General features: G+C 56.3%; 1 protein-coding gene across 1 annotated transcript; it reads left to right on the forward strand.

The window, feature by feature from the left end:
• Positions 1-4,223: 4,223 nt before the first annotated feature.
• Positions 4,224-28,037, forward strand: LOC133345450 (neuronal vesicle trafficking-associated protein 1-like). The gene is made up of 4 exons (XM_061556187.1): positions 4,224-5,106; positions 5,256-5,363; positions 6,152-6,262; positions 27,465-28,037. The coding sequence occupies exons 1-4, from the start codon at positions 4,957-4,959 to the stop codon at positions 27,642-27,644; spliced, it is 549 nt and encodes a 182-aa protein (XP_061412171.1). The 5' UTR covers positions 4,224-4,956; the 3' UTR covers positions 27,645-28,037.
• The last annotated feature ends 36,963 nt before the right edge of the window (positions 28,038-65,000 follow it).

Here is a 65,000-nt window from a genome sequence, read left to right on the forward strand (position 1 = left end):
CCCATCTTCTCCCACCCATCTCCCCAACATCTCTCTCCCACCCATCTCCCCAACAGATCTCTCTCCCACCATCTCTCCCCCCATCTCCCCAACAGATCTCTCCCACCCATCTCCCCAACAGATCTCTCTCCCACCCATCTCCCCAACAGATCTCTCTCCCACCCATCTCTCTCCCACCCATCTCTCTCCCACCATCTCCCCAACAGATCTCTCCCACCCATCTCTCCACCCATCTCTCTCCCACCCATCTCCCCAACAGATCTCTCTAACACCCATCTCTCTCCCACCCAATCTCTCCCACCCATCTCCCCAACAGATCTCTCCCACCATCTCTCTCCCCCCATCTCTCTCCCACCCATCTCCCAACAGATCTCTCTAACACCATCTCCCCAACATCTCTCTAACACCCATCTCCCCAACATCTCTCTAAACACCCATCTCCCCAACAGATCTCTCTAACACCCATCCCCAACAGATCTCTCTAACACCCATCTCCCCAACAGATCGCTCTCCCACCCATCTCCCCAACAGATCTCTCTAACCACCCATCTCATCCCACACATCTCTCTCTAACACCCATCTCCCCAACAGATCTCTCTAACACCCATCTCCCCAACAGATCTCTCTCCCACCCATCTCTCTCCACCCATCTCCCCAACAGATCTCTCTCCCACCCATCTCCCCAACAGATCTCTCTAACACCCATCTCTCCCACACATCTCTCTCTAACACCCATCTCCCCAACAGATCTCTCTAACACCATCTCTCTAACACCCATCTCCCCAACAGATCCTCTAACACCATCTCCCCAACAGATCTCTCTAACACCCATCTCCCCAACAGATCTCTCTCCCACCCCATCTCCCCAACAGATCTCTCTAACACCCATCTCTCCCACACATCTCTCTCTAACACCCATCTCCCCAACAGATCTCTCTAACACCCATCTCCCCAACAGATCTCTCCTCCCACCCATCTCTCTCCCACCCATCTCCCCAACAGATCTCTCTCCCACCCCAACAGATCTCTCTAACACCCATCTCTCCCACACATCTCTCTCTAAACACCCATCTCCCCAGCAGATCTCTCTAACACCCATCTCTCTAACACCCATCTCCCCAACAGATCTCTCTAACACCCATCTCCCCCAACAGATCTCTCTCCACCCATCTCCCCAACAGATCTCTCTAACACCCTCGCTCCCACACATCTCTCTCTAACACCCATCTCCCCAACAGATCTCTCTACACCCATCTCCCCAACAGATCCTCTCTCCCACCCATCTCTCTCCCACCCATCTCCCCACAGATCTCTCTCCCCCCTCTCCCCAACAGATCTCTCTAACACCCATCTCTCCCACACATCTCTCTCTAACACCCATCTCCCCAACAGATCTCTCTAACACCCATCTCCCAACAGATCTCTCTAACAACCCATCTCCCCAACATCTCTCTAACACCTATCTCCCAACAGATCTCTCTAACACCCATCTCCCCAACAGATCTCTCTAACACCCATCTCTCCCACACATCTCTCTCTAACACCCATCTCCCCAACAGATCTCTCTAACACCCATCTCTCCCCACACATCTCTCTCTAACACCCAGTCTCCCCAACATATCTCTCTAACACCCATCTCTCCCACACATCTCTCTCTAACACCCATCTCCCCAACAGATCTCTCTAACACTCATCTCTCCCACACATCTCTCTCTAACACCCATCTCCCCACAGATCTCTCTAACACCCATCTCCCCAACAGATCTCTCTAACACCCATCTCTCCAACAGATCTCTCTAACACCCATCTCTCCCACACATCTCTCTCTAACACCCATCTCCCACACATCTCTCTAACACCCATCTCCCCAACAGATCTCTCTAACACCCATCTCTCCCACACATCTCTCTCTAACACCCATCTCCCCAACAGATCTCTCTAACACCCATCTCCCCAACAGTCTCTCTCCCACCCATCTCTCTCCCAGCCCATCTCCCCAACAGATCTCTCTAACACCCATCTCCCCAACAGATCTCTCTAACACCCATCTCTCTCCCACCCATCTCTCCCCAACAGATCTCTTTCGAACACACATCTCTCTCCCGCCCATCTCTCTAACACCCATCTCTCTCCCACACATCTCTCTCCCACCCATCTCTCTCCCACCCATCTCTCCAACACATCTCTCTCCCACCCATCTCTCCAACACATCTCTCTCCCACCCATCTCCCCAATACATCTCTCTCCCACCCATCTCTCTCCTACCCATCTCTCTCCCACCCATCTCTCTAACACCGATCTCCCCAACACATCTCTCCCACCCATCTCTCTAACACCCATCTCTCAAACACATCTCTCTCCCACCCATCTCTCTCCCACCCATCTCTCTCCCACCCATCTCCCCAACAGATCTCTCTCCCACCCATCTCTCTCTCCCACCCATCTCTCCCACCTATCTCCCCAACACATCTCTCTCCCACCCATCTCTCCCACACATCTCTCTCTAACACCTATCTCCCCAACAGATCTCTCTAACACCCATCTCCCCAACAGATCTCTCTAACACCCATCTCTCCCACACATCTCTCTCTAACACCCATCTCCCCAACAGATCTCTCTAACACCCATCTCCCCAACAGTTCTCTCTAACACCCATCTCCCCAACAGATCTCTCTAACACCCATCTCCCCAACAGATCTCTCTAACACCCATCTCCCCAACACATCTCTCTCTAACACCCCATCTCCCCAACAGATCTCTCTAACACCCATCTCCCCAACATCTCTCTAACACCCATCTCCCCAACATCTCTCTCTAACACCCATCTCCCCAACAGATCTCTCTAACACCCATCTCCCCAACACATCTCTCTCTCTAACACCCATCTCCCCAACAGATCTCTCTAACACCCATCTCTCTCCCACCCATCTCTCCCCAACAGATCTCTCTCCCACCCATCTCCCCACAGATCTCTCTAACACCCATCTCTCTCCCACCCATCTCTCCCCAACAGATCTCTCTCGAACACACATCTCTCTCCCGCCCATCTCTCTACACCCATCTCTCTAACACCCATCTCTCTCCCACACCCATCTCTCCACCCATCTCTCCCACCCATCTCTCCAACACATCTCTCTCCCACCCATCTCTCCAACACATCTCTCTCCCACCCATCTCCCCAATACATCTCTCTCCCACCCATCTCTCTCCTACCCATCTCTCTCCCACCCATCTCTCTAACACCGATCTCCCCAACACATCTCTCTCCCACCCATCTCTCTAACACCCATCTCTCAAACACATCTCTCTCCCACCCATCTCTCTCCCACCCATCTCTCTCCCACCCATCTCCCCAACAGATCTCTCTCCCACCCATCTCTCTCCCACCCATCTCTCCCACCTATCTCCCCAACACATCTCTCTCCCACCCATCTCTCCCACCCATCTCTCACACCCATCTCCCCAACACATCTCTCTCCCACCCATCTCTCTCCCACCCATCTCCCCAACACATCTCTCTCCCACACATCTCTCTCCCACCAATCTCTCTCCCACCCATCTCTCTAACACCCATCTCCCCAACAGATCTCTCTCCCACCCATCTTCCCCAACACATCTCTCTCCCACCCATCTCTCTCCCACCCATCTCTCTAACACCCATCTCTCTATCCCACCCATCTCTCTCCCACACATCTCTCCCACGCATCTCTCCCCAACACATCTCTCTCCCATCCATCTCTCTCCCACCCATCTCTCCCACCCATCTCTCCCACCCATCTCTCCCCAACACATCTCTCTCCCACCCATCTCTCTCCCACCCATCTCTCCCACCCATCTCTCTAACACCCATCTCCCCAACACATCTCTCTCCCACCCATCTCCCCAACACCCATCTCTCTCCCACCCATCTCTCTCCCACCCATCTCTCTCGCACACATCTCTCGAACACATCTCCCCAACACATCTCTCATACATCTCCCTACATACATCCCTACACATCTTCCATTCCACGCGTCTACCTCTGCATACATCTCTAATTTCCCTCCATACAGTGCACTCTATCCCGCATCTTGAATCGCCACACCTCCCTCAACACACCTTGCTGCCACATCTCCCTCCCTGTAATATTTCTCCCCCTCAAATATTTTCTACATTCATCTTTTGTTCTCAGTGTGGATTTGGCCTCCGCCGCGCGTCGCATACAGATCAGCTGGGGTGTAGAAATCCGCGGAAGCACAGATCATATGGGATTTAGAAATCCGAGGGAATGCATACAGATCGGCTGGGATTTAGAAATCTGCAGGAGCGTATACAGAGCAGCTAGGATTTAGAAATCCGCGGAAGCGCATAAATATCAGCTGGGATTTAGAAATCTGAAGAAGCGTTTACAAATCATCTGGGATTTAAAAATCCGCGGAAGCACATACAGACCAGCTGGGATTTAGAAATCTGAAGGAGCGTATACAGGAGCAGCTGGAATTTAGAAATCCGCGGAAGCGCATACAGATAATCTGGGATTTAGAAATCCGCGGAAACGCGTACAGATCTGCTGGAATTTAGACATCTCCGGAACGTTAAAACTCCACCAAGATTGCGAAATGGACAATGGAGGAGCGGAGGGATACGCATTTGTAGACAGGAGCTGACTGTTCAATCACCTCGAACCCCCTTATCCAACAATGAGACACATCATGAGTAGCTGCTACTGCATTAGCAAATGTGCACAAATAACTAAACACACTCCTTGTCAATAACATCGCCCCGTGTGTGCGCGTGGCCTTACAAGGACATTAATAGTCGAGCATCGGCCCTTCTCCATGGCACACTGTCCAGCCCTGTGTGACCGCTGTTGTATAACGACGACCCCGCTGATGTGCATGATGACGATGTGGACAGGATTCACTGCTCCTCCTCCTCCTCCTCGTCGCCACCAGCACCAGCAGCACCAGCAGCACCATGGTGCAGCTCGGGAAACCGCGAGTCAAAGAGCCCAAGGAGCCCAAGGGGAGCCAGGAGGGGGGAGGGCCCCCTCCCCAGGGTGGGGGCCCCCCGCCGGGCCTCACCGTCCTCGACGTGGAGCAGCTCGAGCACTCCGTGTGCGAGGAGGTAACGAGGTGGGGGTGTTGATGGGGGTGGTGGAGAAGGAGGTGGGGGAGGGAGACGAAGTAGGGTAGGTGGAGCACGTGGGAGTGGACGTGAAGTAATCGACCATGAGAGCAGGGAGTGACTTTGACCCCCCCCCCCCCCATCTGCAGAGCCCCGTGAAGACGCGCACGGCGTTCGACCCGGCGCGCGATGGCCGCCTGCACCGCGTCACGGAGCTCACCATCGACATCGGAGAGGCGGCCTCCGACAGATTCAAGGTGTCGCCCTTTAAACTCCCAGTGGGGGGCAAAGTGGGGGGGGGGGACGAGGAGATGATGAGTACAAATAAAGCGGAGCCAACGCTGAGGAGCTGCAGCTGAGAGGGCAGCAGCTGTAACCGAGGGGGGGGGGCAGGGGGTTGTCCTCTGGCCCCCGCCTCGTATGAGGAGGCTGGCGACAGAAGGTGGCAGGAGAGATGTACCCACGTGGTCAGGAGGAGATCGTGGTAGGCGGGACACGTGGGCAGGGGACGAGACGAGCGTTGGAGTGGCACCTCGAGATCAGCGACCAAGGGTGCCCAGGAGACCCCAGGAGACCCCAGGAGACATCAGGCCGCCAGGCGGTGGCGAGGGGGGCTCTCACGGGGACTGGCAGCAGCAGCAGCAGGAGGAGGCGATGGCGACTCGTGCGTGGACCCGCAGGATGCGGTTTTGCGCGGAGAGCAGTCGTGCACTGAGCTACCAACCTGGCGAGCCGATGTCGCGTCCCACTTATAAACAATATCATTTGCGAATGTTTGAGCTGGTTGTATGTATGATGAATTTCTTTCGCACCGTACGTAGCCAACCGTGGTAATCGGAGGTGCGGGGGGTTCTGGATCTCCCTTAGGTAGACTCTGCCCCAAATGATTACTGCACCTAGTGCCCTGTGTAAACATCAGCACCGGGCAGACAAAGGCGACCGGGCGTGTTGGCCACCCACTCCCTCGTGTGCCGTGCTCGCGAACAGCCCTTGCCCCATAGTCTGTATGGCCAAGCGGGGAACCTTTGTCTCTGTGCGTGCGCAGGCCACGGTGCTGATCTTCTTCGCGCTCGCGTTTCTCTCCTGCGTCGTGTTCCTCGTCGTCTACAAGGTCTACCGCTACGACCAGGCCTGCCCCGGGGGCTTCATCGTCAAGGTATGAAACCCAGGTGGACGAGGAAGAAGAGGAGGTTCGTAACGGCCGGGTCTCTAGAGTGGCAGGGTGATGGTCTCTAGAGTGGCAGGGTGATGGTCTCTAGAGTGGCAGGGTGATGGTCTCTAGAGTGGCAGGGTGATGGTCTCTAGAGTGGCAGGGTGATGGTCTCTAGAGTGGCAGGGTGATGGTCTCTAGAGTGGCAGGGTGATGGTCTCTAGAGTGGCAGGGTGATGGTCCTCTAGAGTGGCAGGGTGATGGTCTCTAGAGTGGCAGGGTGATGATCTCTAGAGTGGCAGGGTGATGATCTCTAGAGTGGTAGGGTGATGGTCTCTAGAGCGGCAGGGTGATGGTCTCTAGAGTGGCAGGGTGATGGTCTCTAGAGTGGCAGGGTGATGGTCTCTAGAGTGGCAGGGTGATGGTCTCTAGAGCGGCAGGGTGATGGTCTCTAGAGTGGCAGGGTGATGGTCTCTAGAGTGGCAGGGTGATGGTCTCTAGAGCGGCAGGGTGATGATCTCTAGAGCGGCAGGGTGATGGTCTCCAGGAGCGGCAGGGTGATGGTCTCTAGAATGGCAGGGTGATGGTCTCTAGAGTGGCAGGGTGATGGTCTCTAGAGCGGCAGGGTGATGGTCTCTAGAGCGGCAGGGTGATGGTCTCTAGAGTGGCAGGGTGATGATCTCTAGAGCGGCAGGGTGATGGTCTCTAGAGTGGCAGGGTGATGATCTCTAGAGCGGCAGGGTGATGGTCTCCAGGAGCGGCAGGGTGATGGTCTCTAGAGTGGCAGGGTGATGGTCTCTAGAGTGGCAGGGTGATGGTCTCTAGAGTGGCAGGGTGATGGTCTCTAGAGTGGCAGGGTGATGGTCTCTAGAGTGGCAGGGTGATGATCTCTAGAGTGGCAGGGTGATGATCTCTAGAGTGGCAGGGTGATGGTCTCTAGAGCGGCAGGGTGATGGTCTCTAGAGTGGCAGGGTGATGGTCTCTAGAGTGGCAGGGTGATGATCTCTAGAGCGGCAGGGTGATGGTCTCTAGAGTGGCAGGGTGATGGTCTCTAGAGTGGCAGGGTGATGGTCTCTAGAGCGGCAGGGTGATGGTCTCTAGAGTGGCAGGGTGATGGTCTCTAGAGTGGCAGGGTGATGGTCTCTAGAGTGGCAGGGTGATGGTCTCTAGAGTGGCAGGGTGATGGTCTCTAGAGTGGCAGGGTGATGGTCTCTAGAGTGGCAGGGTGATGATCTCTAGAGTGGCAGGGTGATGATCTCTAGAGTGGCAGGGTGATGGTCTCTAGAGCGGCAGGGTGATGGTCTCTAGAGTGGCAGGGTGATGGTCTCTAGAGTGGCAGGGTGATGGTCTCTAGAGTGGCAGGGTGATGGTCTCTAGAGCGGCAGGGTGATGGTCTCTAGAGTGGCAGGGTGATGGTCTCTAGAGTGGCAGGGTGATGGTCTCTAGAGCGGCAGGGTGATGATCTCTAGAGCGGCAGGGTGATGGTCTCCAGGAGCGGCAGGGTGATGGTCTCTAGAGTGGCAGGGTGATGGTCTCTAGAGTGGCAGGGTGATGGTCTCTAGAGTGGCAGGGTGATGGTCTCTAGAGCGGCAGGGTGATGGTCTCTAGAGCGGCAGGGTGATGGTCTCTAGAGTGGCAGGGTGATGATCTCTAGAGCGGCAGGGTGATGGTCTCCAGGAGCGGCAGGGTGATGGTCTCTAGAGTGGCAGGGTGATGATCTCTAGAGCGGCAGGGTGATGGTCTCTAGAGTGGCAGGGTGATGGTCTCTAGAGTGGCAGGGTGATGGTCTCTAGAGTGGCAGGGTGATAATCTCTAGAGTGGCAGGGTGATGCTCTCTAGAGTGGCAGGGTGATGGTCTCTAGAGCGGCAGGGTGATGATCTCTAGAGCGGCAGGGTGATGGTCTCTAGAGTGGCAGGGTGATGGTCTCTAGAGTGGCAGGGTGATGGTCTCTAGAGTGGCAGGGTGATGGTCTCTAGAGCGACAGGGTGATGATCTCTAGAGCGGCAGGGTGATGGTCTCTAGAGTGGCAGGGTGATGGTCTCTAGAGTGGCAGGGTGATGGTCTCTAGAGCGGCAGGGTGATGGTCTCTAGAGCGGCAGGGTGATGATCTCTAGAGCGGCAGGGTGATGGTCTCTAGAGCGGCAGGGTGATGATCTCTAGAGCGGCAGGGTGATGGTCTCTAGAGTGGCAGGGTGATGGTCTCTAGAGTGGCAGGGTGATGGTCTCTAGAGCGGCAGGGTGATGGTCTCTAGAGTGGCAGGGTGATGGTCTCTAGAGTGGCAGGGTGATGGTCTCTAGAGCAGCAGGGTGATGGTCTCTAGAGTGGCAGGGGGATGATCTCTAGAGAGGCAGGGTGATGGTCTCTAGAGCGGCAGGGTGATGGTCTCTAGAGTGGCAGGGTGATGGTCTCTAGAGTGGCAGGGTGATGGTCTCTAGAGTGGCAGGGTGATGATCTCTACAGTGGCAGGGTGATGGTCTCTAGAGCGGCAGGGTGATGATCTCTAGAGCGGCAGGGTGATGGTCTCTAGAGCGGCAGGGTGATGGTCTCTAGAGTGGCAGGGTGATGGTCTCTAGAGCGGCAGGGTGATGATCTCTAGAGTGGCAGGGTGATGATCTCTAGAGTGGCAGGGTGATGGTCTCTAGAGTGGCAGGGTGATGATCTCTAGAGCGGCAGGGTGATGGGCTCTAGAGCGGCAGGGTGATGGTCTCTAGAGTGGCAGGGTGATGGTCTCTAGAGTGGCAGGGTGATGGTCTCTAGAGCGGCAGGGTGATGGTCTCTAGAGTGGCAGGGTGATGGTCTCTAGAGTGGCAGGGTGATGGTCTCTAGAGCGGCAGGGTGATGGTCTCTAGAGCGGCAGGGTGATGATCTCTAGAGTGGCAGGGTGATGGTCTCTAGAGCGGCAGGGTGATGATCTCTAGAGTGGCAGGGTGATGGTCTCTAGAGCGGCAGGGTGATGATCTCTAGAGTGGCAGGGTGATGGTCTCTAGAGTGGCAGGGTGATGGTCTCTAGAGTGGCAGGGTGATGGTCTCTAGAGCGGCAGGGTGATGATCTCTAGAGTGGCAGGGTGATGATCTCTAGAGCGGCAGGGTGATGATCTCTAGAGTGGCAGGGTGATGATCTCTAGAGTGGCAGGGTGATGGTCTCTAGAGCGGCAGGGTGATGGTCTCTAGAGTGGCAGGGTGATGGTCTCTAGAGTGGCAGGCTGATGATCTCTAGAGTGGCAGGGTGATGGTCTCTAGAGTGGCAGGGTGATGATCTCCAGGAGCGGCAGGGTGATGATCTCTAGAGTGGCAGGGTGATGATCTCTAGAGTGGCAGGGTGATGGTCTCTAGAGTGGCAGGGTGATGATCTCTAGAGTGGCAGGGTGATGGTCTCTAGAGTGGCAGGGTGATGATCTCTAGAGTGGCAGGGTGATGGTCTCTAGAGCGGCAGGGTGATGATCTAATTGCAGGGTGATGGTCTCTAGAGCGGCAGGGTGATGATCTCTAGAGTGGCAGGGTGATGGTCTCTAGAGTGGCAGGGTGATGGTCTCTAGAGTGGCAGGGTGATGATCTCTAGAGTGGCAGGGTGATGGTCTCTAGAGTGGCAGGGTGATGGTCTCTAGAGCGGCAGGGTGATGATCTCTAGAGTGGCAGGGTGATGGTCTCTAGAGCGGCAGGGTGATGATCTCTAGAGTGGCAGGGTGATGGTCTCTAGAGCGGCAGGGTGATGGTCTCTAGAGTGGCAGGGTGATGGTCTCTAGAGTGGCAGGGTGATGGTCTCTAGAGCGGCAGGGTGATGATCTCTAGAGTGGCAGGGTGATGATCTCTAGAGCGGCAGGGTGATGATCTCTAGAGAGGCAGGGTGATGATCTCTAGAGTGGCAGGGTGATGGTCTCTAGAGCGGCAGGGTGATGGTCTCTAGAGCGGCAGGGTGATGATCTCTAGAGTGGCAGGGTGATGATCTCTAGAGTGGCAGGGTAATGGTCTCTAGTGTGGCAGGGTGATGGTCTCTAGAGCGGCAGGGTGATGGTCTCTAGAGCGGCAGGGTGATGATCTCTAGAGTGGCAGGGTGATGATCTCTAGAGTGGCAGGGTAATGGTCTCTAGTGTGGCAGGGTGATGATCTCTAGAGCGGCAGGGTGATGGTCTCTAGAGTTGCAGGGTGATGGTCTCTAGAGTGGCAGGGTGATGGTCTCTAGAGTGGCAGGGTGATGGTCTCTAGAGCGGCAGGGTGATGGTCTCTAGAGTGGCAGGGTGATGATCTCTAGAGCGGCAGGGTGATGATCTCTAGAGTGGCAGGGTGATGGTCTCTAGAGTGGCAGGGTGATGATCTCTAGAGCGGCAGGGTGATGGTCTCTAGAGTGGCAGGGTGATGGTCTCTAGAGTGGCAGGGTGATGATCTCTAGAGCGGCAGGGTGATGGTCTCTAGAGTGGCAGGGTGATGGTCTCTAGAGTGGCAGGGTGATCATCTCTAGAGTGGCAGGGTGATGGTCTCTAGAGTGGCAGGGTGATGGTCTCTAGAGCGGCAGGGTGATGGTCTCTAGAGTGGCAGGGTGATGGTCTCTAGAGTGGCAGGGTGATGATCTCTAGAGTGGCAGGGTGATGGTCTCTAGAGTGGCAGGGTGATGATCTCTAGAGCGGCAGGGTGATGGTCTCTAGAGTGGCAGGGTGATGGTCTCTAGAGTGGCAGGGTGATGGTCTCTAGAGTGGCAGGGTGATGGGCTCTAGAGCGGCAGGGTGATGATCTCTAGAGTGGCAGGGTGATGGTCTCTAGAGCGGCAGGGTGATGATCTCTAGAGTGGCAGGGTGATGGTCTCTAGAGCGGCAGGGTGATGATCTCTAGAGCGGCAGGGTGATGGTCTCTAGAGCGGCAGGGTGATGGTCTCTAGAGTGGCAGGGTGATGATCTCTAGAGCGGCAGGGTGATGGTCTCTAGAGCGGCAGGGTGATGGTCTCTAGAGTGGCAGGGTGATGGTCTCTAGAGAGGCAGGGTGATGATCTCTAGAGTGGCAGGGTGATGGTCTCTAGAGCGGCAGGGTGATGATCTCTAGAGTGGCAGGGTGATGGTCTCTAGAGCGGCAGGGTGATGATCTCTAGAGTGGCAGGGTGATGGTCTCTAGAGCGGCAGGGTGATGGTCTCTAGAGCGGCAGGGTGATGGTCTCTAGAGCGGCAGGGTGATGGTCTCTAGAGCGGCAGGGTGATGGTCTCTAGAGTGGCAGGGTGATGGTCTCTAGAGCGGCAGGGTGATGGTCTCTAGAGTGGCAGGGTGATGGTCTCTAGAGCGGCAGGGTGATGATCTCTAGAGTGGCAGGGTGATGGTCTCTAGAGTGGCAGGGTGATGGTCTCTAGAGCGGCAGGGTGATGGTCTCTAGAGCGGCAGGGTGATGGTCTCTAGAGTGGCAGGGTGATGATCTCTAAAGCGGCAGGGTGATGGTCTCCAGGAGCGGCAGGGTGATGATCTCTAGAGCGGCAGGGTGATGATCTCTAGAGTGGCAGGGTGATGGTCTCCAGGAGCGGCAGGGTGATGATCTCTAGAGTGGCAGGGTGATGATCTCTAGAGTGGCAGGGTGATGATCGTTAGAGTGGCAGGGTGATGGTCTCCAGGAGCGGCAGGGTGATGATCTCTAGAGTGGCAGGGTGATGATCTCTAGAGTGGCAGGGTGATGGTCTCCAGGAGCGGCAGGGTGATGATCTCTAGAGTGGCAGGGTGATGATCTCTAGAGTGGCAGGGTGATGGTCTCCAGGAGCGGCAGGGTGATGGTCTCTAGAGCGGCAGGGTGATGATCTCTAGAGTGGCAGGGTGATGGTCTCCAGGAGCGGCAGGGTGATGATCTCTAGAGTGGCAGGGTGATGATCGTTAGAGTGGCAGGGTGATGGTCTCTAGAGTGGCAGGGTGATGGTCTCTAGAGCGGCAGGGTGATGGTCTCTAGAGCGGCAGGGTGATGGTCTCTAGAGTGGCAGGGTGATGATCTCTAGAGCGGCAGGGTGATGGTCTCTAGAGCGGCAGGGTGATGGTCTCTAGAGTAGCAGGGTGATGGTCTCTAGAGCGGCAGGGTGATGGTCTCTAGAGCGGCAGGGTGATGGTCTCTAGAGCGGCAGGGTGATGGTCTCTAGAGTGGCAGGGTGATGGTCTCTAGAGCGGCAGGGTGATGGTCTCTAGAGTGGCAGGGTGATGGTCTCTAGAGTGGCAGGGTGATGGTCTCTAGAGTGGCAGGGTGATGGTCTCAAGAGTGGCAGGGTGATGGTCTCCAGGAGCGGCAGGGTGATGGTCTCTAGAGCGGCAGGGTGATGATCTCTAGAGTGGCAGGGTGATGGTCTCTAGAGCGGCAGGGTGATGGTCTCTAGAGCGGCAGGGTGATGGTCTCTAGAGCGGCAGGGTGATGGTCTCTAGAGCGGCAGGGTGATGGTCTCTAGAGTGGCAGGGTGATGGTCTCTAGAGCGGCAGGGTGATGGTCTCTAGAGTGGCAGGGTGATGATCTCTAGAGTGGCTGGGTGATGGTCTCTAGAGTGGCAGGGTGATGGTCTCTAGAGCGGCAGGGTGATGGTCTCTAGAGCGGCAGGGTGATGGTCTCTAGAGTGGCAGGGTGATGATCTCTAGAGCGGCAGGGTGATGGTCTCCAGGAGCGTCAGGGTGATGATCTCTAGAGCGGCAGGGTGATGATCTCTAGAGCGGCAGGGTGATGGTCTCCAGGAGCGGCAGGGTGATGATCTCTAGAGTGGCAGGGTGATGATCTCTAGAGTGGCAGGGTGATGGTCTCTAGAGTGGCAGGGTGATGATCGTTAGAGTGGCAGGGTGATGGTCTCCAGGAGCGGCAGGGTGATGATCTCTAGAGTGGCAGGGTGATGATCTCTAGAGTGGCAGGGTGATGATCTCTAGAGTGGCAGGGTGATGATCTCTAGAGTGGCAGGGTGATGATCTCTAGAGTGGCAGGGTGATGGTCTCCAGGAGCGGCAGGGTGATGATCTCTAGAGTGGCAGGGTGATGATCTCTAGAGTGGCAGGGTGATGGTCTCCAGGAGCGGCAGGGTGATGGTCTCTAGAGCGGCAGGGTGATGATCTCTAGAGTGGCAGGGTGATGGTCTCCAGGAGCGGCAGGGTGATGATCTCTAGAGTGGCAGGGTGATGATCGTTAGAGTGGCAGGGTGATGGTCTCTAGAGTGGCAGGGTGATGGTCTCTAGAGCGGCAGGGTGATGGTCTCTAGAGCGGCAGGGTGATGGTCTCTAGAGTGGCAGGGTGATGATCTCTAGAGCGGCAGGGTGATGGTCTCTAGAGCGGCAGGGTGATGGTCTCTAGAGTAGCAGGGTGATGGTCTCTAGAGCGGCAGGGTGATGGTCTCTAGAGCGGCAGGGTGATGGTCTCTAGAGCGGCAGGGTGATGGTCTCTAGAGTGGCAGGGTGATGGTCTCTAGAGCGGCAGGGTGATGGTCTCTAGAGTGGCAGGGTGATGGTCTCTAGAGTGGCAGGGTGATGGTCTCTAGAGTAGCAGGGTGATGGTCTCTAGAGTGGCAGGGTGATGGTCTCAAGAGTGGCAGGGTGATGGTCTCCAGGAGCGGCAGGGTGATGGTCTCTAGAGCGGCAGGGTGATGATCTCTAGAGTGGCAGGGTGATGGTCTCTAGAGCGGCAGGGTGATGGTCTCTAGAGCGGCAGGGTGATGGTCTCTAGAGCGGCAGGGTGATGGTCTCTAGAGCGGCAGGGTGATGGTCTCTAGAGTGGCAGGGTGATGGTCTCTAGAGCGGCAGGGTGATGGTCTCTAGAGTGGCAGGGTGATGATCTCTAGAGTGGCAGGGTGATGGTCTCTAGAGTGGCAGGGTGATGGTCTCTAGAGCGGCAGGGTGATGGTCTCTAGAGCGGCAGGGTGATGGTCTCTAGAGTGGCAGGGTGATGATCTCTAGAGCGGCAGGGTGATGGTCTCCAGGAGCGTCAGGGTGATGATCTCTAGAGCGGCAGGGTGATGATCTCTAGAGCGGCAGGGTGATGGTCTCCAGGAGCGGCAGGGTGATGATCTCTAGAGTGGCAGGGTGATGATCTCTAGAGTGGCAGGGTGATGGTCTCTAGAGTGGCAGGGTGATGATCGTTAGAGTGGCAGGGTGATGGTCTCCAGGAGCGGCAGGGTGATGATCTCTAGAGTGGCAGGGTGATGATCTCTAGAGTGGCAGGGTGATGATCTCTAGAGTGGCAGGGTGATGATCTCTAGAGTGGCAGGGTGATGATCTCTAGAGTGGCAGGGTGATGGTCTCCAGGAGCGGCAGGGTGATGATCTCTAGAGTGGCAGGGTGATGATCTCTAGAGTGGCAGGGTGATGGTCTCCAGGAGCGGCAGGGTGATGGTCTCTAGAGCGGCAGGGTGATGATCTCTAGAGTGGCAGGGTGATGGTCTCCAGGAGCGGCAGGGTGATGATCTCTAGAGTGGCAGGGTGATGATCGTTAGAGTGGCAGGGTGATGGTCTCTAGAGTGGCAGGGTGATGGTCTCTAGAGCGGCAGGGTGATGGTCTCTAGAGCGGCAGGGTGATGGTCTCTAGAGTGGCAGGGTGATGATCTCTAGAGCGGCAGGGTGATGGTCTCTAGAGCGGCAGGGTGATGGTCTCTAGAGTAGCAGGGTGATGGTCTCTAGAGCGGCAGGGTGATGGTCTCTAGAGCGGCAGGGTGATGGTCTCTAGAGCGGCAGGGTGATGGTCTCTAGAGTGGCAGGGTGATGGTCTCTAGAGCGGCAGGGTGATGGTCTCTAGAGTGGCAGGGTGATGGTCTCTAGAGTGGCAGGGTGATGGTCTCTAGAGTGGCAGGGTGATGGTCTCAAGAGTGGCAGGGTGATGGTCTCCAGGAGCGGCAGGGTGATGGTCTCTAGAGCGGCAGGGTGATGATCTCTAGAGTGGCAGGGTGATGGTCTCTAGAGCGGCAGGGTGATGGTCTCTAGAGCAGCAGGGTGATGGTCTCTAGAGCGGCAGGGTGATGGTCTCTAGAGCGGCAGGGTGATGGTCTCTAGAGTGGCAGGGTGATGGTCTCTAGAGCGGCAGGGTGATGGTCTCTAGAGTGGCAGGGTGATGATCTCTAGAGTGGCAGGGTGATGGTCTCTAGAGTGGCAGGGTGATGGTCTCTAGAGCGGCAGGGTGATGGTCTCTAGAGCGGCAGGGTGATGGTCTCTAGAGTGGCAGGGTGATGATCTCTAGAGCGGCAGGGTGATGGTCTCCAGGAGCGTCAGGGTGATGATCTCTAGAGCGGCAGGGTGATGATCTCTAGAGCGGCAGGGTGATGGTCTCCAGGAGCGGCAGGGTGATGATCTCTAGAGTGGCATGGTGATGATCTCTAGAGTGGCAGGGTGATGGTCTCTAGAGTGGCAGGGTGATGATCGTTAGAGTGGCAGGGTGATGATCTCTAGAGTGGCAGGGTGATCATCTCTAGAGTGGCAGGGTGATGGTCTCTAGAGTGGCAGGGTGATGATCTCTAGAGCGGCAGGGTGATGGTCTCTAGAGTGGCAGGGTGATGGTCTCTAGAGTGGCAGGGTGATCATCTCTAGAGTGGCAGGGTGATGGTCTCTAGAGTGGCAGGGTGATGGTCTCTAGAGCGGCAGGGTGATGGTCTCTAGAGTGGCAGGGTGATGGTCTCTAGAGTGGCAGGGTGATGATCTCTAGAGTGGCAGGGTGATGGTCTCTAGAGTGGCAGGGTGATGATCTCTAGAGCGGCAGGGTGATGGTCTCTAGAGTGGCAGGGTGATGGTCTCTAGAGTGGCAGGGTGATGGTCTCTAGAGTGGCAGGGTGATGGGCTCTAGAGCGGCAGGGTGATGATCTCTAGAGTGGCAGGGTGATGGTCTCTAGAGCGGCAGGGTGATGATCTCTAGAGTGGCAGGGTGATGGTCTCTAGAGCGGCAGGGTGATGATCTCTAGAGCGGCAGGGTGATGGTCTCTAGAGCGGCAGGGTGATGGTCTCTAGAGTGGCAGGGTGATGATCTCTAGAGCGGCAGGGTGATGGTCTCTAGAGCGGCAGGGTGATGGTCTCTAGAGTGGCAGGGTGATGGTCTCTAGAGAGGCAGGGTGATGATCTCTAGAGTGGCAGGGTGATGGTCTCTAGAGCGGCAGGGTGATGATCTCTAGAGTGGCAGGGTGATGGTCTCTAGAGCGGCAGGGTGATGATCTCTAGAGTGGCAGGGTGATGGTCTCTAGAGCGGCAGGGTGATGGTCTCTAGAGCGGCAGGGTGATGGTCTCTAGAGCGGCAGGGTGATGGTCTCTAGAGCGGCAGGGTGATGGTCTCTAGAGTGGCAGGGTGATGGTCTCTAGAGCGGCAGGGTGATGGTCTCTAGAGTGGCAGGGTGATGGTCTCTAGAGCGGCAGGGTGATGATCTCTAGAGTGGCAGGGTGATGGTCTCTAGAGTGGCAGGGTGATGGTCTCTAGAGCGGCAGGGTGATGGTCTCTAGAGCGGCAGGGTGATGGTCTCTAGAGTGGCAGGGTGATGATCTCTAAAGCGGCAGGGTGATGGTCTCCAGGAGCGGCAGGGTGATGATCTCTAGAGCGGCAGGGTGATGATCTCTAGAGTGGCAGGGTGATGGTCTCCAGGAGCGGCAGGGTGATGATCTCTAGAGTGGCAGGGTGATGATCTCTAGAGTGGCAGGGTGATGATCGTTAGAGTGGCAGGGTGATGGTCTCCAGGAGCGGCAGGGTGATGATCTCTAGAGTGGCAGGGTGATGATCTCTAGAGTGGCAGGGTGATGGTCTCCAGGAGCGGCAGGGTGATGATCTCTAGAGTGGCAGGGTGATGATCTCTAGAGTGGCAGGGTGATGGTCTCCAGGAGCGGCAGGGTGATGGTCTCTAGAGCGGCAGGGTGATGATCTCTAGAGTGGCAGGGTGATGGTCTCCAGGAGCGGCAGGGTGATGATCTCTAGAGTGGCAGGGTGATGGTCTCTAGAGTGGCAGGGTGATGGTCTCTAGAGCGGCAGGGTGATGGTCTCTAGAGCGGCAGGGTGATGGTCTCTAGAGTGGCAGGGTGATGATCTCTAGAGCGGCAGGGTGATGGTCTCTAGAGCGGCAGGGTGATGGTCTCTAGAGTAGCAGGGTGATGGTCTCTAGAGCGGCAGGGTGATGGTCTCTAGAGCGGCAGGGTGATGGTCTCTAGAGCGGCAGGGTGATGGTCTCTAGAGTGGCAGGGTGATGGTCTCTAGAGCGGCAGGGTGATGGTCTCTAGAGTGGCAGGGTGATGGTCTCTAGAGTGGCAGGGTGATGGTCTCTAGAGTGGCAGGGTGATGGTCTCAAGAGTGGCAGGGTGATGGTCTCCAGGAGCGGCAGGGTGATGGTCTCTAGAGCGGCAGGGTGATGATCTCTAGAGTGGCAGGGTGATGGTCTCTAGAGCGGCAGGGTGATGGTCTCTAGAGCGGCAGGGTGATGGTCTCTAGAGCGGCAGGGTGATGGTCTCTAGAGCGGCAGGGTGATGGTCTCTAGAGTGGCAGGGTGATGGTCTCTAGAGCGGCAGGGTGATGGTCTCTAGAGTGGCAGGGTGATGATCTCTAGAGTGGCAGGGTGATGGTCTCTAGAGTGGCAGGGTGATGTCTCTAGAGCGGCAGGGTGATGGTCTCTAGAGCGGCAGGGTGATGGTCTCTAGAGCGGCAGGGTGATGGTCTCTAGAGTGGCAGGGTGATGATCTCTAGAGCGGCAGGGTGATGGTCTCCAGGAGCGTCAGGGTGATGATCTCTAGAGCGGCAGGGTGATGATCTCTAGAGCGGCAGGGTGATGGTCTCCAGGAGCGGCAGGGTGATGATCTCTAGAGTGGCAGGGTGATGATCTCTAGAGTGGCAGGGTGATGGTCTCTAGAGTGGCAGGGTGATGATCGTTAGAGTGGCAGGGTGATGGTCTCCAGGAGCGGCAGGGTGATGATCTCTAGAGTGGCAGGGTGATGATCTCTAGAGTGGCAGGGTGATGATCTCTAGAGTGGCAGGGTGATGATCTCTAGAGTGGCAGGGTGATGATCTCTAGAGTGGCAGGGTGATGGTCTCCAGGAGCGGCAGGGTGATGATCTCTAGAGTGGCAGGGTGATGATCTCTAGAGTGGCAGGGTGATGGTCTCCAGGAGCGGCAGGGTGATGGTCTCTAGAGCGGCAGGGTGATGATCTCTAGAGTGGCAGGGTGATGGTCTCCAGGAGCGGCAGGGTGATGATCTCTAGAGTGGCAGGGTGATGATCGTTAGAGTGGCAGGGTGATGGTCTCTAGAGTGGCAGGGTGATGGTCTCTAGAGCGGCAGGGTGATGGTCTCTAGAGCGGCAGGGTGATGGTCTCTAGAGTGGCAGGGTGATGATCTCTAGAGCGGCAGGGTGATGGTCTCTAGAGTAGCAGGGTGATGGTCTCTAGAGCGGCAGGGTGATGGTCTCTAGAGCGGCAGGGTGATGGTCTCTAGAGCGGCAGGGTGATGGTCTCTAGAGTGGCAGGGTGATGGTCTCTAGAGCGGCAGGGTGATGGTCTCTAGAGTGGCAGGGTGATGGTCTCTAGAGTGGCAGGGTGATGGTCTCTAGAGTGGCAGGGTGATGGTCTCAAGAGTGGCAGGGTGATGGTCTCCAGGAGCGGCAGGGTGATGGTCTCTAGAGCGGCAGGGTGATGATCTCTAGAGTGGCAGGGTGATGGTCTCTAGAGCGGCAGGGTGATGGTCTCTAGAGCGGCAGGGTGATGGTCTCTAGAGCGGCAGGGTGATGGTCTCTAGAGCGGCAGGGTGATGGTCTCTAGAGTGGCAGGGTGATGGTCTCTAGAGCGGCAGGGTGATGGTCTCTAGAGTGGCAGGGTGATGATCTCTAGAGTGGCAGGGTGATGGTCTCTAGAGTGGCAGGGTGATGGTCTCTAGAGCGGCAGGGTGATGGTCTCTCGAGCGGCAGGGTGATGGTCTCTAGAGTGGCAGGGTGATGATCTCTAGAGCGGCAGGGTGATGGTCTCCAGGAGCGTCAGGGTGATGATCTCTAGAGCGGCAGGGTGATGATCTCTAGAGCGGCAGGGTGATGATCTCTAGAGCGGCAGGGTGATGGTCTCCAGGAGCGGCAGGGTGATGATCTCTAGAGTGGCATGGTGATGATCTCTAGAGTGGCAGGGTGATGGTCTCTAGAGTGGCAGGGTGATGATCGTTAGAGTGGCAGGGTGATGATCTCTAGAGTGGCAGGGTGATCATCTCTAGAGTGGCAGGGTGATGGTCTCTAGAGTGGCAGGGTGATGATCTCTAGAGCGGCAGGGTGATGGTCTCTAGAGTGGCAGGGTGATGGTCTCTAGAGTGGCAGGGTGATCATCTCTAGAGTGGCAGGGTGATGGTCTCTAGAGTGGCAGGGTGATGGTCTCTAGAGCGGCAGGGTGATGGTCTCTAGAGTGGCAGGGTGATGGTCTCTAGAGTGGCAGGGTGATGATCTCTAGAGTGGCAGGGTGATGGTCTCTAGAGTGGCAGGGTGATGATCTCTAGAGCGGCAGGGTGATGGTCTCTAGAGTGGCAGGGTGATGGTCTCTAGAGTGGCAGGGTGATGGTCTCTAGAGTGGCAGGGTGATGGGCTCTAGAGCGGCAGGGTGATGATCTCTAGAGTGGCAGGGTGATGGTCTCTAGAGCGGCAGGGTGATGATCTCTAGAGTGGCAGGGTGATGGTCTCTAGAGCGGCAGGGTGATGATCTCTAGAGCGGCAGGGTGATGGTCTCTAGAGCGGCAGGGTGATGGTCTCTAGAGTGGCAGGGTGATGATCTCTAGAGCGGCAGGGTGATGGTCTCTAGAGCGGCAGGGTGATGGTCTCTAGAGTGGCAGGGTGATGGTCTCTAGAGAGGCAGGGTGATGATCTCTAGAGTGGCAGGGTGATGGTCTCTAGAGCGGCAGGGTGATGATCTCTAGAGTGGCAGGGTGATGGTCTCTAGAGCGGCAGGGTGATGATCTCTAGAGTGGCAGGGTGATGGTCTCTAGAGCGGCAGGGTGATGGTCTCTAGAGCGGCAGGGTGATGGTCTCTAGAGCGGCAGGGTGATGGTCTCTAGAGCGGCAGGGTGATGGTCTCTAGAGTGGCAGGGTGATGGTCTCTAGAGCGGCAGGGTGATGGTCTCTAGAGTGGCAGGGTGATGGTCTCTAGAGCGGCAGGGTGATGATCTCTAGAGTGGCAGGGTGATGGTCTCTAGAGTGGCAGGGTGATGGTCTCTAGAGCGGCAGGGTGATGGTCTCTAGAGCGGCAGGGTGATGGTCTCTAGAGTGGCAGGGTGATGATCTCTAAAGCGGCAGGGTGATGGTCTCCAGGAGCGGCAGGGTGATGATCTCTAGAGCGGCAGGGTGATGATCTCTAGAGTGGCAGGGTGATGGTCTCCAGGAGCGGCAGGGTGATGATCTCTAGAGTGGCAGGGTGATGATCTCTAGAGTGGCAGGGTGATGATCGTTAGAGTGGCAGGGTGATGGTCTCCAGGAGCGGCAGGGTGATGATCTCTAGAGTGGCAGGGTGATGATCTCTAGAGTGGCAGGGTGATGGTCTCCAGGAGCGGCAGGGTGATGATCTCTAGAGTGGCAGGGTGATGATCTCTAGAGTGGCAGGGTGATGGTCTCCAGGAGCGGCAGGGTGATGGTCTCTAGAGCGGCAGGGTGATGATCTCTAGAGTGGCAGGGTGATGGTCTCCAGGAGCGGCAGGGTGATGATCTCTAGAGTGGCAGGGTGATGATCGTTAGAGTGGCAGGGTGATGGTCTTTAGAGTGGCAGGGTGATGGTCTCTAGAGCGGCAGGGTGATGGTCTCTAGAGCGGCAGGGTGATGGTCTCTAGAGTGGCAGGGTGATGATCTCTAGAGCGGCAGGGTGATGGTCTCTAGAGCGGCAGGGTGATGGTCTCTAGAGTAGCAGGGTGATGGTCTCTAGAGCGGCAGGGTGATGGTCTCTAGAGCGGCAGGGTGATGGTCTCTAGAGCGGCAGGGTGATGGTCTCTAGAGTGGCAGGGTGATGGTCTCTAGAGCGGCAGGGTGATGGTCTCTAGAGTGGCAGGGTGATGGTCTCTAGAGTGGCAGGGTGATGGTCTCCAGGAGCGGCAGGGTGATGGTCTCTAGAGCGGCAGGGTGATGATCTCTAGAGTGGCAGGGTGATGGTCTCTAGAGCGGCAGGGTGATGGTCTCTAGAGCGGCAGGGTGATGGTCTCTAGAGCGGCAGGGGTGATGGTCTCTAGAGCGGCAGGGTGATGGTCTCTAGAGCGGCAGGGTGATGGTCTCTAGAGCTGGCAGGGTGATGGTCTCTAGAGTGGCAGGGTGATGATCTCTAGAGTGGCAGGGTGATGGTCTCTAGAGTGGCAGGGTGATGGTCTCTAGAGCGGCAGGGTGATGGTCTCTAGAGCGGCAGGGTGATGGTCTCTAGAGTGGCAGGGTGATGATCTCTAGAGCGGCAGGGTGATGGTCTCCAGGAGCGTCAGGGTGATGATCTCTAGAGCGGCAGGGTGATGATCTCTAGAGCGGCAGGGTGATGGTCTCCAGGAGCGGCAGGGTGATGATCTCTAGAGTGGCAGGGTGATGATCTCTAGAGTGGCAGGGTGATGGTCTCTAGAGTGGCAGGGTGATGATCGTTAGAGTGGCAGGGTGATGGTCTCCAGGAGCGGCAGGGTGATGATCTCTAGAGTGGCAGGGTGATGATCTCTAGAGTGGCAGGGTGATGATCTCTAGAGTGGCAGGGTGATGATCTCTAGAGTGGCAGGGTGATGGTCTCTAGAGTGGCAGGGTGATGGTCTCCAGGAGCGGCAGGGGTGATGATCTCTAGAGTGGCAGGGTGATGATCTCTAGAGTGGCAGGGTGATGGTCTCCAGGAGCGGCAGGGTGATGGTCTCTAGAGCGGCAGGGTGATGATCTCTAGAGTGGCAGGGTGATGGTCTCTAGAGTGGCAGGGTGATGGTCTCTAGAGCGGCAAGGTGATGGTCTCTAGAGCGGCAGGGTGATGATCTCTAGAGTGGCAGGGTGATGGTCTCCAGGAGCGGCAGGGTGATGATCTCTAGAGTGGCAGGGTGATGATCGTTAGAGTGGCAGGGTGATGGTCTCTAGAGTGGCAGGGTGATGGTCTCTAGAGCGGCAAGGTGATGGTCTCTAGAGCGGCAGGGTGATGGTCTCTAGAGCGGCAGGGTGATGATCTCTAGAGCGGCAGGGTGATGGTCTCTAGAGTGGCAGGGTGATGGTCTCTAGAGTGGCAGGGTGATGGTCTCTAGAGCGGCAGGGTGATGGTCTCTAGAGCGGCAGGGTGATGGTCTCTAGAGTGGCAGGGTGATGGTCTCTAGAGCGGCAGGGTGATGGTCTCTAGAGTGGCAGGGTGATGGTCTCTAGAGTGGCAGGGTGATGGTCTCTAGAGTGGCAGGGTGATGGTCTCAAGAGTGGCAGGGTGATGGTCTCCAGGAGCGGCAGGGTGATGGTCTCTAGAGCGGCAGGGTGATGATCTCTAGAGTGGCAGGGTGATGGTCTCTAGAGTGGCAGGGTGATGGTCTCTAGAGCGGCAGGGTGATGGTCTCTAGAGCGGCAGGGTGATGGTCTCTAGAGCGGCAGGGTGATGGTCTCTAGAGCGGCAGGGTGATGGTCTCTAGAGTGGCAGGGTGATGGTCTCTAGAGCGGCAGGGTGATGATCTCTAGAGCGGCAGGGTGATGATCTCTAGAGCGGCAGGGTGATGGTCTCTAGAGCGGCAGGGTGATGGTCTCTAGAGTGGCAGGGTGATGATCTCTAGAGTGGCAGGGTGATGGTCTCTAGAGTGGCAGGGTGATGATCTCTCGAGTGGCAGGGTGATGATCTCTAGAGTGGCAGGGTGATGATCTCTAGAGCGGCAGGGTGATGGTCTCTAGAGTGGCAGGGTGATGATCTCTAGAGTGGCAGGGTGATGATCTCCAGAGTGGCAGGGTGATGATCTCTAGAGCGGCAGGGTGATGGTCTCTAGAGCGGCAGGGTGATGGTCTCTAGAGTGGCAGGGTGATGGTCTCTAGAGCGGCAGGGTGATGGTCTCTAGAGCGGCAGGGTGATGATCTCTAGAGTGGCAGGGTGATGGTCTCTAGAGTGGCAGGGTGATGGTCTCTAGAGTGGCAGGGTGATGGTCTCTAGAGTGGCAGGGTGATGGTCTCAAGAGTGGCAGGGTGATGGTCTCCAGGAGCGGCAGGGTGATGGTCTCTAGAGCGGCAGGGTGATGATCTCTAGAGTGGCAGGGTGATGGTCTCTAGAGCGGCAGGGTGATGGTCTCTAGAGCGGCAGGGTGATGGTCTCTAGAGCGGCAGGGTGATGGTCTCTAGAGCGGCAGGGTGATGGTCTCTAGAGTGGCAGGGTGATGGTCTCTAGAGCGGCAGGGTGATGGTCTCTAGAGTGGCAGGGTGATGATCTCTAGAGTGGCAGGGTGATGGTCTCTAGAGTGGCAGGGTGATGGTCTCTAGAGCGGCAGGGTGATGGTCTCTAGAGCGGCAGGGTGATGGTCTCTAGAGTGGCAGGGTGATGATCTCTAGAGCGGCAGGGTGATGGTCTCCAGGAGCGTCAGGGTGATGATCTCTAGAGCGGCAGGGTGATGATCTCTAGAGCGGCAGGGTGATGGTCTCCAGGAGCGGCAGGGTGATGATCTCTAGAGTGGCAGGGTGATGATCTCTAGAGTGGCAGGGTGATGGTCTCTAGAGTGGCAGGGTGATGATCGTTAGAGTGGCAGGGTGATGGTCTCCAGGAGCGGCAGGGTGATGATCTCTAGAGTGGCAGGGTGATGATCTCTAGAGTGGCAGGGTGATGATCTCTAGAGTGGCAGGGTGATGATCTCTAGAGTGGCAGGGTGATGATCTCTAGAGTGGCAGGGTGATGGTCTCCAGGAGCGGCAGGGTGATGATCTCTAGAGTGGCAGGGTGATGATCTCTAGAGTGGCAGGGTGATGGTCTCCAGGAGCGGCAGGGTGATGGTCTCTAGAGCGGCAGGGTGATGATCTCTAGAGTGGCAGGGTGATGGTCTCCAGGAGCGGCAGGGTGATGATCTCTAGAGTGGCAGGGTGATGATCGTTAGAGTGGCAGGGTGATGGTCTCTAGAGTGGCAGGGTGATGGTCTCTAGAGCGGCAGGGTGATGGTCTCTAGAGCGGCAGGGTGATGGTCTCTAGAGTGGCAGGGTGATGATCTCTAGAGCGGCAGGGTGATGGTCTCTAGAGTAGCAGGGTGATGGTCTCTAGAGCGGCAGGGTGATGGTCTCTAGAGCGGCAGGGTGATGGTCTCTAGAGCGGCAGGGTGATGGTCTCTAGAGTGGCAGGGTGATGGTCTCTAGAGCGGCAGGGTGATGGTCTCTAGAGTGGCAGGGTGATGGTCTCTAGAGTGGCAGGGTGATGGTCTCTAGAGTGGCAGGGTGATGGTCTCAAGAGTGGCAGGGTGATGGTCTCCAGGAGCGGCAGGGTGATGGTCTCTAGAGCGGCAGGGTGATGATCTCTAGAGTGGCAGGGTGATGGTCTCTAGAGCGGCAGGGTGATGGTCTCTAGAGCGGCAGGGTGATGGTCTCTAGAGCGGCAGGGTGATGGTCTCTAGAGCGGCAGGGTGATGGTCTCTAGAGTGGCAGGGTGATGGTCTCTAGAGCGGCAGGGTGATGGTCTCTAGAGTGGCAGGGTGATGATCTCTAGAGTGGCAGGGTGATGGTCTCTAGAGTGGCAGGGTGATGGTCTCTAGAGCGGCAGGGTGATGGTCTCTAGAGCGGCAGGGTGATGGTCTCTAGAGTGGCAGGGTGATGATCTCTAGAGCGGCAGGGTGATGGTCTCCAGGAGCGTCAGGGTGATGATCTCTAGAGCGGCAGGGTGATGATCTCTAGAGCGGCAGGGTGATGGTCTCCAGGAGCGGCAGGGTGATGATCTCTAGAGTGGCAGGGTGATGATCTCTAGAGTGGCAGGGTGATGGTCTCTAGAGTGGCAGGGTGATGGTCTCTAGAGCGGCAGGGTGATGATCTCTAGAGCGGCAGGGTGATGGTCTCTAGAGTGGCAGGGTGATGGTCTCTAGAGTGGCAGGGTGATGGTCTCTAGAGCGGCAGGGTGATGGTCTCTAGAGCGGCAGGGTGATGGTCTCTAGAGTGGCAGGGTGATGGTCTCTCGAGTGGCAGGGTGATGATCTCTAGAGTGGCAGGGTGATGATCTCTAGAGCGGCAGGGTGATGGTCTCTAGAGTGGCAGGGTGATGATCTCTAGAGTGGCAGGGTGATGATCTCCAGAGTGGCAGGGTGATGATCTCTAGAGCGGCAGGGTGATGGTCTCTAGAGCGGCAGGGTGATGGTCTCTAGAGTGGCAGGGTGATGGTCTCTAGAGCGGCAGGGTGATGGTCTCTAGAGCGGCAGGGTGATGATCTCTAGAGTGGCAGGGTGATGGTCTCTAGAGTGGCAGGGTGATGGTCTCTAGAGTGGCAGGGTGATGATCTCTAGAGCGGCAGGGTGATGGTCTCTAGAGCGGCAGGGTGATGGTCTCTAGAGTGGCAGGGTGATGATCTCTAGAGCGGCAGGGTGATGGTCTCTAGAGCGGCAGGGTGATGGTCTCTAGAGTGGCAGGGTGATGGTCTCTAGAGCGGCAGGGTGATGGTCTCTAGAGTGGCAGGGTGATGATCTCTAGAGCGGCAGGGTGATGGTCTCTAGAGCGGCAGGGTGATGGTCTCTAGAGTGGCAGGGTGATGATCTCTAGAGTGGCAGGGTGATGGTCTCTAGAGCGGCAGGGTGATGGTCTCTAGAGTGGCAGGGTGATGATCTCTAGAGCGGCAGGGTGATGGTCTCTAGAGCGGCAGGGTGATGGTCTCTAGAGTGGCAGGGTGATGGTCTCTAGAGCGGCAGGGTGATGGTCTCTAGAGTGGCAGGGTGATGATCTCTAGAGTGGCAGGGTGATGGTCTCTAGAGTGGCAGGGTGATGATCTCTAGAGCGGCAGGGTGATGATCTCTAGAGTGGCAGGGTGATGATCTCTAGAGCGGCAGGGTGATGATCTCTAGAGTGGCAGGGTGATGGTCTCTAGAGTGGCAGGGTGATGATCTCTAGAGCGGCAGGGTGATGATCTCTAGAGTGGCAGGGTGATGGTCTCTAGAGTGGCAGGGTGATGATCTCTAGAGCGGCAGGGTGATGATCTCTAGAGTGGCAGGGTGATGATCTCTAGAGCGGCAGGGTGATGATCTCTAGAGTGGCAGGGTGATGGTCTCTAGAGCGGCAGGGTGATGATCTCTAGAGTGGCAGGGTGATGATCTCTAGAGTGGCAGGGTGATGATTTCTAGAGTGGCAGGGTGATGATCTCTAGAGCGGCAGGGTGATGATCTCTAGAGCGGCAGGGTGATGATCTCCAGGAGCGGCAGGGCGATTCTCTCTTGCGGCGCTCCCGGTGGTCGCTGGCCGTGCTCCTGAGGGCGTCTCTCGCGATGTTCGTGGTGGCCGCGTCAGGGCGCTACGAGATTTAGGAGACGACCCACGCTCAGTAAAATCACCGTCCCATAATTCCTGCACCCCTCCTCTCATTCCCCCCAATGCCATTTCAGCTAATGTGCGCATTCATGTCGCACTCAGGGCAGAGTGATAGCCCAGCGTGCGTGCGTGTGTGGGAAAGGCGACCCAGTGGTTAGCCCATCGCGCTACGAACCCAGCGACCCGAGATCTGTTCCTGACAACAGCCAACATCAGCGACGAATATCTGAACCGGTCCTGGACCTCGCCTCGGTCGAAATGGGTATCTGGTGCAGTGTGCGGTGGGGTAAAGTGTGGGTACACCCAACCCCCCGTGTGCCGTGCCGGCCGTAATAGGTGTTCGCCAACAGAACTTGCCCCAACAGCTTGTGTAGGCGACACGGGATCTCTGTGTGCGTCTGAGCGATCTGTGTCGGCACACGCACAGCGCTGATGTCCGCAGAGGCTGCGGTGTTGATTGCCGCAGGAGGGGGGGGGGGGGGCGAGAGGGATTCTCCCGCGGCTCACGCGACGAGCAGCGAGGCATCGGTGCTCGCCTCCCGTTTACAGCCGCGCAGAGCCACTGGTATAAATTCCACATTCCCATGGCCGGGGCACATTTATCCATGGGACAACTACATTAACCATACATTACTTCACGCCGTCTGCTTCACTCTCGGTGGATGTTAACGATCCCGTGGCGTCATTCGAAACAGGTTGGCAATTGTGTGCCGGCGTCATGGGCCCAAATTTGCGGGAATTACGCTGCAAGTTCCTCAGTCGGGATGACACCTCGTGCCACACAGGGCCAGCTGCCACCGGGGGTGCTCTTCCAAGGTGTTGTAGATGCCGTCCAAGTCTCCTGTGGAGTCTCCCCCCTCTCCCCGCGTGTGCCGCGTGTGCAGCACAACCGCTGCGTGCCGGGGGGCGCCGTCCACTCTGGGGGGGGCGCGGGGAGCCTCGACGCTCGCTTCTACTCGCTCGTGGCCCACTCGGCGCATTCCCGCTCCACGCTGCCACGCTCCGTCTCTCCTTGGATCGCGTCGCTCTTCACGCACAGCAGGCAACACAACGGCGCCGGCTAGGAGGGCCCCGCGGGCGGTGGTGATGGTGGCACGGTGGAGCCAGATTCATCCCCCGCATCATCATCCTCATCATCACCAGCACCCCACTCATGCCTGGCTACACTCACTCGATCACCTACTCACTCACCTCCACATCACTCTGCTATAGCTACTACACGTGGACTTCACACATCAATTCCCCCACCATTGTCGAGGACTCGGACGACCAGACTACCACTCGCCCACTGAAACACTCCCTCACCCCTTCGTCACCCACTCATACATTTACTCACCTACTCACTCATCTGCATATCACTCTTTTATCGCTACTACCATATTCTTAGGTTTTTTCGGTAAAGTCACGTAGGTAAAACATTTAAATTAATAAAAGTAAAATAAAACAAAATCAAAAATTCACGACGTTTTGGAAGCAACACAAGCCTCCGTCTTCAGGTGGAATCGTCACAGCCACGACAGCTGTATCAAGTAAATGAGAGATCACAAGAAATACCACCCCGTATATATAATGGTTGAGGGGGGAAGGGCCAGGAACGGCACACTTTTTATTAATATGGTAAGGTGAGGCTTAAGACTAAGAATAGACTGCATAACAAAGGACTGAGCCTTTGTTATGGAGAGGTGCGGTTTGTAACTAACACCTAGCATACATAACAAAAGTGTGAAAAAAGAAAGCAAGTAAAAACTAAAACTGGTAAAACAACAAACTGGCTATTTATCAATAACCTGTAATAGTTGTCTGTCAAATAAGATGGTCCAAATAAGTGTAGTTACATCTTTTTTGCATGGTTAATCACATCTTTCCAATGATTACTCAGTTTGTAACCCTCATCACGGTTGAAATTATGTCTGTGTTTGTATATTTGTATGGCTTCGTGTACAAATCTTTGATGGTAGCCAGGAGGTTTGCAGAGCACCTTGGTCTCGGAAAAGACAATTTCATGAGAGCCCACAGAGTTGTAGCAATGATCGGCAACAGCCGAAGAATCAGTTCTGCCGTGTTTCAGATCTGACTTGTGCTCGCGGACACGATCAGAAACTTGACGTTTCGTTTATCCAATGTAGCAATCACCCTCTACTACCATGTTTACTGTTCAAGGTAACTGCTCACTGATTCACTAGAGCCATTCAGCAGAAGTAAGTTCTCTCCTTATTCACTCACCCACTCACTCACTCACCCACCCACTCACCCATCCACCCACTCACCCACCCACCCACTCACCCACCCACCCACTCACCCACTCACCCACCCACCCACCCACTCACTCACTCACCCACCCACCCACTCACTTGCCCACTCACTCACCCACCCACCCATCCACCCACCCATACACCCACCCACCCACTCACCCACCCACTCACCCACCCACCCACGCACCGATCCACTCATCCACCCACACACCCACTCACCCACCCACATCACTCACCCACCCACTAACTCACTCACCCACCCACCTACTCACCCACCCACTCACTCACCCACCCACTCACTCACCCACTCACTCACTCACCCACCCACTCACTCACTCACCCACCCACCCACTCACTCACTCACTCACCCACCCACCCACCCACCCACTCACCCACCCACCCACTCACCCACTCACTCACCCACCCACTCATCCACCCACTCACCCATCCACTCACTCACCCACCCACCCACTCACTCACTCACCCACCCACTAAATCCACCCACTCACCCACCCACCCATCCACTCACCCACCCACTCACCAACCCACCCACCCATCCACTCACTCACCCACCCACCCACCCACTCACTCACTCACTCACCCACCCACCCACTCACTCACCCACCCATCCACTCACCCACCCACCCACCCACTCACCCACCCACCCATCCACTCACTCACCCACCCACCCACTCACCCACTCACTCACTCACCCACCCACTCATCCACCCACTCACCCACTCACCCATCCACTCACTCACCCACCCACTCATCCACCCACTCATCCACCCACTCATCCACCCACTCATCCACCCACTCATCCACCCACTCATCCACCCACCCATCCACTCACTCACCCACCCACTCACCCACTCACTCACTCACCCACCCACTCATCCACCCACTCATCCACCCACCCACTCACCCACCCACCCACTCACTCGGCAAACTGCAGGCCACCTCGCACTGCTCCACTTTTGAATTTCCTCGACAGTCTTCGACAGTCGTCGTCGTGTCTCTCGCCTCGGCTCCGATCACCATCGTAACCGTGCTCAACTCAAGAAACGCGTTCACTATTCTATATTAACCACTCCGATAGTGCTGCTTGTTGCTGGCCGCTTGGCGGGCTGGGCATTGGGGCCCTGTGCTCAGCCACTGTATGTTTAAACAAAGAGACATACAAACACGAGACTTTAATCCAAGTGAAGTTTGAGGGGGGGGGGGGGTGCTGAAATGATGGTAGTTATTAACTTGTTTCGTATTTGGGGCTCAACTCTGCTCCTCGTGTTGCGATCTCCGATCCGAGTGGAGATCCCCTACGGCACGCAAACGCGTGTACGTGCTGTGTGTGTAGCGTCACCCAAACTCTGTGTAAGTGTCGTGCGGCTCAACTGGGGTTGTTAAATCGGCGATGTTTTTGTAACCGGTAACCGCGTGCAAAAATGGTGAGAAACCGGTTCGTACCGGTTAGTGAGCGGCACATACAGGGACGACCAGAACGGCAACACGAGCCACGTCCCGTGGGGTTCCGTAGCTGAGACACGAAGGCCGCTGCCACCTCCCGGCGCGGCAGCTGAGACGGTGGAGCAAGCCGGTCACAAGGATGCCCCTGCACCTTGTGACTGAGAGACGGCGGTAGATGTCCCCGCGCCGTGTGCATGTCTGGTGGTGGTGCCACCACCCCCAGGGCACGCGCCGCCGTCACGGCCGCTGCGACATCCCATCGTGGCCGCCCCAGTGCTCGCCGAGCATTCCCACTGGAGCCGGCTATCGGCTCATGACTCTCGATAACTGGTTACCGTTTCTGACGGCGGTTACCGGTTTAGCGGTGAATGTTTACCAACCTCGGCGGTTTCGACTCGGTGGGCTTTGCCGTGCCAAATTTTGATACAAAACTCCCTGCCCCCTCCCTCCCTCCCCGGGCGGCAGCAGCGCACCCCCCCGCCCCCCCCCCGCCCCCCCCGCCCCCCCCCCGCCCCCCCCCCCCGCCCCCCCCGCCCCCCCCCCGCCGTGGTCGTCGTAGCTCGTCGCGTCTTTGTGCTGCCCTCATCGCTCGCGCCGTCGTGAAGGTCACGGGATCGCGGGGCAGGCAGCGCGCCTCCTGCACACCGCTGCCCCACGTCCAGTCTTTAGCTACACACGCCACCTGGGGGTGCGCCCTCACCGCTTGCGTCGGACTCAGAAGAGCCGACACGGCGGCTCCTCGCCGATGCACATCGGGCAGTTCACATTCATTGACTTCAGCAAGCCCCTGCTGACATGGGGCAGGTCACATGCAGTGACTAAGCCTGCCTCTGTGGACATGGGGCAGGTCACATGCAGTGACTAAGCCTGCCTCTGCGGACATGGGGCAGGTCACATGCAGTGACTAAGCCTGCCTCTGTGGACATGGGGCAGGTCACATGCAGTGACTAAGCCTGCCTCTGTGGACATGGGGCAGGTCACATGCAGTGACTAAGCCTGCCTCTGTGGACATGGGGCAGGTCACATGCAGTGACTAAGCCTGCCTCTTCGGACATGGGACAGGTCACATGCAGTGACTAAGCCTGCCTCTGCGGACATGGGGCAGGTCACAGGCATTGACTAAGCCTGCCTCTGTGGACATGGGGCAGGTCACATGCAGTGACTAAGCCTGCCTCTGTGGACATGGGGCAGGTCACATGCAGTGACTAAGCCTGCCTCTGCTGACATGGGGCAGGTCACATGCAGTGACTAAGCCTGCCTCTGCTGACATGGGGCAGGTCACAGGCATTGACTAAGCCTGCCTCTGCGGACATGGGGCAGGTCACATGAATTGACTAAGCCTGTCTCTGCGGACATGGGACAGTTCACAGGCATTGACTAAGCCTGCTCCTGCGGACATGGGTCAAGTCACAGGCATTGACTAAGCCTGCCTCTGCGGACATGGGACAGGTCACATGCAGTGACTAAGCCTGCCTCTGTGGACATGGGGCAGGTCACATGCAGTGACTAAGCCTGCCTCTGTGGACATGGGGCAGGTCACAGGCAGTGACTAAGCCTGCCTCTGCTGACATGGAGCAGGTCACATGCAGTGACTAAGCCTGTCTCTGCTGACATGGGGCAGGTCACATGCAGTGACTAAGCCTGCCTCTGCTGACATGGGGCAGGTCACAGGCATTGACTAAGCCTGCCTCTGCTGAAATGGGGCAGGTCACAGGCATTGACTAAGCCTGCCTCTGTGGACATGGGGCAGGTCACATGCATTGACTAAGCCTGTCTCTGCTAACATGGGGCAGTTCACAGGCATTGACTAAGCCTGCCCCTGCGGACATGGGTCAGGTCACAGGCATTGACTAAGCCTGCCTCTGCGGACATGGGACAGGTCACATGCAGTGACTAAGCCTGCCTCTGCGGACATGGGGCAGGTCACATGCATTGACTAAGCCTGCCTCTGTGGACATGGGGCAGGTCACAGGCAGTGACTAAGCCTGCCTCTGCTGACATGGGGCAGGTCACAGGCATTGACTAAGCCTGCCTCTGTGGACATGGGGCAGTTCACAGGCTGTGACTAAGCCTGCCTCTGCTGACATGGGGCAGTTCACAGGCATTGACTAAGCCTGCCTCTGTGGACATGGGGCAGGTCACAGGCAGTGACTAAGCCTGCCTCTGTGGACATGGGGCAGGTCACAGGCAGTGACTAAGCCTGCCTCTGTGGACATGGGGCAGGTCACAGGCAGTGACTAAGCCTGCCTCTGCGGACATGGGGCAGTTCACAGGCATTGACTAAGCCTGCCTCTGCTGACATGGGGCAGTTCACATGCGCATTGACTAAGCCTGCCTCTGCTGACGAGACACCGAATGTAGAAACCGGTCGAGTTTTGCTTGAGTTGGACTGATGCTGTTGATGTGATCATCCAGAAGGGAGGCGACGACACGGCCGTGTGGCTGATGGGATGCGTTTAGAAATGTCCTTGTGCTTTGTATCCCTGTGGAGGGACGGATATGTGGAGCATGAGGCGTGTTGTCCGCTTGCTTGCTGTGTACTCGCGTTGTGTGTAGTTCGCGACTTAAGTAAAGATCGCACATCCACTCTTATCTTTACAATACATTCTCGTTGATTCATCACACGCGCTCGACTCTTGAGTGTTTCCTAACGACTGCTGGCTCTGCTGGTTCGATTCACGGCTTGCGTGGGAAGTCAACAGTGGATGGCCCCTGGAGAGACTCACCCCCGCACGCCTCAGGAACGTGGAATTTCCACCACTCGCTCTGCAGGGCTGTAAACAGAAGATGAGCACCAATGTTCATTCGAGCAGAGAAGCAGTTTAAATTATTTTATCTCGATATTTTTCACAAAGCTGCTAGGCCAGCTTGGACATTATTATCGGCGTAATGCACTACCACGAGAGTACAGCGTAGGATATCCATAGCAACCCTCCATCATCATTGTGCCCTGTATTCCGAGAGGAGAAGGAGCGGTGGGATTCGCTCACTAGCGAGTGGCGAGGTGCAGGGGCCCAGGACGGGACCCTCAGAGCGAGGTCTCCCGACACGAGTCGTGGTTCGTGTGACTCCAGCGATGCCGCCACTGTCCCCTCTGCGCGCCATTGGTCACGTGAGGATGGAAGTGGAGGAAATGTTCAGAGGCGCGGGGCCAAACAAACCCAGCTCCTCCATCAAGTCTATAAGAAGACGGTCCCGCGTGGCCGACGCAGGGAATTGGGGAAAGTGCTTTCATCGCGAGATGGTGGTGTGGTCTAAACAACACCCGGCTGCCTTTGTCTCCCCACATGCCGCACAAGATACTCGTTTTAGGGCTGGGTCCATCGAGTAGAGGCCGAGGGCCAGTTCAGATATCCTTACTGATGTTGGCCATGGGCGAGAATCGTACTCGAGCCGCCAGGTTCGTAGCATAGCACGTTAACCACTGTACCACCGCTCTCCATACGTCCTTAAAAGAGACGGACACACATCCACACTAACACACATTCACACACATCCACACTAACAAGACAAAGACAGATATCCCCCTATAGCCTCAAGATACATTTGGGGCAAGTGCTGTTCGCGAGTACCTATGAAGGCAGGTGGCCAACACCACATTCGGCCGCCTTTGTGTCCTCAGTGGTGATGTTTACGTATCGCACCAGGTACTTATTTCAGGTTGAGTCAACATAGGGAGGCCTGGTTCAAATAATCATCACTGATGTTAACCGTGAGCGGGTTTGTAGCTCAGCGCGCTAACCCCATACTACCGCTCCCCCATCCACACGAACACACATCCACACTAACACATCCACACTAACACACACTCACACATCCACACTAACACACACACACTAACACACACACACTAACATACTGCAAAGTCGCAATGACAAGTTTGGCCTCCACTCAATGTCGCCCCCTTCAGCCCCCACCGCCCTCCCACCTCCCGACCAACTGTCTCCAATTCCCAAGATTCAGGCTCCACTCGCGACGCCCTCTCGCTCCCAGGAGCAATTAAACTCGAAAGGAGCCACGAATTGTGACCTCTAAATGCTTCAAATGAGGCAGGCAATTGGGCAGGCGGCGTGACCCCAACTCGGGGTCACGGGAACTGTGACCCCGCCCCCCTCCGTGTATAGCATATACACGCAGTGTACACCTTTGTTCAACATAGACTCCACAACTAGCCCTACCACTAACCCTACCACTAGCCCTACCACTAACCCTACCACTAACCCTACCACTAGCCCTACCACTAACCCTACCACTAACCCTACCACTAACCCTACCACTAGCCCTAACCCTACCACTAGCCCTACCGCTAGCCCTACCACTAACCCTACCACTAACCCTACCACTAGCCCTAACCCTACCACTAACCCTACCACTATCCCTACCACTAACCCTACCACTAACCCTACCACTAACCCTACCACTAGCCCTAACCCTACCACTAGCCCTACCGCTAGCCCTACCACTAACCCTACCACTAACCCTACCACTAACCCTACCACTAGCCCTAACCCTACCACTAGCCCTACCACTAACCCTACCACTAGCACTACCACTAACCCTACCACTAGCCCTGTCACTAGCCCTACCACTAACCCTAACCCTACCACTAGCCCTACCACTAGCCGTACCATTAACCCTACCATTGTCACTAGCCCTACCAGTCTCGCACGAACCTTAATCCGCTGTTACTCCAGAAAAGCGCGAGTCACGGTTCGATTCCTGGATGTGGTGAACTCTGGGCTGTGATGACTCAGGAGAAGAGCAAATCCCTCGCCCAGAAGAAAGAACAGCTCAGGTCACTTTACAAAGACAAAGATCCCCGGTATAGCCTAAACAAGCTATTGGGGCAAGTGCTGTTGTCAAGCACCTATACAGCGCGTTAACCACCGCGCCACCGCTGCCCGTGACACACTGACCCACAAACACCCCCACACTGACCCACAAACACCCCCACACTGACCCACACACGCGCGCCATGCAATGTCAATCTCCGTCTCCGCGGGTTCACAGGCGAGTGAGGGAGTGGCCGAGATCCCCACGTGTCGCCCCACTCGAGTCTGCGTCTCTCCTCTCGTCACCCCCAGGGCGACTCGCGCCGCGCCAGTGGTTTCGCGAGGCTTTGAAGATACGCGCCCTCGCTCCATCCCTCCGCTCCTCTGTACTCGCTCCCTCCCTCACCTCCACCCCACCCACCTCGCTCACCCCACTGTCACCCCCCGGCACTTGCGCTCCTGACCCCCCCACCGGACCCCATCCCAGACCCTCTCGGCCGCCCTCGTCGCGGGCCGCGAGTTCCCGTCTCGCTGCAGCAGGCGGCGCTGCAGTCCGCAGGGAGCGCTCCGCAAAGCCACGCGGCGTCCAACCTGAACCGTTGTCCCACATGTCTCATCGGTACCACGTGGGGTGGCAAGTGCTTCCAATTATTTTATGAAATTATGATATCTCTAGATCACAAACGTCTGTGATAGCAAAATCACTGCTGTAGCTTTATCGCGCTGCTATATAGTTAGAGAAGTGTACCGTGGTCTCAAAGAGAAAATGGTGTTGAGAAAACTACCGCCCGTTACGATCTGCGTCGCCTGCGATATGTGAGAGTGCCGTCCACAGCGAGTGTCTCTACACGCGATGCTGCTACGCACACTCGGCCTTCCGCTCGCGGTGGACACTGAACCGTGACACTTCTCTGAATCGCCGGCAGGTGGAATGTGACGCTGAAATGAACGCCGCCAGCAGACAATGTAATTTGCCGCGAAACTCGGCGAGAAGCAACGAGGGAGAAGTCCCCCTCCCTCTGAGCCCCCCCCCCCCCGGCTCCTCACTCGCGCTGCCCCCACGCGCCGATGCCGCCCTCTGGCGTCGTCTCGGCCACGGGGACCCCACCACTTGCTGGCAGAGACAGCCACGAGGTGTCACCGGGAACTCAAGGGGCAGACGATTCGCCTCTTCCATTCGCATTGGCAGTATGGCACTCCTATTTGACACATCTCATCAGCCGCACAGTCTACTGATTGTGCGTCTTGCCAACAGCATTGTTTGGTACGACACCCATTGTCTCATCAGCAGAGCCAGGCTTTGCTTGAACCATTGCAGGTGAACCGCCCTATGTGCACAACACGACCTGGTGACTGTGTTGTGTACAACACGACCTGGTGACTGTGTTGTGTACAACACGACCTGGTGACTGTGTTGTGTACAACACGACCTGGTGACTGTGTTGTGCACAACACGACCTGGTGACTGTGTTGTGCACAACACGACCTGGTGACTGTGTTGTGTACAACACGACCTGGTGACTGTGTTGTGCACAACACGACTTGGTGACTGTGTTGTGTACAACACGACCTGGTGACTGTGTTGTGTACAACACGACCTGGTGACTGTGTTGTGCACAACACGACCTGGTGACTGTGTTGTGTACAACACGACCTGGTGACTGTGTTGTGTACAACACGACCTGGTGACTGTGTTGTGTACAACACGACCTGGTGACTGTGTTGTGTACAACACGACCTGGTGACTGTGTTGTGTACAACACGACCTGGTGACTGTGTTGTGTACAACACGACCTGGTGACTGTGTTGTGTACAACACGACCTGGTGACTGTGTTGTGCACAACACGACTTGGTGACTGTGTTGTGCACAACACGACCTGGTGACTGTGTTGTGTACAACACGAGCTGGTGACTGTGTTGTGCACAACACGACTTGGTGACTGTGTTGTGTACAACACGACCTGGTGACTGTGTTGTGTACAACACGACCTGGTGACTGTGTTGTGCACAACATGACCTGGTGACTGTGTTGTGTACAACACGACCTGGTGACTGTGTTGTGTACAACACGACCTGGTGACTGTGTTGTGCACAACACGACTTGGTGACTGTGTTGTGCACAACACGACCTGGTGACTGTGTTGTGCACAACACGACCTGGTGACTGCGTTGTGCACAACACGACCTGGTGACTGTGTTGTGTACAACACGACCTGGTGACTGTGTTGTGTACAACACGACCTGGTGACTGTGTTGTGTACAACACGACCTGGTGACTGTGTTGTGTACAACACGACCTGGTGACTGTGTTGTGCACAACACGACCTGGTGACTGTGTTGTGCACAACACGACCTGGTGACTGTGTTGTGCACAACACGACCTGGTGACTGTGTTGTGTACAACACGACCTGGTGACTGTGTTGTGTACAACACGACCTGGTGACTGTGTTGTGTACAACACGACCTGGTGACTGTGTTGTGCACAACACGACCTGGTGACTGTGTTGTGTACAACACGACCTGGTGACTGTGTTGTGTACAACACGACCTGGTGACTGTGTTGTGCACAACACGACCTGGTGACTGCGTTGTGCACAACACGACCTGGTGACTGCGTTGTGTACAACACGACCTGGTGACTGCGTTGTGCACGACACGGGGAGCGAGCGAGAGGAACATCTTCATTGCAGGGAGCGGTGCGAGGCTCGCGGGCATTGAGGCTGTAATTATGGATAATGACTCGGATCTGCGGTTAATTTGGAATTAATTGAAAAAGAAAAATATTTTTTTAAATAATAAATATTAGTGAACTATGCGCCCGAGCATGCGCGTGGAGGGAGGGGTGAGGTGGTTTTGCGGCTTTGACACAGCCGTGAAATTAACCTGTCACTCGACATCACCTGTGGCAGGTGAGGTGAGGGGAGGTGCAGGCTGCTGCACTGTACAGTAGCAATGATTCACTGCGGTGGTGGTCAGCCGCCCCTTTATAGCTCCTCTATCGCGACTGTGATCGTCACTGTTCCCGTGAGCTTCACTTATTGGATGCATCCAATCGTATTGAGGACTCAATACGTCCACCACACCGTGTTCAACGAACACAACAACACACTCACTCATTCATCCACTCACCCACTCACTAATTGACGTATGCACTCATTCATCCACCCACTAATTTTTCCATTCATTGACCAACTGACTCAACAACAACTCACTCACTCATTCATCCACTCACCCACTCACTAATTGACGTATGCACTCATTCATCCACCACTCACCACACCGCAGGTCGCGTCACTTCTGTCTGCTTCTTCACTCGCACTGCTCCACTCTCCATTTGCCTCCTCCCATCGTCATCGTCGTCTCTTTTCCCGAACTCGTGCAAATGTAACCCTGCTCAGTTCAAGAAACGCGTTGACACTTATGTATTACAACTCGGATCGTGCTGTTGGTTGCTGGCCGCTTGTCGTTTTGGGCCTTGATGCTTGTGCTCAGCAACCGGGTCGAACGCACCCCCACTCACCCCAATGAGCTCTCGAAGCGACATCTCAACCACGTCCATCGTGAGGCGGGAGCCAGGCCCACGTGGCGTGCTCACGGCGCGCTGCCCGCAGGCGACCGGGCCGGTCGCACCACCGGCCCGTGGAGGCGTCACGGGGTGAGTGGTGAGCGTGACTTGCCTCGACAGCGTTTCTGGGTTACAAGGGGGATCTTTGTCTTCGTGGTATCTGAGCAACTTCTGGGACGTACGTAGGTCGACTTGGCCTCATGAGTACCTGGTGCGGTGTGTAAAATACAGCAATAGGGAAACAAAGACGGCCGGGCGTGGTCCGGCTCACACCAACCCACGTGTGCCATATCGGCCTGAATAGGTGCTCCCTAACAGCCCTTCTCGTCTGCACAACCTTGCAACAAATATATGTGTAATGACTGGCTCAGAGACACGCAGAGTAGGAGGCACTGTCAGCACAGCCGGCAGGCTGCCCGACTGGCGACGCCGAGACGGTGAAGACTCCGGCAGCATCAGCATCAGCAGCAGCACTCCACTCGACAGCGACCCCCCCCCCACTCCACTCGACAGCCCCGAGGTCCCCTCCAGGGCCCCTCTTATACCGCCAGCGTGGCCTGCTGGCTCCGCCCCCGGCCACGCCCCCCTTCTGGAACCTTCTCGCGGGTTCTCGAAGTGACCCTTCCGTGACCTTTCCCCTCTATCCCTCTCCGGTCTATCACGTGGCCTGCTGCCAGTCAGCGCTGCTGGAGCTGCAGATCCCCTGCCCTGCCAGCAGCCAGGGCTGTGCTGCTAAGTGAACGATTCTATGTCACTACATATGGATGCCTACATGTCATGGTGTATCCTATGCCTTTTTTAGGTCGACTCAGCCTAAATGTTTATCTACAGTGACGATAATGATGGGGGTGAACATCAGCACTGGAGAGACAAAGACGGTCGGTGCGGCCGATGCCCCTCGCTTGGCGTCGTTTAGCGCGTCACCGAGAGCCTCGTGCCAAGCAGCGCCACCCCGCGCGGAGTGGACCTCGTTCATCCGCGTCGACGGTCGCAATTCCTGTCGAAGCGACAACAGCCACCAGTGTCCGTGTGGAGCCGCACTCCGAGCAGGCGGGCAAGGCGCCTCCTCCTCCTCCATTCGCTGTCTGCCCCTCCGCATGCAGAACAGAAGTCGTTTGACGCATCCCATCAGCAGCCACAGGGCATTGACGGTCACGTCCTGCAGTTCATCAGCATTGGTTTAAGCTGAGGCACTGAACGTCAACACCGCTCCGGATGATTGATTTTGATGAAATGAATCGCTCCCGGCAGGCCGTGCCACTGACGGGATGTGTACAAAGACACTTGAGTTGCTTTGCGGAGGGACAGATATGGGAAGAAGGCTGTGAATTGTCTCATGTTGTTATTGAGTCGAATTGATAGTGCTGGGATGGGAGGTGAGGGTAGGGGTCATGAGTGGGCGGGTGGGAGGTGAGGGCGGGGGGTGAGGGTGGGGGTGAGGGTGGTGAGTGAGGGGGGAGAGCCGAGACCTTGGCCCCCTGTGAGCGAGGGTGGGGGCGAGGGGGGGCGACTGGCGCCGCTTCTCGCCCACCCACGTGGTGGAGATTGCGGGGAGAGGAGAGGGGGGGAGGGGAGCGAGAGGGAGGGGGAGGAGTGAGAGGGAGGGGGGAGTGAGGAAGAGGAGTGAGAGGGAGGGGAGTGAGAGCGAGGGGAGTGAGAGGGGGGGAGTGAGAGGGGGGGGTGAGAGGGGGGGGAGTGAGAGCGAGGGGAGTGAGAGCGAGGGGAGTGAGAGGGGGGGAGTGAGAGGGGGGGGGGGAGTGAGAGCGAGGGGAGTGAGAGCGAGGGGAGTGAGAGGGGGGGAGTGAGAGGGAGGGGAGTGAGAGGGAGGGAGTGAGAGGGGGGAGTGAGAGCGGGGGGAGTGAGAGGGGGGGGAGTGAGAGGGAGGGGAGTGAGAGGGGGGGAGTGTGAGAGGGAGGGGAGTGAGAGGGAGGAGTGAGAGGGAGGGGAGTGAGAGGGAGGGGATGTGAGAGGGAGGGGAGTGAGAGGGGGGGAGTGAGAGGGAGGGGAGTGAGAGGGAGGGGAGTGAGAGGGGGGGAGTGAGAGGGGGGAGTGAGAGCGAGGGGAGTGAGAGGGGGGGGTGAGAGGGAGGGGAGTGAGGAGAGGGGGAGTGAGAGAGGGAGGGGAGTGAGAGGGAGGGAGGAGAGGGAGGGAGTGAGAGGGAGGGAGTGAGAGGGAGGGGAGTGAGAGGGAGGGGAGTGAGAGGGAGGGGAGTGAGAGGGAGGGGAGTGAGAGGGAGGGGAGTGAGAGGGAGGGGAGTGAGAGGGAGGGGAGTGAGAGGGGGGAGGTGAGAGGGAGGGGAGTGAGAGGGGGGAGTGAGAGGGGGGGGGGAGTGAGAGGGAGGGGAGTGAGAGGGAGGGGAGTGAGAGGGGGGGAGTGAGAGGGGGGAGTGAGAGAGGGGGGTGAGAGGGAGGGGAGTGAGAGGGGGGGGTGAGAGGGAGGGGAGTGAGAGGGAGGGGGAGGAGTGAGAGGGAGGGGGTGAGAGGGGGGGAGTGAGAGGGAGGGGAGTGAGAGGGAGGGAGTGAGGGGGGAGTGAGAGCGAGGGGAGTGAGAGGGAGGGGAGTGAGGGGAGTGAAGGGGGGAGTGAGAGCGAGGGGAGTGAGAGGGGGGGAGTGAGAGGGGGGGAGTGAGAGGGGGGGAGTGAGAGGGAGGGGAGTGAGAGGGGGGGAGTGAGGGGGGGAGGAGAGGAGGGGAGTGAGAGGGGGGGGGAGTGAGAGGGAGGGGAGTGAGAGGGGGGGAGGGAGTGAGAGGGAGGGGAGTGAGAGGGAGGGGAGTGAGAGGGGGGGAGTGAGGAGAGGGAGGGGAGTGAGAGGGAGGGGAGGAGAGGGGGGAGTGAGAGGGAGGGGAGTGAGAGGGGGGGAGTGAGAGGGGGGAGTGGAGAGCGAGGGAGAGTGAGAGGGGGGAGGAGGAGGGGGGGAGGTGAGAGGGGGGGAGTGATGAGGGAGGGGAGTGAGAGGGGGAGTGAGAGGAGGGAGGAGAGGGCGGGGAGTGAGAGGGGGGGGGAGTGAGAGGGAGGGGAGTGAGAGGGAGGGGAGTGAGAGGGGGGAGTGAGAGCGAGGGGAGTGAGAGGGAGGGGAGTGAGAGGGGGGGGAGTGAGAGGAGGGGATGTGAGAGGGAGGGGAGTGAGAGGGAGGGGAGTGAGAGGGGGGGGAGTGAGAGGGAGGGGAGTGAGAGGGGGGAGTGAGAGGGAGGGGAGTGAGAGGGAGGAAAGTGAGAGGGAGGGGGAGTGAGAGGGGGGGGAGTGAGAGCGAGGGGAGTGAGAGGGAGGGGATGTGGGGGGGGAACGTGAGAGGGAGGGCAGTGAGGAGGAGGGGAGTGAGAGGAGGGGAGTGAGAGGGAGGGGAGTGAGAGGGAGGGGAGTGAGGAGGGGAGATGCGGGGAAGTGAGAGGGAGGGGAGTGAGAGGAGGGGAGTGAGAGGGAGGGGAGTGAGAGGGAGGGGAGTGAGAGGAGGGGAGTGAGGGAGGGAGTGCGAGGGGGGAGTGAGAGGGAGGGGAGTGAGAGGGAGGGGAGTGAGAGGGAGGGGAGTGAGAGGGAGGGGAGTGAGAGGGAGGGGAGTGAGAGGGAGGGGAGTGAGAGGGAGGGGAGTGAGAGGGAGGGGAGTGAGAGGGAGGGGAGTGAGAGGGCGGGGAGTGAGAGGGGGGAGTGAGAGGGAGGGGAGTGAGAGGGAGGGGAGTGAGAGGGAGGGGAGTGAGAGGGAGGGGAGTGAGAGGGAGGGGAGTGAGAGGGGGGGGAGTGAGAGGGGGGGGAGTGAGAGGGAGGGGAAGTGAGAGGGAGGGGAGTGAGAGGGGGGAGTGAGAGCGAGGGGAGTGAGAGGGAGGGGAGTGAGAGGGAGGGGAGTGAGAGGGAGGGGAGTGAGAGGGAGGGGAGTGAGAGGGGGGAGTGAGAGCGAGGGGAGTGAGAGGGGGGAGTGAGAGCGAGGGGAGTGAGAGGGAGGGGAGTGAGAGCGAGGGGAGTGAGAGGGAGGGGAGTGAGAGGGGGGAGTGAGAGGGGGGGAGTGAGAACGGGGGGGAGTGAGAGGGAGGGGAGTGAGAGGGGGGAGTGAGAGGGGGGGAGTGAGAACGGGGGGAGTGAGAGGGGGGGAGTGAGAGGGGGGAGTGAGAGGGGGGAGTGAGAGCGAGGGGAGTGAGAGGGGGGGAGTGAAAGGGGGGGGAGTGAGAACGGGGGGAGTGAGAGGGGGGGGGAGTGAGAGGGGGGAGTGAGAGGGGGGGAGTGAGAGGGGGGGGAGTGAGAGGGGGGGAGTGAGAGGGGGGGGTGAGAGGGAGGGGAGTGAGAGGGGGGGAGTGAGAGGGGGGGAGTGAGAGGGAGGGGAGTGAGGATGGGGGGTGAGAGGGAGGGGAGTGAGAGGGGGGGAGTGAGAGGGAGGGGAGTGAGAGGGGGGGTGAGAGGGAGGGGAGTGAGAGGGGGGGAGTGAGAGGGGGGGGGTGAGAGGGAGGGGAGTGAGAGGGAGGGGGTGAGAGGGAGGGGAGTGAGAGGGGGGGTGAGAGGGAGGGGAGTGAGAGGGAGGGGAGTGAGAGGGGGGGAGTGAGAGGGAGGGGAGTGAGAGGGGGGGGGGGGGTGAGAGGGAGGGGAGTGAGAGGGGGGGGGTGAGAGGGAGGGGAGTGAGAGGGGGGGGGGGTGAGAGGGAGGGGAGTGAGAGGGGGGGAGTGAGAGGGGGGGAGTGAGAGGGGGGGTGAGAGGGAGGGGAGTGAGAGGGGGGGAGTGAGAGGGGGGGAAGTGAGAGGGGGGTGAGAGGGAGGGGAGTGAGAGGGGGGGAGTGAGAGGGGGGGAGTGAGAGCGAGGGGAGTGAGAGGGGGAGGGTGAGAGGGAGGGGAGTGAGAGGGGGGGGGTGAGAGCGAGGGGAGTGAGAGGGGGGGGGTGAGAGCGAGGGGAGTGCGAGGGGGGGGGGGTGAGAGGGAGGGGAGTGAGAGGGGGGGGGGGTGAGAGCGAGGGGGGTGAGAGGGGGGGAGTGAGAGGGAGGGGAGTGAGAGGGAGGGGAGTGAGAGGGAGGGGAGTGAGAGGGGGGGAGTGAGAGGGAGGGGAGTGAGAGGGAGGGGAGTGAGAGGGGGGAGTGAGAGGGAGGGGAGTGAGAGGGAGGGGAGTGAGAGGGAGGGGAGTGAGAGGGGGGGGAGTGAGAGGGGGGGGGAGTGAGAGGGAGGGGAGTGAGAGGGAGGGGAGTGAGAGGGGGGAGTGAGAGCGAGGGGAGTGAGAGGGAGGGGAGTGAGATGGAGGGGAGTGAGAGGGAGGGGAGTGAGAGGGAGGGGAGTGAGAGGGGGGAGTGAGAACGAGGGGAGTGAGAGGGGGGAGTGAGAGCGAGGGGAGTGAGAGGGAGGGGAGTGAGAGCGAGGGGAGTGAGAGGGAGGGGAGTGAGAGGGGGGAGTGAGAGAGGGGAGTGAGAACGGGGGGAGTGAGAGGGAGGGGAGTGAGAGGGGGGAGTGAGAGGGGGGGAGTGAGAACGGGGGGAGTGAGAACGGGGGGGGAGTGAGAGGGGGGAGTGAGAGGGGGGAGTGAGAGGGGGGGGAGTGAGAGGGGAGGGAGTGAGAACGGGGGGGAGTGAGAGGGGGGGGAGTGAGAGGGGGGGGAGGAGAGGGGGGAGTGAGAGGGGGGGGAGTGAGAGGGGGGGAGTGAGAGGGGGGGGTGAGAGGGAGGGAGTGAGAGGGGGGGAGGTGAGAGGGGGGAGTGAGAGGGATGGGAGTGAGAGGGGGGGTGAGAGGGAGGGGAGTGAGAGGGGGGGAGTGAGAGGGAGGGGAGTGAGAGGGGGGGGGGTGAGAGGGAGGGGAGGAGAGGGGGGGAGTGAGAGGGGGGGGTGAGAGGGAGGGGAGTGAGAGGGAGGGGGTGAGAGGGAGGGGAGTGAGAGGGGGGGGTGAGAGGGAGGGGAGGTGAGAGGGAGGGGAGTGAGAGGGGGGGAGTGAGAGGGAGGGGAGTGAGAGGGGGGGGTGAGAGGGAGGGGATGAGTGAGAGGGGGGGGGGTGAGAGGGAGGGGAGTGAGAGGGGGGGGGGGGGGTGAGAGGGAGGGGAGTGAGAGGGGGGGGAGTGAGAGGGGGGGAGTGAGAGGGGGGGTGAGAGGGAGGGGAGTGAGAGGGGGGGAGTGAGAGGGGGGGAGTGAGAGGGGGGTGAGAGGGAGGGGAGTGAGAGGGGGGGAGTGAGAGGGGGGGAGTGAGAGCGAGGGGAGTGAGAGGGGGGGGGGGGGGTGAGAGCGAGGGGAGTGAGAGGGGGGGGGAGTGAGAGCGAGGGGAGTGAGAGGGGGGAGTGAGAGCGAGGGGAGTGAGAGGGGGGGTGAGAGGGAGGGGAGTGAGAGGGGGGGGAGTGAGAGCGAGGGGAGCGTTCGGGGGTGAGGGGACACCTCGCCCATCCCCTCGGCCCAGCTCCCATTCATGATCCCGGAGCCGAGACGCAACGCGATACGGGAGGGGGACCCCCCCCCCCCCCCCAGCGGACACAGCCCCTCCCCTCCACCCGCCTCCCCTCCCACCGCCACACGTCAACAACTTTCGGGTTTTTTTGCTGTTTCATGCTAAATAGCGCAGTCTGGACACATTCTGTTTTACTGATAATGAAGTTCAAGGCGCAGCGCTGCAACTGCTGCTCACGTTACTGTTGGCGGAAGGAGCCTCCACAAGAGGGAGCTCCAGCGAGAGTATTTTGCCTACTCTGTCACTCTGGCCAGACGTGTTGGAAGATGTCGGTGTGTCACACGATGCCCACCAAACGCGACCTGCCGATCAAATCACGTTGACTGCGGCGTCACAAACTCGCATCATCGGGAGACGGAGTCGAACCGGCGACCTCTGAGTTGCGAGTCTAACGAGCTCGCCAGCACACCGCGGCAGTGCCCGTGGACTCACTCACAGAGAGCCGTAGATGAGGATAAGAATTGGTATGTACACGACGTCTCAACTCAACCATGACATTGCCCTCTGCTGTAGCCGAGCCGAGCGGACAACCCCAGTGGCAGCTGTCCCCGATGAATGATAAACGAGAAATATTGTTTTTTGGATTCAGAATGAGGTCAAGTTCTCGATGTTCGAGTCAGGAGGAGGGCGGTGTTCGTGAGATGATTTCCGTCGTCTCTGTGTGCGGAGCTGCGGAGGAGCTGACACGAAGCGGAATTGACCAATCTGCAGAGACGACATGTCAGGGAACGGCCTCGGAAGAGACACCTGGCCAATAATAACGACTTGTCAGCCGTCTCCCAATCACTCTTCCATCACGACGACTATCACGGATGCCGTTCCCGTAAACTTTACTCGTTAATTCCTGAGCCTGTGTTGAGGATTCGGTCTGACAGACTGAAGCTAAACTCAGATGTCTCCGTTCTGTACGTGTCCGTGTGCCCATGAGTCGGTCTATTAATGCATCTGTCTGTACACACTGCACGTACAGTAAAACTAATGCAGCAGTGCAACTATGCAGTATATAATAGTCCCATGCAGTATACATGTATACTGTATATAATTGTGAGACCTGGTCGCGTGCGGTCTCGCGAAGGTGACTCACGCGATCCTTCAACCCTCCCTCGACGATAATTCGGGTCTCTAATGTCAAGTGTCTGTCACGCGCCAGAGCGAGGGTGTGTGGGCTCAGCGAGGGGTGTGAGTATGTATGTTGGACTTCTTTCGCACCATACGTAGCCAACCTTGCTATTCGGAGTGTGTGTGCGTGTTGGCTGCGTCTTGTGTGTGTAGGTGTGTCAATGAGTGTCTCCTGTGCTCATAAACGATACTGCGCACACGCTGTGCCATTTAGCGCCTTGCACATCTGTACTATATGTGTACAGATGTTCGTGTGTATTTGTGTGCATGTTGCACACATTGAAGCAGTGCCCTGTGCAGTGTAAATGCATTAGAGACGGGGAGACAAAGGCCGCAAAGCGTGGCGCTGGACATATCGAGCCCTCGCGCGCCACGCCGTGCGGGCGAGTGAGAGTGTGGCTGTAACGTCGATGTCGCGCTGAGCATTGAGGTATCGATGCTGATCTTCTGTTTACAGCCCTGCAGAGCCAGTGGAGGAAATTCCACATTCCGTTGGCCGGGGCGAATCTTCCCATATAACAACCGTTGTGCACTGTCCCACAAAGTGGTACTCATACTATCGACCACAAAGAATGATGAGCCGAGACAAACTCCTCAACCAGGATTTGAACTCGTAACCTTCATCCCGCAGTGGATTGATCATGGCTGATGATTGATGACGATGTGTTCAGGCACGCGTGTATTTTGCGCTGAGGAGGTCTCGCCTCCATATCACTCTTCTGTCGCCACTACAGCAGGGGTCACTCTTCCCGTGAGCTCCACTCGTTGATTCGACCGGACATCTGTGAAAAATATCTTTGTAGCTCATTGGATTCCTCCACCCTGGTTGAGGTCTATCAGCCACTGACTTTTTCATCTCCTCCACTCTGTGTTCAACCACCACACTGACTGCAGGTCACGAACTCACCACCCACTCACCACATTGCAGGTCACCTCCCTTCCCACCGTCTCTCTCAGTCACTCTGTGCGACACGCGTACTACACTCTCAGCTTCTGCTGCAACGTTGACCGTGCTGTTTGTTGCTGGCCGGTTGGGCCTGTGCCCAGCATCTCGGTGTAAACAACAACATCTATTGGGGATCTCCGTGCGGGTCACGGCACGAGTGACTTGTGGGGGGGGGGGGGTCACGGCACGAGTGACTTGTGGGGGGGGGGGGGGTCGCGTGCACGCGCACACCGCAGCTGCGCGTGCGTCACGCCCAATGACGCCGCCTCCACGCGCGTGGCTCGAGGCCACGCGCTGTCTCATCGGCAGCGTCGTCGTCGTCATAATGAGCCGTGGCCTATCCACTGCTATAATGACGCCTGCCCATCATCATTACCACAAGCCATGGCCTATCTACTGCTGCATTAAGGCATTCATCGTTCCGTCTCCGCGGTGGTCGTGCTCTCGGGCGCATTCCCTCAATTTGCTGACATTCCGCCACTAGTCCCTTCACTCGTCGACTGATCGACACCCAACGGAACATTGCCATGCGGACGATCACGAGAACTTTAAAAGTGATGCCATTGCCTTGGCTTCCTGCGCTGTCAAACAGCGAGGTGCTGCAGAGATCCTCCGTGAACCGCGTGCATCAGCAGTGGACCCAAGCCTCCTCCTGCCGATCAACGGGGATCTGAAGAGCGTTCCGCGGCCACGGCTGAGATGTGCAACTCGCCTGCGTTCGGAAATACGCGGCACAAACAGACGCCTGGTCAGCGAGCCCACCGCCACCATCACCACACTGCTCAGCTTCCACCACACAGCTCATCAGCGAGCCCACCACCACGACCATCAGTCACGGACATATCGGGAGATGCTGTGTATTCCGAATGCACGATTGGAGAATCGGTGACTATCTCTCCTCTGAGTGCGACTGCGGTTACTAACTCCCAACCACAATGCCGAATATATACACACGTGAAGGTGGTAGATATGTGAGTGAGTAGGTGAGTGGGTGAGTGGGTGGATATATCTACAATTCGCCAACTCTCAAAGGAATCGAATGGCTACATGACTTAGAACTGAAACTCGAACCTAGCCCTCCATTGGCCATGTGAAGGCATCTCGTAGTCCCGTCCGTCGGACATCGTCCCTCGTCGCCACGACGCGTCCTGCCTCTCAGCGCAAGGCCGCTCCCTCCTCTCAACAGCAGCGCTGCCACGAGTGACAGCGTCCGAGAGGACGTCCACCCACCCAGCCAGGAAGTGTCCCCTCCGTGTCACTCACTTTACATCAGCCCGTGGTTGTCTTGGAAATCCATCGTGTTTCAGGGCACACCCACGTTTGGTGTACCTAATGATGCACGTACGAGGCGGTGCGTAGTGATACTGGCCTTGTAAGCTCCTTAGAGACACACGTGGAGCAATGTTAGTGTACGTGCGCAGAACCATACACCTAGTTGCACACCCTACACATTACACACCCTACACACTACACCCCATACACATTACACACCCTACAAACTACACATCATACACACCATACACACCATACACACCATACATTCCATACACATCATACACACCATACACACCATACACACCATACACACCATACACATCCTACAAACTATGTGATGCCGCCGCCACGAAGCCGTTCAACAGGCGCCCTAGCTACGACCTCGCTACCACCAAGCGACGGAACCAACCCCACGTCCCCCTCACCTCATCTCACATGAACACACCCGCACGCATTCCCCCCCCATAGAGCTCCGAGGGGAAGTCACCTGGCCGACCGGTTTTAATCCGAGAAACCCTTATTGGGATAACTTTCACGGTTTCCGGTGACCAGGGAATTGGACGACCTCCCCCGATGCTACTTCGCGGCGCTGCGACCGGCATTAAGATTGCAAGGTCGCAGCAAGGGGCCACTCGGCCACCGCGGGTGAAACGCACCCCACACACCCCACACACGCACGTATCGACGGGGCAGGCAGAGGGGCATAAGCATTGTGATGGAGGAGCATAGTTGGAGTGAGCGACGCGCATAAGCATTGTGATGGAGGAGCTTAATTAGAATAAGCGCCGCAACACGCAGCGCATCTGATTAGCATAGCAAGGGCGCCCGGAACCGCCGCGCGCGCCCGTTATTAAAGAAAAACTGGGAGGGGGCCACCACCACGGTCGGAGCAGCATCCCTTTGATGTAGGAACGATAAAAAGGGGGCGAAAACGGGAGATCGTTCTCTCTTGCTCCAGCATCAGGCCACAAGACGCTCTCCAGCCCAGCGACCCGGACGTCCGTGCGACGCATCGAGGTACGCTGCGAGCACGGGATCAACGGACCGCCGTGGGCACCTATCCGTGAGTAAGAAAGGTGAATTAGGGTCATAGGCAGACAAATCAGGGATAGGCAGAAAGGTGTCAGAGTAGGCCAGCCTCGTCGATACGTACTGATTTAACAACAAGTCCCAGGTAGCAGACAATAAATCATTAATAGCTGATCGTGGCCTCGTGTGATCTCGTTGAGAGGTGTGTCGCGTGTGGAGCTGTATGTGGGTGTGGAGAGGGTGTCGCGTGTGGAGCCGTGTGTGGGTTACAGGTGCGCGATTAGGAAAGGGAGGTATCGTGGTAGCGTGAAGGGGGGCATAATACTACTTGGTAACTAACCATGCCTACTACGCGGACCCGCGGTGGAGGGGAATCCTCGAGCGGCGGCTCCCACACCATGGGTGAGGAACCCAGCAGCGGTTCGCTTAGCAGCGGGGGGGGGCGAGTGATGATGTTAGCCCGGCCATTAGCATTATCGAGGGAGGAATCTTGGGGGCCAGCGACCCCGACAACTACACACCCTGCACATTACACACCCTACACACTACACAACATACACATTACACACTCTACACATTACACACCCTACAAACTACACACCATACACACCCTACACACACGACACAAACTACACGCATTACACACCCTACACATTACACACACTAATGACACTCTACACACCCTACACATCATACACACAATATACACACTACACCCCCTACACATTGCACACCCTACACACCACACACACCACACACACCATACACACCCACCAATGCTTACAATGTGTCTGTATACAGTGTATATATAGGGAGCGGTGGCGCAGTGGTGAGCGCATTGTGCTACTTACCAAACGACCCAACTTCGATTCCCACTCACGGCCAACATCAGTGACGAATATCTGAACCGATCCTGATCTTCCCTCTAGGTCGACTCGACATTAAATACATTCCTGGTGCGAATGCGTAAAAATTTGAACTGCGGAGGCAAAGGCGCGCATGCCAGGGTGCGGGCCGCGTGGACATTTGTGATGCCGCCGCCGCGAAGCCGCTCGGCGGGTGCCCCATCTACGACCTCGTCACCACCAAGCGACGGGGCCGACCCTGCTTCCCCCTCACCGCCCCCACATAAACACACCCTCACATATTTCCCCCAATAGAGCTCCGAGGGAAGGTCTCCTGGCCGGCAGGTTTTCACCCGAAAGCCCTCATAGGGATAATCTTCACGGTTTCCTGCGGCCAGGGAATTGGGCGACCTCCCCCGATGCTAATTCTAACCACGGCGCTTGAGATTGCATGGTCACGGCGGGGGCTGTCCAGCCACCACGGTTGAAATGCACCCCCCCACACACACACGTATCGGCAAGGCAGGCAGGGGTCCGCAGCCACGAACGAAGGGTGAAGCCAGGGTGGGGGGCTGATTGGCGTAGCGGGGTGCTCGGGGACCGCCGCCGCATAGCAGCCGACGGCGAGCCCTTTGTTACGGAGACCGCGGCTGAGTAGCATGGCAAAGGCGCCCGTGGGCCGCCGCCGACGCCGCGGCCGGCGGGGGCCCATTGTTAGGGAAACCGGCTGAACCGGTACGGCGACCTGATTGGCTGAGAGGGCCCTCGGGTCGGAGGTCTTTGATGTAGGTTAACGATAAAAGGGGATCGCAGACAGGTAGAGCGGTCTCTTGCTCCGGAAGTCAGCGCCCGGGACGGTCCCCAGTTCGGCCACTCGAACGTCTGTGCGACGCGTCGAAGTGTGCGGAGAGGATGAGACCACCGGAGCGCCGTAAGCATCTACCTGTGAGTAAGAGGAGAGAGAGAGTGTTGGGATTGAGTCTAGGGAAACCAACACCGCTTTGAGTCCATCAATTTATATGAATCGGGTATAGACCCTCGGGCGATAGTGTAGGCCTGCCTTGTCGATCCTTACTGACTCAACAGTGAATCGCAGTCGGTCGGTAATAAATCATTAATAACTAATCGTAGCCTCGTGTGGTTTCGACGAGCGTGTGAAAGCGCGTGGTACTGTGTGTACGTGCGCTCACAGCAGGTGTAGTCAACGCTCCACGGGTGTACGCTCCCTCTGGCTGCTGCGGACCCCGCACCGCGTACGGACTAAACCCCCCCTTACGCACGCCGTTCCGCAGCCCTTTAACCCTCCCGTAACGAGAACACCAATCGGCAACGCAGACGCGAGCGAAGCCATTCGCCCTCCGACCCCTGACCTCCCGTTCAGAGCGTGTGATTGCTGCGCGGGGCTGTGTGAGGGGAGGCAACGCAGTGTTTACAGGCGTCCAAGAGCCGGCGACGAGCCATGCCTCTCTCGCGCAATCGCGGCGGGGCGACCGTGGGAGGGGAGCCGTCGGGCGACAGCCCTTACCCCGCGAGCGATGAGCCCAGCGGCGGCAGCGGCTGTTCGCACACCAGCGAGGGGTCGGGAAGCGGCGGGACCCCTGCAGTCGGCGCCCAGCAGGGAGAGACCTCGGGGGCCAGCGGCCCCAACACATTCATACTGAACATCTACATGGACATCGATGAAAAAGAGCTTTACAGCTCATCAGATTCCTCAAATGTAAATAACTATTCTGATTCGTAGTCTCTATTCGCTAACAGCACTCGCCCCGACGGCCCGTCCATGCGGCTGTCTGCATGTGCGTGTATCTGTGCGTGTGTCCGTGTGTGTGTGTCCGTGTGTGCGTGTCCGTGTGTGTGTGTGTCTGTGTGTCAGTGTGTCCGTGTGTGCGTGTGTCCGTGTGTCCGTGTGTGCGTGTGTGCGTGTGTCCGTGTGTGTGTGTCAGTGTGTCCGCGTGTGTGCGTGTGTCCGTGTGTGTGTGTCCCTGTGTGTGTGTGTCCGTGTGTCAGTGTGTCCGTGTGTGTGTGTCCGTGTGTGCGTGTGTCCGTGTGTGCGTGTGTCTGTGTGTGCGTGTGTCCGTGTGTCCGTGTGTGCGTGTGTCCGTGTGTGCGTGTGTGTCTCGGCGTGCCTCGTACCGCGTGGGTAGCGGTGCGCACCCACTGCACGTCACCAACACCGACACATTCGTCAGCAACGCGGTGGCCCTGAAGGGAAGTACAGTATGCTTGGATCTTTCGGTAAAGTCACGTAGAAGGGAAATAATAAAATAATTCAAATAAAACATAATAAAATTGTCGCAACGTTTCAGCCACAACACAAGCAGCCGTCCTCAGGTGAAGAACAGAGCTGTCGGAAAGACAGCATCCTAATGAACACTGCTGAGCTTGGCAGCGTATTTTAAGCTGGGTCGGAGGAGCAGAGCGCCTTGACAAAGGAGTTTACATATCAACAGAGGAATTTAGCATGTTGATGCTAAAGAACTGCTTCTGCCCTACTACCATACAATAAACCGATGTGAACAAACTAGGTATAAACTACATCAATATAATCAATGTACTCAATATACTCTCCAATAAGTTGAGTTTAAATATTGGAGAGTATATTGAGTATATTGATTAGATTGATGTAGTTTATATTTTAGTTTTTTATCGGTTCACTATATGGTAGTCATTATATAGTGTAGTAATGTTAACGTGTAAACAACACTCATGAACGTGAGCGTCGTTGTGGACTCTACCCCTCGTCACTCACCCGCGTCACTCTCCCGCGTCACTCCCCCCGCGTCACTCTCCCGCGTCACTCCCCCCACGTCACTCTCCCCTGTCAGGGCGCTCCGCCCGTGTCCCTCTGCACGACCCTTTTCATTGGCGGTCAAACGCGCGCCACTAAACCGGTAACCGTTTAGTGGCGTGTATACTATTTGTGTGTACACGATTTGTGTGTACACGATTTGTGTGTACACGATTTGTGTGTATACTATTTGTGTGTACACGATTTGTGTGTATACTATTTGTGTGTATACTATTTGTGTGTACACGATTTGTGTGTATACTATTTGTGTGTACACGATTTGTGTGTACACGATTTGTGTGTATACTATTTGTGTGTACACGATTTGTGTGTATACTATTTGTGTGTACACGATTTGTGTGTATACTATTTGTGTGTATACGATTTGTGTGTATACTATTTGTGTGTATACGATTTGTGTGTATACTATTTGTGTGTACACGATTTGTGTGTACACGATTTGTGTGTATACTATTTGTGTGTACACGATGTGTGTACACGATTTGTGTGTACACGATTTGTGTGTACACGATTTGTGTGTATACTATTTGTGTGTATACTATTTGTGTGTACACGATTTGTGTGTATACTATTTGTGTGTATACTATTTGTGTGTACACGATTTGTGTGTACACGATTTGTGTGTATACTATTTGTGTGTACACGATTTGTGTGTATACTATTTGTGTGTACACGATTTGTGTGTATACTATTTGTGTGTATACTATTTGTGTGTACACGCTTTGTGTGTATACTATTTGTGTGTACACGATTTGTGTGTACACGATTTGTGTGTATACTATTTGTGTGTACACGATTTGTGTGTATACTATTTGTGTGTACACTATTTGTGTGTATACTATTTGTGTGTACACGATTTGTGTGTATACTATTTGTGTGTATACTATTTGTGTGTATACGATTTGTGTGTATACTATTTGTGTGTATACGATTTGTGTGTATACTATTTGTGTGTACACGATTTGTGTGTATACTATTTGTGTGTACACGATTTGTGTGTACACTATTTGTGTGTACACGATTTGTGTGTACACGATTTGTGTGTATACTATTTGTGTGTACACGATTTGTGTGTATACTATTTGTGTGTACACGATTTGTGTGTATACTATTTGTGTGTATACGATTTGTGTGTATACTATTTGTGTGTATACTATTTGTGTGTACACGATTTGTGTGTATACTATTTGTGTGTATACTATTTGTGTGTACACGATTTGTGTGTACACGATTTGTGCGTATACTATTTGTGTGTACACGATTTGTGTGTACACGATTTGTGTGTACACGATTTGTGTGTACACGATTTGTGTGTATACTATTTGTGTGTACACGATTTGTGTGTATACTATTTGTGTGTATACGATTTGTGTGTATACTATTTGTGTGTATACGATTTGTGTGTATACTATTTGTGTGTATACGATTTGTGTGTATACTATTTGTGTGTATACGATTTGTGTGTATACTATTTGTGTGTACACTATTTGTGTGTACACGATTTGTGTGTATACTATTTGTGTGTATACGATTTGTGTGTATACTATTTGTGTGTATACGATTTGTGTGTATACGATTTGTGTGTACACGATTTGTGTGTACACGATTTGTGTGTATACTATTTGTGTGTACACGATTTGTGTGTATACGATTGTGTGTATACGATTTGTGTGTATACTATTTGTGTGTATACTATTTGTGTGTACACGATTTGTGTGTACACGATTTGTGTGTATACTATTTGTGTGTACACGATTTGTGTGTATACTATTTGTGTGTATACTATTTGTGTGTACACGATTTGTGTGTATACTATTTGTGTGTATACGATTTGTGTGTATACTATTTGTGTGTATACGATTTGTGTGTATACTATTTGTGTGTACACGATTTGTGTGTACACGATTTGTGTGTATACTATTTGTGTGTACACGATTTGTGTGTATACTATTTGTATGTACACGATTTGTGTGTATACTATTTGTGTGTACACGATTTGTGTGTACACGATTTGTGTGTATACGATTTATGTGTACACAATTTGTGTGTACACGATTTGTGTGTATACTATTTGTGTGTACACGATTTGTGTGTACACGATTTGTGTGTATACTATTTGTGTGTACACGATTTGTGTGTACACGATTTGTGTGTACACGATTTGTGTGTATACTATTTGTGTGTACACGATTTGTGTGTACACGATTTGTGTGTATACTATTTGTGTGTATACTATTTGTGTGTACACGATTTGTGTGTACACGATTTGTGTGTACACGATTTGTGTGTACACTATTTGTGTGTATACTATTTGTGTGTACACGATTTGTGTGTACACGATTTGTGTGTATACTATTTGTGTGTATACTATGTGTGTGTACGTTTGCATTTGTGTACACGATTTGTGTGTACACACACAATGATATGTCGGGCTGTGTCTCTACGTGTGCGTGGATCATCATGATCCATGGTCAATCCACTGCTGGATGAAGGCCTCCCCAAGCCGCCGCCACCACTCACGAGTCAGCGCTGCGACACCCAAGTCCGTGAGACCCCCACGTCGCCGTGTCGGGGTGCCAGTGCGCGTGTCGGGGTGCCAGTGCGCGTGTCGGGGTGCCGGTGCGCGTGTCGGGGTGCCGGTGCGCGTGTCGGGGTGCCAGTGCGCGTGTCGGGGTGCCGGTGCGCGTGTCGGGGTGCCGGTGCGCGTGTCGGGGTGCCGGTGCGCGTGTCGGGGTGCCGGTGCGCGTGTCGGGGTGCCGGTGCGCGTGTCGGGGTGCCGGTGCGCGTGTCGGGGTGCCGGTGCGCGTGTCGGGGTGCCGGTGCGCGTGTCGGGGTGCCAGTGCGCGTGTCGGGGTGCCGGTGCGCGTGTCGGGGTGCCAGTGCGCGGCGCGTGTCCACGAGCAGGCGGAGACGGCTCAGCAGCAGTGGACACGCGACTTCATCGCGGTGCCGTCCACGCCTGCTGTGTGTGCGTGTGTGCCGCCTCGGTAAGAACGAATGTGCGTCTATACACGCGTGTAGTGTGTGTGTGTAGACGTGTGTGTGTGTATGTATCGCTAACGGCACTTGCCCCAACAGTCTGTTAAGGCTAAACGGGGGATCTTTGTCTTTGTGTCTGGGGGGTCGACGGAGCACCGCTCATCGCGCTGCGTGTTACGAAGTCGGCCACGCGAGTTCGATTCCCGCTCACGATCAATAACGGTGGCGAATATTTGAATTGGTCCTGGGCCTCCCTTAGGTCGACTAAGCCACAAATGTGTACCTGGCGCGGGGAAACAAAGGGGAGTTGGGCGTCGTGCTGGCCACCCAACCCTTGCAGCGCCATGCCGGCTTCAATAGGTGCTCGCTAGCAACATTTCCCCCAACAGCATGTGCAGGCTATTGTGTACATGCCATGCTTAGGGACTGGGGTTGTTCAGATATTCCAGATTGAAACTCATTTCTTGAGAGCTGCTTTTTGTGTTCAGTTTGTTGTCCTTCCCCCGCACCTCCGATTAGCGCGGTTGGCTACGTACGGTGCGAAATAAGTCCACCATGCATGCAGTACATACATTTGTTTTGGATTACCGGTGTGAATAACCGGCAAAGACTGGTTAATGTTGTGCTGCATGCGGAGAGAGAGAGGGAGCAGCGCTCACAGCGCCTTCCCCGCGGCAGCGGTGGGGGACGGCGGCAGCTGCCGCCGCGGACTTCCAGAGGGCGCCGGTTCGATTCCATCTCCCGGCGCGGCAGCTGAAACTCCGGCGGCAACTTCCTTAACCCCCCCACCCCCATCACTGCGTCTGTTCAGCCCAGCAACGTTCGCCACAGTGATGGCAGGTCGCGTGCGGTGGGGGAAAGTGTGGGTACACCACGTCTCCCAATACGTCTGCTCAGAGGGGCAGAGTGGGCCAAACACTCTCTCGAGCTCCTGTCGCGCAGGCCTCTTCCGCCAGCAGGGGCACCAGCAACCACGTGCAGGGCTGCGCCTCTACCTTTTAAGTGAATCCGACGGCGAATGCGCCACGCGGTGCCTGAGGTCGCCGTGCGGTTTTGACGTTCGCGCGTGCTACTCGGTGCACACATTGCACGTGACCAGTCCCACTGGCGATGGTTACCGGTTCATAACTTTTGGAACCGAATACTAATAACGGGTACCGGTTTGTCGGTTGACGTTTAACAATCCTGGTTCGTGCTCATTTGTGTATCATTCGCTCTGCAAGGTGTTGCTTACAAAGGTTCATACGTGTTGTGTATATTCGTGTACACGTGTGAGATTGTTAGTTGCAATAATTAATTAAATTGTAAATAAATGTATATCCCTACCATGAATATCTGAATGCGTGTATCTATATAGCGATGTGTACGTTGTGTATGTGCGTGTGTGAGAATGTAGACTTGTGTGTATTGTGTTTAAAGGTTTCTGTATTTCTCTCTGTGTACAAGTGTTTGTCGTGTGTGTGTGTGAGTACACTGGCCGGAGCGGTGGCGCAGTGGTTAGCGCATTCTATTGGGAAACGGCCAACATCAGTGGTGAATATTTGAACCCGTCCTGGGTCTCGCGCAGAGATCGACTCCGTCTTTGACGAGTGTCTGGCGCGGTGTGTAAACATCAGCACTGGGAGACAAAGGCGGGCAGCCGTGCTGTTGGCCACCGACTCCATTCGTAATCCGTGCAGGCCTCATAAGTGCTCACTAACATCACTTGCCCCAACAATCTGTGAAGGTTATACGGGGGATCTTTGCCTGTGCGCGTGTTACGTAACACTCCGTTACGCGCAGCACGCGCCGCCGAGTCGCACGTCACGCGCGGCCTGCCGCACTTCGCTGACGCCGCGTGACGGGCTCGATGTGGACACGCATCGCTCCGATGGCGGTCGCGCTGCGGTTGTGTTCTCTCTGCGGGCTCGCGCCGGACAGCTGCCGCCCTGGTCCCTCGGCCGTGCATCGCACTCACTCTCTCTCTCCACAACGAACACGTCGAATCATTATTGAAGCGTGTGTCTTTACACATCCCATCAGCCACGCGACCTTCCATTTGGGAGTGCAAACTTTCAGTCGCATTCGTTTCAATGCAATCAAACTCTGGACCGGTTTCCATTTTCCGAGTCTCATCAGCAGATCGTGGCCGGTTTGAACCACTGCCGCCGGGGACAGGGGGGTGGGTTCTGCTGCTGCAGACGGAGGCAGGAGGGTCTGGAGGGTTTCGAGGTGAGGGGAGGTGGGGAGGAGTGAGTGGAAAAGGGGAGGGAGTGTAGGGAGGGAGGAGGTGAGCGGTGTGGGCTGGAGTGGATTGGTGAGTGGTGGGGGATGGGTGAGGAGTAGGATAGGTGAGGCGTGCGAGGTGAGGAGGGTGGGGGAAGAGGGGGGTGTGCGGGGAGACTCGAGCGAGTGGAGGGGGGAGGCGAGGGGGGAGGCGGGGCGGGCGGGGAGGAGCGAGTTCTCGCAGAGGGGAGGGAGGTGCGAGGGGGCGGGGGGCGGGGGGTCTGGGAAGTCTCCCCGAGGTTACGGGCCCTTTGAAGTGGAGGCGACTGGCGCCTTGAAACAACTTCGTCTTGTCTACCTATTACGCCTTCCGCCCTAATCAGAGTCCGGCCGCAGCCTCGGGCCACCAGACAAACTTGGCCTCGAAAATAAACATTTCATATCCTCGGCGCGGCGCGGATCGGCCGAGTGCGCACACGTAGAGACACGCACAGACAGCCACAGAGAGACAGAGAGACACCGCCGAAACAGAGGCACGCAGACGCACAGACACGCAGAGACGAGGACACACGCACAGAGACGTAGAGACACGCACAGACAGCCACAGAGAGACACCGCCGAAACAGAGGCACGCAGACGCACAGACACGCAGAGACGAGGACACACGCACAGAGACGTGGAGACACGCACAGACAGCCACAGAGAGACAGAGAGATACACACGCACAGAGGCACACGGAGAGAGGGAGGTAAAAATAGACACAGAGGGAGTGGGAATTGGTCGTGGTTAACGCACTGCGCTGCGAACGCGGCGACCCGAGTTCGATCCCTACTCACGGTCAATATCAGTGGTGATTATCTGAATCAGTACAATGCCTCCTCTAGGTCGACTCAGCCTCAAATGAGTGCCTGAAGCGATGTGCGCATATCCCCTCTCGGGAGACAAAGGCAGACAGGGCACGGTGCTTGCCATTTACTGTCGGCCTTCATAAGTTTCTCGCTAACAAACTTTCTCCACAAGTCTGTTAAGACGATACAGTGGACCTTTGATGGAGTTTTGCCTCTGATTATGTGTCTCCGTAATATTGTCTGTGTATGTTTGTGCTTAAAAGTGTTTGAGTTTTTCTATGTTGTGTTTCTGTGTGTATGTGTGTGTGGCAAGGCGGATTAGTCAGATGCCTTCTATGACCTATTGTCCCAGATGCTGGCTAATGTGGTCTCTCAGGATAGAGTCATCTTGTTGGGTGACTTAAATTTCCCAGTCGGTAATGACGCATGCACTTGGGCCAGAGTGATTGGAAGGTATGGACCAGATCAGCTCAATAACAATGATAGAAGACTGTGGAGCCCATGGGCTTGTATTCGCCAACATGCTGTTCCGGCATCGGTGTATTCACACAATTTAATGGAGCACACCAGGTCCAGGAAAGAACATCTGCTGGACTATATAGACGAAATCGTGACAGAACAGCGAATGTGAGCCCATGCCCATGACACCAGGATCTACTGCCGAGATGATCTGCCCACTGACCATCAGCTGCAACATGCGCCTGCCATTCCACTGCAGGATTGGATGTCCACCTCGGACCCAATTCAAACTAATAATTGCCTGATCTTGGCTGATGAAGCTTACAAGCGAGAATGTCATCATTGCATGCAGCTGGGGTTGGCATCATCTCTCCTCCTGATGCCGAAGGGAAATTGGTGAGGCAATGGCTGCATTGGGCACGCACTCCAGACCTCCCCAGATACCCTGGCTGGAGGAGGAGGTTGGGCCGTCTAGCTGAGAGAAAGCCACAGGCCCACCACTGTCTACAACATCTCACGCCGAGAATGAGGAGGCTTATTATAGCCTTCGTTCGGAGGTTCACAGAGCCGCGCACTGAGGTTCGGAGAGCCGTGCAGTGATGCAAATGGTGGTCGCGGATTGCTGTGGATATAGAAGCTGCCTCAGTAGGCCGCGATCACAAGTGACTATACAATGACATCAACAAAGTCACTTGCAGCACCACACCTATTACGGCCCTTAAAGGAAAGAACTATGGTCCGATGTCCTACCCCGAGGAACAGGTCTGCAGGTTTGCTGAGCATTTCTGTGTGTGGGCTGTGTGTGTATTGTGTGTACTGTGTGTGTGCTGTGTGTGTGCTGTGTGTGTGCTCTGTGTGTGCTGTTTGTGATGTGTGTGTACTGTGTGTGCGCTGTGTGTGTTCTGTGTGTGTGCTGTGTGTGCGCTGTGTGTGTGCTGTGTGTATGCTGTGTGTATGCTGTGTGTGTGCTGTGTGTGTGCTGTCTGCTGTGTGTCTACTGTGTCTACAGTGTGTGTGCTGTGCGTGTGCTATGTGTGTGCTGTGTGTGTGTGCTATGTGTGTGCTGTGTGCACTACTTGGCAGACAGCTGTCGCATCTACCGCATGAAGCGAGGGGAACCTGTACTCTGTCTGCTGCAACATTTCTGCTTATTCATCTACTCAAAGTTTATAAGACCATCACTAAGACAGGGTTCTGGGTTAGCTTTCGTGTTTTCAGGGTCCGTGACCCTCTTCTCAAAATCATTAAGGACCTTCATGATGGTGGACAGGCCCGGGTAAAGCTGTGTTGCCGGGAGTCAGGGCCATTTCCTGTTAACCCTGAGGTGCGACAGGGATGTCCTTTGGCCCCCACACTCGTGAAGGTTGCTACTGGGCAGCTGGAGGCAGTCGCCCTTCAACAACAACGGAGGGCGGAGGAGCGACGCTCACAAAGAGTGGAGAGCCGGGAGGATACAACGCAGGGAGTAGGGACAGTGCACAGGTGGTGCATCTTCTCATCATCTCGGTCAGTCAACCCATGGCACCAGGGTCTGTCCCGTGAGCTCCTGTCAGCGAGCCTTCTACACTTCACGTGGCCTCAACGTGCACCTAGCCTGGCACATGCACTGCGGTGACGCCACCGCCACTTAGCGGCAAACGGCGGCTGTTGTAAAGGTGTCTATGCGTGTCTGTGTTTCTGTGTGTGATTAACGATGCCTACTTTATTGAGGGCGATATTGGCACGTAAAATAAAGATTGAATGTGTGCATGCATGTGTATGTGTCTGTATCTGTGTTGTGTGTCTCTGTGTCTGTATCTCTGTGTGTGTCTATGCGGTCGTATAGCGGTTATCGTACTGCGCGCTACGAACCCGGCGACCCGAGTTCGATTCCCGCTTACGGCCAACACCAATGACGATTATCTGAGCCTCCCCTAGGTCTACTCAGCCTAAAATGAGTACCTGGTGCGGTGTGTAAACATCGCCACTAGGGAGACAAAGGCGGCCGGGCGTGGTGTTGGCCACCCACGCCCCCGTGTGCCGTGCCAGCCTTCATAGGTGCTCGATAACAGCACTTGCCCCAACAGTTTGTTTAGGCTACACGGGGAGATTTTGTATTTGTCTGTGCATGTGGTTTGTTTGTTTGTGTCTGATGATATCAGGTGTCACCGAGGTTTGGGCTGTGATGTAGCCGGGAGATTGAAGTCTTTTCGTGGATCATTGAATAAATCTGTGCAAAGCTTTGCGTGTGACATGGCGTGCACATGTTTTTCGAAAATGAATTGGCCAAACAACCCAATGTAGCACGACCCTTCTGAGAATGAGTCTTGAGAGTGATCAAATAGAATGCATGTCCAACACCGCTACAGTAGGTGTTATTGGTGGCACTCCTGCGCTGGATATTCCACATTCCTATGGCGGGCGCCCTATAATTATGAGGGTGATTAGGCTGGCTATTACACTTATGAGGACGATGATTGCTGTTTGTGTTTTTCTCTTTAGCCCTCAGCTCACGTGCGCGCCGGATTAGGCCGCTGTCTCGCGCGGATAATCTCAGGCCGGCCGAGTGTGCTCCGGGCCACGCAAGGTCCGCTTCGACGAAACTCGATCTCCGCTCCTAAATGAGTGGCGGCGTCGGCTGAGCCGAGGGAAATTGGTTCGAGTGGCGGGGAGGGGGGAGATGGGGGGAGGGGGTGGGGAGGGGGGAGATGGGGGGAGGGGGGAGAAGGGGGGAGATGGGGGGAAGGGGTGGGCAGGGAGGAGATGGGGGAGGGGGTGGGGAGGGAGGAGATGGGGGAGGGGGTGGGGGGTTCAACTAGAGGATGGGGGGGGGCTGAGTGGGGGGGGGGACGTAGAGCGGCGCTCTCGCCGTGGCAGCGCGCGCGCTTCGCCCCACGAACTGGAGCAAACAAACAACTCCCCGTCCCATGTTTGTCTTCTCATAGACAATATATAAGTGGTATATATATATACAATATTTAAGTGGTATATATATATAGATACAATATATAAGTGGTATATATAGACACGTAGTTTACACATCCAATTCTCCGGGAGTGTATTTTAAAAGCAGCGTTGGTTGAACCATAAAAACACTCTGGACCGCCGGTTTCGACAATGAGTGTCACATCAGCAGAGCCAGACGTGTTGGCATCCTCGAGGTGTCGGCTCGTGTGGTCGATGAAGCTCCCCGCCGTCCGATGGTTTCTGACGAAGCGTCGGGTCCTCATCGCGAAGTCAACGCGACTTCCCGCTGCGCTGCGCACAGAAGAAGTAGCCGTCTCCTATTCACAGCCCTCAACCATTGGTGGGAAATTCCACATTTACACGGTGCGGGCGGGGGCGAGTCCACCCACAGGACCTCCCCACAAGCTGGTGTCCTTTGTATTCATCCCGAAGGGACATGCGATGGGCTGAGCTAACCCCCCCCCCCTAACCATCATCACCATCGTCGTCTCCATCGCCGATGTCCACGGCAGGATCAGGCTCAACAACGGAGATAGAACAAGAACAATGCCCCTTGATTAGCAGGAAGCTTCACCGAGTTGCAATACTCGTGTTGTCAGGAAGGCCCCACGACACGGGCCAATGCCATGAATGCGAGTCAAGTCGGAGCGCCGTCGCGTGTGTGGGGGTCACACACAAAGAGGGCTCCGCACAGATCGATCCCGAGCTCCACGGCTGCACTGCTCTCCTCTCCTGGCAACCACCTCGCAGCCCGAGCCGACTCGGCACTCGCAGCAATCTCCCCCCACCCACCCACCCACGTGGTGTCCCCACGTGGTGTCCCCACGTGCTGACGCGCAGAGTTCGTATGTCGCCATGGCGTCGTGCACGAGGAGAAACGCGTTCGCGGTTACAATGTTCGCAGTGCTGTGTGTTGCTGGCCGCTTGGCTTTTTGGGTTTAACAGTAACAATGGTGATGATGGTAACAATGGTGATGATGGTAATGATGGCGATGATGGTGATGATGGTAACAATGGTGATAATGGTAATGATGGTGATGATGGTAACAATGGTGATGATGGTGATGATGGTAATGATGGTGATGATGATGATGGTAATGATGGTGATAATGGTAATGATGGTGATGATGGTAATGATGGTGATGATGGTAACAATGGTGATGATGGTAACAATGGTGATGATGGTAACAATGGTAATGATGGTGATAATGGTGAAGATGGTGATGAAAGGTAACAATGGTGATGATGGTGATGATGGTGATGATGGTAACAATGGTAATGATGGTGATAATGGTGATGATGGTGATGAAAGGTAACAATGGTGATGTTGGTGATGATGGTAACACTGGTGATGATGGTGATGATGGTAACAATGGTGATGATGGTAACAATGGTGATAATGGTAATGTTGGTGATGATGGTGATGATGGTGATGATGGTAACAATGGTAATGATGGTGATGATGGTGATGATGGTGATGATGGTAACAATGGTAATGATGGTGATGATGGTGATGATGGTGATGATGGTAACAATGCTGATGATGGTAACGATGGTAACGATGGTGATGATGGTGATGATGGTAACAGTTGCAATATGCGCCCGTGATGACTTCTTAGTGTGAGTCGAACCGGGGGGTTCGACAGCAGAGCGTGGATGAGGTCGACTCAGCTCATCATGCTTCGCTCGGTGAAGGTAAAATAAGTACTACGTTGTGGGGAAGTCACCAACGGTTGCCCCCGCTAGAGGAATGTGGAATTCCTACCACTGGCCTCGCAAGGCTGTGAACGGGAGATGAGCAGATCGCTGGCTTTGTTGATGAGCGCTTCGCCGCGTTTGCGCCACCAAGCGGACGGACAGGAGCTCCCCCCGCCAGCGCGAACCTCGCACTCGGTGCCGAACGCCAGCGAGCCGGACGCTGCTGACTCAACACCGGACGTCGAAACGCGTCCAGAATGGCGCGTTAGTGTTGAAGCAATGCTGCCCTCCTCCCAGCTCGTGAGCAACTACCGAGCAATACAATTAGCGTCCCTTCAGCAGGGGATGTTCATTTACATCCAGTCTGGCTTGGTCTTCACCCCCTGCTGGGAGCCGACGGGGAGAGATGGAGGGAGGATGGGGGTGCTGGGGGTGAGGGCGAGGGCGGTGAAAGAGCAAAGGTGAGACGACCCCCCTCTTGTACAATTAGCGGGAGATTCAATTTGCCGCGTGTTCCCGAGCTGCCTGGTGAAGTGATTGGAGAAACGCGACACCTCCATCTCGTGGGCTTCCTGCGCGCCTCGTGCTGACGTCGCGGCGTCTGAAATTCGTCTCGAAGGGGGAAGAGGTTCGGAGCTGTGCAGCCCAAACTTCATCAACATCATCATCATCATCGTCGTCGTGGGTACGGCTCGCCACTGATGTTCGCCGTGGCTGGGTTCATGTTCACAATGCAGGGCGTTATCCGCCGCGTTGATGTTCCACCCTCCGCGAGTCTGAACGAAAAAATGCGAAATCATCACTTTGATATAAAATATTG

This window comes from Lethenteron reissneri, chromosome 22, assembly GCF_015708825.2.
Source record: "Lethenteron reissneri isolate LAM-NWPU_2019-01 chromosome 22, ASM1570882v1, whole genome shotgun sequence".
NCBI lineage: Eukaryota > Metazoa > Chordata > Hyperoartia > Petromyzontiformes > Petromyzontidae > Lethenteron > Lethenteron reissneri.

Excerpts from the sequence above, each read along its gene's own strand:
- LOC133345450 (XM_061556187.1), top strand. The coding sequence starts at position 4,957 with ATGGTGCAGCTCGGGAAACCGCGAGTCAAAGAGCCCAAGGAGCCCAAG. Across the intron at positions 5,364-6,151 it reads CGGCCTCCGACAGATTCAAG|GCCACGGTGCTGATCTTCTT; the intron begins GTGTCGCCCTTT and ends GTGCGTGCGCAG. Across the intron at positions 6,263-27,464 it reads CCGGGGGCTTCATCGTCAAG|CACAACCGCTGCGTGCCGGG; the intron begins GTATGAAACCCA and ends CCGCGTGTGCAG.